The sequence below is a fragment of the Vidua macroura genome, chromosome 6 (genome assembly GCF_024509145.1).
Source record: "Vidua macroura isolate BioBank_ID:100142 chromosome 6, ASM2450914v1, whole genome shotgun sequence".
Taxonomy (NCBI): domain Eukaryota; kingdom Metazoa; phylum Chordata; class Aves; order Passeriformes; family Viduidae; genus Vidua; species Vidua macroura.
The window spans coordinates 8,721,398-8,792,748 of NC_071576.1; the positions used below are offsets into that span (position 1 = coordinate 8,721,398).

A 71,351-nucleotide genomic window follows, 5' to 3' on the forward strand; every position below is an offset into this window, starting at 1 on the left:
TTGAGGGGGAAGTTGTTTAAAAACTGTACCCCACACACATTTAAGGTAACCACCAAAAGTGTAAGCACAGAGTGTACACCTGCAGTGTAAGATAGTTTTGAGGATATGAAGATGTACTTCTTACCAAATGGCTGGGGCTGAGCAGGAGGAGGTACAACCCACCTGGGGACAGGGCTAGTCACTTGTTTATACAGACACCTGCTCCCTAACTAGAACAAAGCTGTTGTTCATTAGCTCCCAATGGGCTCCACTTGCTCTGTTTTGGATTCAGGCACTGACTTGCATTAAGATGCTCCTGGTGTAATATTCGTCACTGTGGACTTTGCAACTTGTAAAAATCATAATCATCATGAATAAATTACACAAGGATAAAAATAAGAAGTAGGAGAAAATAGAAATCTCAATCCTTTCTTGCACAAGCAATCTTCTCGCTATAAGATTCACTCTTTTCAGATAAATTCCTAGGGGTTTTCAAGGTTTTTCTACAACCTAGGGTCAGAGAGGCCTTTGGGGAATAGTAATTCCTTGCAAGTTCCCTCTTCCTTTTGTTTTGATTCTAGTATGGCTGCAAACAGTAAAGATAAAAAGGGAATTTTGTTTTTCTTATTGCTAACAATATTTCTGTTGTGGTATTTTTCATCAATGTTTGTCAAAGTGTTTCAAGTGAAGCCATTACACTCATTTTAGAGATGGGGAAGCTGAGGCACAGGTTCTGTGCTTGCCCATGGCCTCTTAGGAAGCCAGTGGCAGAAAATGAGTAATCTCAGTAGCCCAAGTTGCTGGCATTTCATTTCAGAAATGCTCTGTCTGTCAAAACCCTCTTTGGTCTTTGCAGTTCACCTCTCATTAAGATCTACTGCTGTGCCTCGATTTCCTCTTATCAAAAAGCTGGAAGCTGTTGGAAACCGGAAGCAGTTGGAAACAGCTGGAAACAAAGTGAAAGAACTCACTTTTCACTCTGCAACTGCCCCTGCTGCTGGCAGGAATGTGGCTGTGAAGTATGTGTGCTTAAAGCCTGTGGACTCTGCCCTGGGGATGGAGTTAATGAAAAAGTCCTCTAAGGAAACTGGCTCTGCTGCAGATCTGTTGCAGAAGGGATCTGCTGCAGAAGGAGCCTGGGCCAGCAGCAGCAGCTGTGGGTGGTAGATGTTAGGAAGCACCTGCTGCTAAGACCACTTTGCTGGTCTCTAGGCCCTGCAGCAGTGATGAGGCAGTTCAAGGAGCCATGGAAAGGTGTCTGTAGAGTATGGGGACAGACTCTGAGAAGCAGGAGGCTGGGAGAAGATGTGCTGTAGGATCAGCAGCGGAATTTGTAGAGAATAGGGATGAACTCTTCAAAATTGAAAGAAATGTCAACAGTTACTTCAGTTGGGCCTTGTATAGCTAAAGGGATTAAAGACAGGACATAATAGCTTTAATCTTTGGATATTTGCTAGGTTTGAGATAGGTCATGGTTTGAAGAGATTGCTGTGTTTGCTCTCATCTGATCCACACACATCTGTGCTATGGTTTGCACCCAGACTTTTGCAGGCAGCTGAGTGTGTCACAGAACATGCCTTGTGGAGATCAGGGTCTCTGTCCTCTAGACCTCTAGCAAGGCAGAGCAATTGAAAATATTTGGAGGGAGAAAACCTCCTTCTTGTGCTGTTCTCCCTGGGGTCTCTCCAATTCAGGGGGTGTTTTAGAAAAACAAACCATTTGTCTGTGATTCAGGATGGGTTTGTAGACTGTTGATATGGTGAATGCAGTCACTACCCCTGGGGCATATTCTTCTGTGTATAACACTGGTTCACCAAAGAGGATTAACACACAGACCTGAAAGGGTTTCTGGACTCTTATTACTCCTACCTTTTCTACTTCTCTTGTATCTGCTTCTTGCTGAATAGAGAATCATAAAAACATTGGTTGGAAAGGATCCTGGAAATGGTTTGTCCAAGCTCCCTTTCAGAGGATCATCATCACTGCTCTAGTTTTGTCTAACTGAGCTGTGAAAATCTGTACAAAACATGGCAAAGTGTGTAGAAAAACCTGTTGGTCTCAAAGGATGACTCCTGGGAATTGTGTGCTACTGAGGGTTTCATTTAGATTACAAAATCAAATTGTGAGTTTCAAAGGACTACAGGACCAGATTTCATAGACTTGTTTCCCTTTTCGCCTGTGCTGATTCTGCTTTTCCTTTCTCCATCTATTCTGAGTGATGGATTTGGTCATTAATTGTCACTAATTCATGACTAAACTTACAGCAGATTATGCTGTATGAAGCCACATAAGTAGCAGACAAACACATCAGGTTCTGCATGCCCTGAGCAGAGCAAACCAACCGTAACCATAATAATGTAGGTGTCACCAGCAAAGACTGCTGATCTTAGAAAAAACCTACTTTGACAGGCTTGGGAGTGTATCTAAACTGACTTGATAGGAGCTGACTGCCACAGGGTGATTCTTGTCTTCTGACTTTGAATAATGCAAGCTGAGCCTGCCTAAAGTCTCCATTAGGGAAGCAGAGGACTCCTGCAAATTCCTACCAACACCTGGCTCTGTGTGAATTGTCACACACAACTCTTGCAGGAGTTGTTTATGCTGCAGCAAAGAGAGCATTAGAGAGTTCCTAATGTGAATTAAGTGCCAGCACAGCACAGATGAAGGGGTGAGTTACTTACAGAGCTGCTGAATATGTTGATTAACTTTCAGTGATCAAATTCTCTCCCAGGTCTAGTACCTGCTCTGAACTAAGGAATTGGAAACATTTTTATTATGGACCTCATTTCCATTGCAAATCCTACAAATCATGTGGTTATTTTGCAAGAAGACACCATTGCAAACATCTAGAGAGGTCCTGTCACTATCACTGCCCCATTTTTAACCCTCTGTAGTCACACTTCCAGTAATGGGAAAGCTGTTTATCATATCCTGCCCAGTTTTGATTGTGAGGTGACCAAACAGAATGTGGTTTCTGATGGAGTTGGCTCATGACTGTATTTGCTTTCAGACACGTTATGGGGACATAACCTCATGACTAACATGTTCACCCATATTTCATGGCTATGACCATTACCACAGAGACAGAACGAGCCAGGGTTCCTACCAGTGCTGATGTTTAGCATTGGTAGGCTTGCATGTTGTACTTGGTTGATTACTGTGTACCAGAAATATGAAGCCCTAGATTCAGGCTTTACATTTAGATGGAATGGAAACTGGTTAATTTTCCTAAAACAGGCTTATGTATTTTTCTTTTATTTCAATTTATCCTGCCTCTAACTGGAACAGAAGGTATTTCTCAGCCCCCATGGCTGTATGGAATGTAGGAGACGACCAAATGGTACACTCAGCCCAAGAGATATTAGCATAGCTTGGGAGATTTCAGCCATGCTCCAAGTACAGGGCAAAGCTGTGGTGGTGCTCATGAACTAGATATAGCTCCATTTATATCTCTCCTTCTTTTCATAGAATCATTAACATTGGAGAAGGACCTCCAAGACCATCAGGTCCAACCTCTGACCAAACACCGCTGTGCCAACTAAACTACAGCACTAAGTGTCACATCAAGATGTTTCTTGAACATTTATAGGGATAGTGAGATGTCATGCAGAGAGAAAATTAGGAAGGCAAAAGTTCAGCTAGAATTCAATCTGGCCACTGCTGTTAAAGATGATAAAAAGTGTTTTTATAAATATACTGCCAACAAAAGAGGGACAAGGAAAATCTCCATCCTTTATGGGATGTGGAGGGAAACATTATCACCACAGATGAGGAAAAGGCTGACTTCTTTTCCTCAGTCTTTAACAGTAAGACTGGTTATGCTCAGGGCAACCAGCCCCCTGAACTGGCAGACAGGGACAGAAAACAGAATAGGTCCCCCACAATCCAGGAGGAAATGGTCAGTGACCTGCTGTGCCACTTGGGCACTCATAAATCCATGGGGCTGGATGAGATCCACCCAAGGGTACTGAGGGAACTGGCAGAAGAGCAAAACAATTCATAATTACTACTAAGCATATAGTAATATATATGACAATATATGACAATTACTTGCATATATGACAATTATGCTTAGGTGCTTTATATCCTATGTGGAAAACATAGGACTTTGATTGATGAATTCTCATGAATTATAGGTCTTCTCCATCTCTACCAGAGAAAGGAAACTCACCAAGTATTTATTTTTATTCTAAACTTTGAAATATTTTCAGTATTGGGAAAAAAAAAAAAAAGAAAAACCCAACCAAAACTCCCCAAAAACGAACCCTGAAAATCCATCTCATTAAACATATGATTTTTGATGTGAAATATTTGGAAAAGACTTCTGCTGATTTCTCTCATACTTTCATTTTATCACATAGCCAATGCTTAATTACAGAATATGCATTTATTTGGCGGCAAGAAGCTTGTGGTGGTCACAGCCTGGTTTACATACCAGACTTCATGTGCAGTTGCTGTAATATACCACAAGAATTCTATTTTGAGGTGTGTACTTAAAAGACCACAGCTCTGTTGAATTTGCCATGATATTCTTTTTACCAACAATTAATTTGGTCTTGCAACCACTGAAAAATCTTCAGGGTCATGAGCTTTATTTCAAGCTCATAAATGTAACAAAACTGCACATCCCAGCTGAATTTCAGTCTTTGACCTGCTCTGTTTCTTTTCTTCTGTTCTTCTGAAATCACTGTAATGGAAGCAGAGCTGCTCTGGAGCAATAAATTATAAATGTTGTGCTTGAGTCTGCTGATTGGGATGCGATTGAATAGATAATTTACAGATGACTATTGAACAAAGAGCCTCTGGTGGCTCAAAATAACCCATTTCTTTGTAAACTCTTGAAACCAGGGGAAAGATAATGCCAAAAACCCTCTCTTTTAAGGCCAAGGTAAGCACACAGAGCAATAAAAACTCTGGCTGTGGAAATGAGCTGCTCTCTCTGGGTGGAAATGAGGGAAGCTGAAAGACCCAGATGGAGAAATGGACACATGCTGTAGCATCTGAAGTGAGCAGCCAGTGGAGCATCAGCAGGAAAGGTTCCCCAGGTAACACCAGAGAACCTGTTTGTTCCCCACTCCTGCGTCTCCAAATGATGATGATGATGTTGATAAAACAGTGGGGTGGTGAGGAGGAGGCTGGCTGTGCACTGCTAGCCTGGGCTGCAGGCTCTTCTGGAAACACAGAGCTGGGAGAATGTGTTTAATACTCAGGTTTTTGCAGCTTGGAGTCTAATCTGAGAGCAGCAGAGCTACACTGAAGAGCAAAACTATGGTGCTTGGGTGATGTGCTTAAACTGGAAAAGAGGGGAAAAAAGGGGAGATACCTGTAGATGTGATAGAGCCAGTCCTGCAAATCAAACCTGGGTGACAGGGTTCTGCAGGGAATGCTGGGGGTATCCCTGCTTCAGCCAGCAGGAATGAGTTTTCTCTTGCAACAGGGCTGTGCTACTCTGCTGTGTCTCCTGCACTGAACCTGCCCACGTGTCTGTTCTCAACTCATCTCTGCTTCTGTTGACCAGTTCTCAATATGCTATAGTGATGCCTTGGTTAAAGCAAACCAGTGATTTAATTCTTGGTTTCACTTCTAAGTTTTCGGTATTACAAGGACGTTACAAGTCCTATTAAGCAGAGCAAAAGAAGCTTTAACCTGCACATTAGTTTAGCCACAGTGAGTTACCATATAAACAAAGTTCTGAAATGTACCCAGCTCTTCCACTGGATTTATGTTTCAGCACATATCACACCATAGATTCAACAAACATAGATCATTTTAAATGGACAGCTATGTACAAAATTATTATACAGTGTTATTACAAAACTTGAGAAATAAAGCTCTGAATTTTGAAAACACAGTACTGCACAGTCCCAGTTTTAAAGCCAAAGTAACATGATTCCACACGTTCTGCAGCTTGGACACAGAGTCTTGAGTACAAGCAGCTGACAATGGAAGTCAAACCCAGAGATTTACTACAGGATAAGCTGAAAACATGTCCAATGGAACACTCTGGAAATCCTCTTCCTTTTGCTTCAGTAAGAGAAGCCAGGGCCCTGGTTCTCCAAAAGTTGATGGATGCATCAGCGGGTGTGACAAGACTACTTAAGACTACTGATGCGCTTCAACTTAATTGCACATAAGCATCATGTAGGAACCAGACACTGTTTACATGGCCATATGCTTATTAAAATAAATACTTTTCCTTTTACTTGTTTTCCCCCCCTGTAACCAATTTCCCTTGCTTTAAGTATTTGAGAGTAAAAATATATTTGTCTAATCTGGATCTTGGACCTGGTCCAATGTAAGTCATCAGTGGGCAATGAGAAGAGGGACTTAACACACCTCCACCTGTGATGGTACAGCCACTGCTTAATTTATACCCTTAATTTAGTTGAGGCACTGCTGTTTTTAACACTTCTTCAAGGGCTAAACAGTGCAGTCTGTTCTTGGGCCACACTCAGCTGTCATTTCAAGAGGAGTTTGGCCTAAGAGCAGGTTGAAAGCCTTGGCTTCCAGGACAGCGGATGACAGGTCTGAGCCTTTCACTGCCACTATGCACTGATCCATCCCCTGCCTCCACAGGTGCCCAGTGCAAGGCACAGGCTGAGGGGTCCAAAGTCTCCAGGGAGGCTTGTCAGGTCCTGGGGAGGGGAGTGAAAGGCTGCATGAGGAGAGGCTGTGGGTCTTCATGGGGCAGAAGTTGTTCATGGTGGCATTTCATTGATGCAGAACCTGGAGTCTCAGAAGCTGGCAGCACTCCAGGGACACATGAGAGGTTCTCTCATACCTTCTGCCTTGCCATGACACCTGCAGGAAGAGAGGGAAATGCAAATTATTTGCAACTATGAACAAAAGTGGTGTGGTTTTGCATGCATGTATATCTAATGGTCGAGGTGCTACTAGGGAAATCAGTTTCCTCTGTTCCTCAGATAACCTAAAAACAGGTAGTTTGATGTATTTAATAAAAACCTCATGTTTCCAGAACCAATCTTGATGCTCCTGAGTTTGGGCAACTTTGCTTTTAAGTTTAGTCAAATAACATATATCCTTCTAGGTATTAAATTGCTGAATTAACTAAATCTAGAGGATTTAGCAGGACTGTCAGAAGGATGGGGCAGCACACTGCAGCCTGTCTCACTCCATAACTGATCAAATGCCATTTCTGAAGGCAGACATGAAGGCAAAGGGCTAGCAGGAAGATGAGCATTAGATTGATGACATTCTCACAGTCTATTTAAAAACTGCCCACAGACAATAGTGGGTCTGCAGAAGGGGAGGTGAAGCATCTGTTTCTTAAGAATTAAAGGAAACCTGGACTCTCAATCCCTTCTGTGTCTTTGCAGGGGAAGGTTGATGTGCCACTGTGCCATGTGCATGTCATAGCTGCCCTTCTGCCCTTGCCCTCCCTCCTCACCAGGCTGTGGTCTCTGAGCTGGTCTGTACTCCTGGTTTGGTTTTTCTTTTGTTTTCTAGGGAATAAACCAAGTAGATTTGTGAGCAGGGAAATTGCTAAAGCCCAGTTGCTGAAGCTCAGTTCCTTACGGGCTTGTGCATTCAAGGCTTTTCTTTCCCCTAACCATTCCAAGTGACATACAGAGGGAGCTGCACAAACAGACGTGAACATTTGTCTGTAGGAATTCTCTAGGGTTTAAGGCAGACACACTCAAAGAGCAGCTCACTTGAGTTCAGGTGTTTTTACAGTCTCTCCTCTCTTTTACTGTCATCTTTATAAAATAATTCTTTAAACTCTTTCTGGACTTGGTTGGAAATAAATTGAGATGTTACCAGGGTGAACACAAATAGTGTGACCACCAGTGCCTTGATTCCAGAGAAAAAACAGCTACACCATTTCTTTCAAGAACATGAAGATAATGTGGAATACAGCAGCCAGAATACCACCCTTTAGATGTAAAAGCTGACATTTAAAGACATTAATTTTATTACAGAAATTGCTGCATAACAAGATATGGTCAAGGTGAGGCAAGAACTCAGTAGCTGATTACAGTCTTTTACTGCTCTGAAATATTATCACAGAGTCTCTGGCTGTTCCTGCCCTCTGCTGCTATCAGGGAAGCTCTAAAAGCTCATAGAAGGTTTGAGTCTTGATCCCTGCAGCTGGATCTGCACAAGAAGGAAGAAGACTTCTGTGGCTTCACTGAGACCCATGAACTTCCACATCAGCAAATCCACCAGACAAAGAAATATCCTGTACCAAAACAGAACTAGTGGAGACCTGAACAGACTATGTATGCTTGGGAGAAAACATAAAATTAAAAAAAAATCACATGGAAGATCTTAGGAAAAAATACTAATTGGTAACACTCTAGGCTTGCTGAATCTGTCTTATCAAGAAGTTCTGTCTTATCTGTCTCATCAAGACACGAGCTGGATTTGGGAGAGGAAGCTGTCTGGCAGGAGACTAAGACAAGCAAATGGATTTTTGCTTCTGCTTTCCTTGCTGTCTGACATACAGAAGAAGAGGAAAAAGAGAACTGCAGGTTTCAAGGTGCAGCTCATTGCTGCCCTCCTGGCATCAAAGCCCAGGCAGGCTCTGCTGGTGCAATGCCAGGCACTGCATTCCAAGGATGCAGTGAAACTCCTGCCTGACTTCACAAAGGTACTGTATGCCCATGCATTTGACTGTGCTGAATTTCTACATCTTCCTAGGACAAAGCAAAACTGTGTTTTATATATTTTTTTTTCAAATATGATTTTTTAAAGCCTGTATGCTTAAAAAAAAAAAAATTGAGTTAAGCTTAACTCATGGTTCCAGCTGCCCTTCCAATGCAGCGTGTCCTCTGGTCGTGGCATACTTCTCACCTATGCTTCATTGTTACTATTTTCTGTTCCAGCAGGAAATCTTCCTTAGGATTTTTAAACCAACAGAGCTACGTCATGTAATCCTATGGTACTGCAAGAAAAGGGCCAAAAGGAGGGCAGGAGTAGTGAAGACTGTAACTACCCAATGTATATCTCATTTTCTCTTGCTAGCAGTGATGCTCCAGGTGCAGGAACAAAAGCAGTCCTGTGGGGAAATCCTGCACAGATTTCTCCTGTCTCTGTGCAGGAGCAGTGCTCCCAGCTGGGCTCCCAGCCCCAGGGAACTGGGGATGCTGGACAAAAAATACATTCCTTTCAGGAAACAAGACAAAGAGATTTGGTAATATTGATTTAGTTCATAGGAGATGCTCATCAGCATGGAAAGGACAATGCGTAACTATGCAATTTCAGTAGAGTGGGTGTTTCAGTTGTTTATTTTTCTTGCTTTTCTTTCCACTTGCTGTAAAAACAGGGGAAGTTTTGCAAATGGAAGTCTCATCCTAGAACTCCTTTTGAGGGGCAATTGTATGTTGCCAGCATCAGTGAAGGATGCAGGGAACTTGTGTGCAACTCTGGAGTTGAATTTAGCTTTGAGTGGGAGCTGGTATCTTGCCCCAACTTGTATTTGTTCCTGGGTCCAGTGTTTTATTCCCTTTTCCAGATACCCATATTTAAACAGTGCTATAGAAAATGGCTACCCACAAGCAAACCAAATGTTCTTTGCTGGAAATAGGTACTGAAATTGCATTTTTACAGTTTTTGAGAAAAGAATGTGATCAAAGCAAGTACTTTGTTCATCACATGAAGTCTGATTGTTTGGTTAGAATAATGGCTTTTAATTATCTGCAGGGAGAGCAGTTTGGCTGCTGCTGACACAGAGGACAAACATGTGGGCTGTGACCCTGTGTCGAATGGAGATCAGCACTGACTCCACTCAACGCAAGATCAACACCCTGGAGAGTAAAAATCAGAGTAACAAATTTATTTCAGATGTGTTTGTGATTAGACATAAAGACAAAAAGCTTAGGTGATATGCTGAATACTGATTAGGTCGGTGAAGTCCCAGTGCTGTGGTTAGTTCACAAAAAAAAAAACTTTGTGAGTTTACATACCTCATTGTGCCACACAATCTTTTTTTGTTTTATTATGTCCAGTATCAGTCTCAACCTCTGCTTTTGGACAAAAGAGAGACACTAAATATATCTGATCATGGCAAGGCCAAGGTAACAACAGGGAACTTTTTATGATGAAAATACTGTCTAGTAGCAGAGAGGTCCCTAAGAACACAGAATCTTTGAATGGTTTGGGTTGGAAGGGACCTTAAAGATCATCTATTTCCAACCCTCTTGATGCCACCCCTGGATGCCCAAGGAACCCTGTGGCTTTTGCAGGCTGGGATCAGTTCTTAAGCCAGAAGTCCTAATTTCAGATATTAGGAAAGCATTGCCAGGGCTGGGAGCATGGGATGCTCCTCAGATGAAGCAAGTTCAGGAACCAACATTACAGGAAACATATTCTCATTTGTGGCTTGTTTTTAACCAGGGGAAAGTGGCATACTTAGAAATGTAAATTACTACAACCCTGGGGCATGCTGCATTAAGTCCCTCTGTGGTAGCTGCTCAACCTATGCTGTCTTTCTCAGCATTGGGTATTCAAACCCTCCTTTCCTTTCTCCTCCACCCTCCTTGAAAGGAAAAACATCAAGCATTGGTAAAAAGAGACTTTCCCATTTGCCTGCCCATTTGTTTGACCTCAGGATCTTGCAGGAAACAGGCTTTGGAAAGTATATTGTAAGTTCTAAAGGCTGACTGACCCATCTGTCTTCCCTACAAGGCATCTCCAATTTGGGATTAAGGTACTCACCCAAGGGTGGTAGGATCTGAAGGACTTGGACACTCTTCCCAGGTTTGGGACTGGCTGAGGACTTTTGGTAAGAAGAGGGGGGCCTGTGTGGCTCCAGGAGCTGAGCTCCCTCCCAGCCCCAGCAGGGCAGCTCAGCTGGAGGATGGATCCTTGGTGGAAGCATCAGCAAGATGCTCTTTTTCAGTGACTGACCTTTTCCCCTCCCTCTGCAGCAATGGTTTGAGGGCCTGATGTTTAGAAGCCACCTAAAGTACCCCTGGGGCAGGTTGTCAGGCAAAGTGCTGTGGCAATGAGGGGAAAAACCAAACAACCCCAAGCAGCATTGATGTTGCTGCTTTTATGTGTTTATAAGTAGTTCAGAGGGGTGATTGCTGATTAAGTACCAAGTATTAACTGCTCTTAATCACTGCTCTGGAGCCTAATGGAGCTCTTGTTTGCACATAACCGTCCCTTGTAGCTGTCTTTAGCACACTTGACAGATGTGCTTATTGCCATCTTTACTGCATATCTGTAATGGGCTTTTGAATTATTGATTCATCATTACTCCTTTATAAACTACTTATACATGTCACCAGAATGAACTACGTTTGTGATTTTCCTTTTAAAGCTCTTTCAGGTTTGAAAAATATAATAGCTGCACAAAACAGTTTGACTCTAGGGGTAGGGGGCATTGGGCCTTGAAGTGGAAAGAAACTGGTGTATACGAATATATTAGGAAGGTTCCCACATTTAAGTCAGTCCCCGAGGGCTATTTATAAAATAGGCTACCTGAGTAACTTTTGCTGTGCCTCTTCTTCTTCTTCCGTTTCCCTGATGGCCTCTGCTTTTCCCTGTCGCTGTGAGTTTGCTCTGGGGGAAGTGTTGCTGAGCAAGAGGAGTCGGTGGCCGGCTCCTCTGAGAAAGACTTGTCTTGAGACGTGTCCAACAGCGAGTCTGTACCAGGGTCTTCGTTTTCCTTGGTCATTTCTTTTGACTCTGCCTGCTGAGCCTCGTTGCAGGGAGCACTCTCTGAGCCATCAGCTGGGCATTCCTTGTCCTGGCCTCCTGACATGGACCCGTTAGTCCAGCTGAGCTGGTCTCTCAGAGCAGAGGCTGAACTGCTGCTCACAAAGCTTATCCTTGTGCCTATGTCAGCCACAGAGAAGGCAATGGAGCCGCTCTTTGTGCTGGGCTGGAGGTTTTCCACGTTGTTTGCCTGCTCCATCCTGGGGCCCAGCATGACCTGACTGGCTCCATCAGCTTCCACCATGCTCACTGAGGGGCTTTTGCTCTGGGACTCCAGTGGCAGGCTTCCTCCAGCACTGTTTGTAGGTAATACCTGGCCTGAAGCTGAAGTATTTGTAACACCTCCACCTGTCTCCATCGTGGTTGAGGGAGGAGTGCTTTCTGAGGGATGATCATCCTTGCTTTGCTTGGTCTTGTCATCAATCTGCTTCCCTGCTGCTTGTGGATCCTTCATGCTCTGTCCTTTAAACAGAAAACACACAATCAACCACAGCTGCAGTTTCACCAGGAATCAACCAAGATGCACCTACCCTGCAGAGGTTACAGCTCTCTGCGGAGGGAGCACTGACCCTAAAGCAGCTATGCAGAGGCATCTATGCAGAGGCAGCACCAGTTTATCCTCCCTGTACCTCCCCTCCTTATACCCATGGGGTCAGCCCAGCTGGACTCCAGGCTCCAGCTCAGCAAAACCCCTGATTTGTTTCAGGCAGGTGTTAACATGTCTTTGCTACAAAATGGCTGATTTCCTTGGAGGCTCCAGGACTTGCAAGGAAGCCTGCAAGTCTACAGCAGAAGAGAGAACCTGCCTGTGAAGTCCTGGACCAGGTTGGACTTGGCTGTGTGAGGACTTCAGGGCTGTCCATTAGCCAACCTTGCAGAGCAGGTCTAGGAGAGCCACGGACAGACCAATGTCCTTGGACTTGCCTAAATGCACTGACACTGAGGTCAAGAGACCAAAGAAAAGCTAAACCCATGGGCTGTCTCCTCACAAGCACCTAAATACTTGGGTACTTCTGCAAATAGGGTTTCTTATGTTTTTTAAAGGGTTTCTTCAGTCTCCCAAGTGTAGACTAAAATGGGATGCAGCAGTCTCCAAGGCAGAAACACACTGTGCTACTGAGACTTGAGAGCATGGAGGGGACTTGTGTGGGGATAACAACAGTGCCCCATCAGCATGGTGCCATGGCTGACACATGGGTCAAGCACCTCAGAGGGTTTATCAACACAGATGCAGGGCCATGCTGCTCCAAAGTCCTGCTAATTTTGGGACAGACCTGACTAGCAACAGCTCAAGGCTCTCTGCTCCTCTTCTTGGCACTGGCTGCAAAGCCTTCTTAAATAAAATGTCCCAAATGCAAAGACAAAGGCTTCTCACTGGTGCATGCTAGGCTCAGGCTCAGAGGCAGATGGGAATGAATAGCTGCAGGTACAGTCAGGTCTGTGTCCTTACCAGACTGGCTTTCCTCGGGGCTCTCTGCAGACAAGGGTTTAGGAACTGCCTCTGACTCGTGTCTGTTCTTCGTCTTCCTCAGCGTGAACCCTTTCCTTATGTCGGCGAGCAGGGCGTCGATGACACACACCTCCTCCTGCTTCATCAACCCCTTCTTGACTGGGAGAGAGAGGGGTGTTACACCTGCCCCTGAGACAGGCAGGAGGAGACTGCAGCGATGCCACTGCTGGAGGTGGCTACTGCTGTCCCAGCACAAGCAGCCACCGGGCAGGAGCAAGGCACCTACACCAGATGTGGGAGCAGCCAGTGCTCTGTGATCCCACTGCAGCCCATCCTGGCTGAAGACAAGGGATTTGCTCCCAAGTCCTGGTGCTACAGCCGGGCATCAGTGGCACCAGCTCTCCTGGACATATCCCCAGTTACCCCATGACTGTGAAATATTCCCAGTTTGTTATCAATGTTGGTGGGAACCTTTTTTTTTTTGGAGGAAAAATAATTTTGATTTTTCTTTCCTCTCAGCTTCTTCCAATTGCATTTTTCAGTCTTTCATTTTCATCCAGAAGAAGGCATATTTAAACAACATGCAAGATTTTTGTGACAACTGTGGTAAAGAGAGACTATTCAAGTGTATACGAGGACCTTGGATGGTGGGTAAGTCAAATGTTTCTTTTTAGGTTTGGGATTTAAAAGTTATGTTTAGAAACTGGAAAAGTTAACTGAAATATTTAATTTGTGGTGATTTTCTTTCCTCTTTGCTGTTCAGTCAGCAAACCTAAAATTAACTTCTCTGCCCAGCTACAACTGTGGAAAGTCAATTCTTAGCTACGGCTGTAAGACACCTAAAAGCCTTCAGTCAGCCAGCACCTAGAAACCTATAAAACAAATTACTGATACTGGTCCATTAAAGCAGGACCACCAAAGAACTCCTATGGCTCTATCTCTATTTTTTGAAGCCATTTCAGATACTCACTGACTTTTCCATTTTCTCCCTTCTGTCTCTTCCCCTCTTCCTCTTCTAGCTGTTTTTTCCTCTTCTCTGCTTTGGCAGCTTGCTCTTTTCTGTCCTTGTTTTCCTGCAGGGAGTTAACAGTAGCATGAGAAAGTTGGGTAAATGTCTGGTAAAGAAGCTGATGAAGAGAAAGGAGATCTACAGATGAAGGAAGAGAAATTCAGACTTCATCCTGTGCAACAAATAAAATGGGCATTGGGAATAAGGGCTGTCTTACCAAAATGGTGAGAGGGGACTGCTGACTTGGCCAGGACTCTGCCACGTCCCAGTCGGAGGTGGCAGTGGTGATATGCCTCACACAGCTACCTGCAGTGTGCTCACCTGCCTGACCTCTAGCTGAGGTGAAAGGGGGAGATACTGAAGCCACAGTTTTTTCCAAACAAGTGGTTTTTTTACTACACATCCCCCTTCCGAGCCTGTTTGCTCAGGCTGGAGCAAAGGGTTAAATTTTGTAAGCCCCTTTCTCTAAAACTTGCACACTTGGCCCAAAAGCATCTTTGTGACTGACTCTGCAGCTGAAGTTGCAACAAAATCATAAATCCCTGGTGTTTGGGCCAGGCCCAGCAGCACCAGAACTGCATGAGGATGCAGTGGAGGAGAGATCAGACACCACTTCACTGGGAGACCTCATGCCAGGTGCCAAAAGGAGGAGGCTGTAACCAGATTCCCCCCTGGATTCGGGGTGCCCATCCCACCCTGTCCATTGGAGTGGAGGCAGCTTCCAGCACTAGGGATGCTCAGCATCCTCTGTGCAGATGCCAACCTTCAGGGCTCGGATGAAGAGATCTCTGAAGGTCTTCATGATGCTAAATATGTCCTCTAAGGACAACTTGCTTGGGTCTTCACAGAGATAATTTGCAAGTTCTTCTCTCTTCTTTTCAATGGTTTCAAATTCTTCTTCCAGCTTTCTGGAGGCATCAATGCTGTCCTGAAATGCATTAAATGCACACAGTAAAACACCATCGAGAGGACAATGAGTGAAGTGCACTCACAGGACTCACAGAGAAAGGATTAAAGCTTAAAGCAGGACTCTGGGTCCTGGCTTTTAACTGCAGCTTTTGGAAAGCAGGTGGGAAGAAATTAAGATTTGCAGATGGTCTTTACTCTTGGCAACTGCACTGTGCCAGCTTACAGGGGTGTCTTGAGCAAGACATGGAAAGCTCCATGCAAAGCTTAATCCCCAAGCAAAGGGCTTCACTGTGGTGATCCACACAGAAGGTGACCATCTTCTCTTGAAGTGAGGAGTCACACAGAAGCATGGACAGAGCAGTTGGGGCACACACCCTAAGAAATGGCCTCACCAAAGGTATCTAGGTTTGGGGTGCAGCTGGCAAATGCATATTTGGGTTGTGCAGCATTGCATCCTATTTCCAAATTTGAGAGCATGTCTTGTGGCAATATTTTCTCCCCTCTCATGAGGCTCCTCAGCTGCAGATGTACCATGCACCACCTCTCTGTGTCTCATGGGGAGATCTAAGGCAGCTCCATTACTGACCTGGATGGGTTTCTCATACTGTTGTTTCACATCCTCATTTGATGATAAGACTTTCCGCTGAAGCTCCAGCAACTTCTTTAAATTGGTACCGGATTCCGTGCGGATAATATCAAGATTAATTCTGAAATCACACAGAACCCTGCCATTAGTTAACACTCCAGCATCTTGAGCTGACCAAGATCAAGATCAAGATCAAGATCAAGGTCACCCCTCTGCTTCCCACCATTGACTGAACTGAACCCTGTGCCCTGAACTCTCTATACAGTCCAAGCTCAGGGAAAACATCTTCCCTCCACAGTACTCATGGAAAGGCTGCCAGGCCTACCTACAGTTCTGTGTATTGGGTAGATGAATGCCAAAAAAAGTCCACCCGTTCAAAAGGCTGTTCTCCACCGTGCTCAGCATTAGCTCACTTTCCCTGCCTGGAGCTACTTCAGAAATGCTTCTGGGTAGCTGACCTTCACCAGCTCCTGCCACCACAAAGGCAGTGCACATTTCAGAAGGGTCTGGGAGGCAGTTTTAAATGACTGCTCTGCAAATTTCAGTCCTAAGTGTTGCCAGCTGTAGTAGAATTATTATATATTAAGGGGCTTTCAACATTCATCAACCAAATCTTTCAGTTAAAACTATGTAAGATGCCAACTTGTTAATCTCTATACCAGCTGTGTGTGTCCTAATTTCTGGTACATTGTTGATGTGCATGGGATTTATTTTTGTTTTTAATTCAAAGGAAGTGACACACAATTTTACCCTGCTGCTTTTGAAACATATTCAAGATCCTTTGGCAGTTCCAGTAGGTCCTTGTGGCTGTTTTCTACTTCCTGAAGAGGAAGAGAGAAAGAAGTGTTATTTGGTGTGTGGCAGGAGCCGAGGGGAAGCTGAGGAGAAGACACATAGACAGACATGTCCAGGAAGGATGACTGTGCTGTGTTCTGCTACTGCCCCCCTGTCTGTAGTTTGCACATGCAGAGAGGAAAGGCGTTTCCCCTGGCTATAAAACCGCAGAAGAGTACTAAACCTTCAGAAATACTTGTAGTTCAAAGAAAAGCAGAGCTCTTCTTGAGCATGGAGGGAGGTAGACTGTGGTTTGATGCAATCTGACACTTCCCACAGTACCAGAAAGGTACTAAAAGGCCTTGAGTCTTGCGTTTTTTACTTTCACAGCTGTCCTTGCTGAAGCTACTGCCAGCTAAAGCGGGGCTTGAACATCCGTAACTGAAACTGAGGGACATTGATGAATGAAGGTGGCAGAGCAGAGCATGGAGAAAAAAGATAAAACCAGCATTGCCGGGAGTAGGAAAGCCATGGGGACTTAGAGAGAGGCATGAAAAGCCTGAGCACAGTCTGGAGGAAAAGGGAAAGTTCATGGAAAGGCAAAAAGACTGAATGGGTACAGATGAGCCAGGACAGCTTTGTGCTCTGTGGTTTGCAGCTGCTGATGTGCAGATTGCACAAATATGAAAGGAAGTTGCAGACACTGTGGAAAAGATGCTGGAGGGAAGCAGAGCAAGTCTTAAAATAAGGAGCAGTGCCCACAAGCAGCCTCCACCAGAGTCACCAAAGTGATTCAAATTCTCCTGACTTGTGACACTCCGGGGCTTGCCAGGGAGGACGTGAGTATGAGCATGCAGCATTAGCCAGCAGTAGAGTAGGAGAAATGCTTCATCTGTGGTAAAACCCTCCCTCTTCCCTACTGTGCAGGACTTGGCAGTGGTACCTCTAGAATATGGTGGAGCAGTGTAATGCGGGTTTGGTTGGCTTTGGTTTCTGTTAGTTTGAGTAAAGTGCTGATTTTAAACCCATCGGCATCGCCTGTGTGACTTCCCTAAAAGAGAGAAAAAAAGCAGATGTAACTCCTGTGCTCATCCAAATTACAACCCTAAAGGAGATCATTCACAGACTGTAATGGGGGGAGGAGAAGACAAAAAAAGTCCTTACGTAGTTCAGGAAGTTTCCAACTTTGAGAATCAGTTGACAAAAGACTGGCAGGCGATGACTAGTCAGAAGATCTGAAAAACATAAGGGACTTTTAAGTAAAAGCCTCTGTTACACCAGAACATTTTCTAAACTGCACTGAAATTGGGATTCTGAATTCCACTAAATCAAATTTGGTACTTTGGCTTTGCGGTCCAATGCCCAACCAGCAGAGAAACTGATTCCATGCAGATTCAGTTCCATGGGTTGTCAAAGTCCTTGTTGACTTATGTTTCTTTCTTTACATCTGGTCTCTCATTTTCTAATGGCAAATAACCTGCAGTTGGACCCTCCTCACTAACAGCAATCAAGGTCCTGCCTTCCTCGCAAGTTTCCCATTGTGGGCAAGGGTAACTGGGCTGCAAATTGAACTTCTTGCCAACTTCATTTAGCTGTGCTGTGAAGCAAGTTTTGACTGCACTATGATCACCTGCCAGCTGCTAAAACCAGACATACTCCTCCTGTTCCTGGTCTCTCATGGTAGAGGTGATTATTGACCAGGCATGAGGAGTACGGTCCCTGTCCTTGCTCTTATGACAGGGTGCTGCAGTGCTGTGCTTTCTGAAGCACCCACCTTTAAGGCAGCTACAGCTCCAAAAGAACAACTGGGCTGCTGGGAAGTCACTTTGGGGAAAGCTTCAATTCATCCCAGCGGACAGCTGTAATGCCAGCTGGAGAAACCCCAGCAGGAGTTAGGGGAACTGGCTGTGTAGGACAGGTGACACTTGACAGTGCTAAGAAGAGGATACTGCTCTCAGAGGAGTGGGACCAAAGGTTTCTGCCACAGGAAGCTAAAATCTATTGCATAAACTTTCTGTGTACTCACCATGTTGGAGCATCAGCAATTTATAACCCAAAATAACAACCTCTTTCTTCTGGTTCCATTTCTAGGCAGGGAAATACTAAAGCATCGCTACTTTTGGGAGAAGTTTTCTGGCAGAGAAAATTGCTGTATGAAGTTCTTAATTTGGGAAATAATGCTGGATGGATGAATTAGCTGCAGCAGGGCCAGCTCTGCTGTCTAAATTCAGCTCCTTTGAAAGGGCTGATGAACTTCCAGCACTTCAAAGTGTTTCAGAGGAATACATCTGCTGCAGATAAAAAGGGATGAGGATGAAAGAAAAGAATCTTTGGTCCTGTTACGGGCTTTGACCATCATTGGAAATACCTAAAGCTGCATCCCATTTGCAGCAAACCAGTGAATGGACCACACAGGAGTTCTTTGGGGTTTGGGTAGTAATACTGCAGAGCTCCAGGGGAGTTTTGTGGGCGTTAAAATTTCCTGCCTTAAATCAGACCCAGAAATAAGCTCAGGTTATACCTTCACAGGCTCTCCGGATGGCTTCAGCTTTGGGCTGGATCATGTCGAGCACGACGGTGGTCTCTTCACAGATCAGCATACACTCAATGCGCAGCTGGTAGCTAAGGGTGGAGATGGATTCTCACCATAAAGGTACTGGGATCTCAGCCAGCACAGCTCCTTTCCCACATCACCAGCAAGCCCATGCCACCCCACAACACTGCTGTCAACCACATCCACACAAACCACTGGTGTGGCCTGTGGAGGGAGGCGAGGGGTTGCTGCTGGCCCTGAGGACCAGCAGTGATGTAGATGCTGCTGGTGCATTGTGATCAGCAAAGAGAAGAGTTTCCCCTTCTTGGCACTACATTCAGCACTGCCTTTCACCGAGTTATGGAGCCTCCTTGGGCACATCTGACCCTGAGTCTGGGCCAGCTTCAGCTGGTTCAGAGGGAGAGGATGTGCTGGATCATCATCATCATTACCCTTCATCTAAGGGTAACAGGGAATGGGATAGCTCCAAAGTGGAAGGGGAAATCCACCAGTTATATCCATCAGTGTTGGTCTGTGAGGCTCCTATAAAGAAACTTAAACTTCCCAGAGGTAAGCCAAGAAACAGATTGGACTGAACTTTATGACTAACAACCTTACCTGGGAATCAGAAGAAGGAGAAGATAGAACTGATCTGCATTTGCTAGCTTTGATTTCTCCTCTTTGAAGGCCTTCAGGTTTTCTATCTAATGAGAAATAAAGAATCAAGACTGCAGGACTGCTCTATGTGTTCAGCTCTGTGAACCAAGGGTAGTGTTTTCCTCCTGACCTCATGCTTTTCAGGCAGCAGCTTCAGCAACTGCTTCAGAACCTCAACATCAAACTTGGTCCGGTCCCCATTCTGGATCATGGCAGTCACCTCTTCATTGGAGCTGCAGGGAGGAGGAGCAGAGCCAGCCATCAACCAAAGACCACTTTTCAAGTATCACACACTACCAAGAGATTTATCTGTGCCAAGCACTCTGTGCTTTCCCTAGTAAAGAGTCATAATAATCCAAAAGGAAAGGTATTGCCCCACAATTAACTTAGAATCAGGGCCCGGATCCCTGCTATGACCCAAATCTTACTTCTGGCCCTGATCAAATGATTCAAGGCCAGAGATGAATCCTACAACTGAGATCCTGTCTCTGAGCATTTTTTATCTTAAAAGGAAATGGAACTCTTCATTTGTCCACTGGCCCTGATTTGAGGAGAGATTTGACCTCCAGGTGTGTGTCACAGTCTGTGTCACCCTAAGAGTCTGTGCCACAACTTTATCCGTAAAATGGAGATGTAACTCCTTTGCCAACATACGGGGAAGTTGTATGTAAAAACATAATTAAACCCCTAAACTCAGTATTTTAAAGACAGTGGATGAAAAAATGGGCAATGTTTAGTAGCATGGACCACCAAAGCACATTGGCTAGAACAGATTTCGTGAGGACCTTCCAGATACTGCAAAACCTGCTCAAAGTTTTGTCAACTGTCACGAAAACTGGCCATATCTTACCATTTAAACTGCTTCAAAAATATGTTCAAATTGAGACTTTTCTTGGAGTCCAAAAATGTGATCTTCATTAAAGAAAAAGAAGATATCTCATATTAGATGAGCTGTCTGCAGGGATCTTTACTCGAAAAAACGAGGGGGTCTCCTCACCTCCTTCGGCTCTGCCTTCACTGGTGCTGCTGTCTTCTCCTTGGGGGTTGGCTGTGGGAAGCAGAACAGCTGCTCGATGCTGCTGTAGTTGGGCTCTATCGTTTCCTCGCTGCTGCTGCTCACAGAAGCCCACATTGAGTGGCTCTCTGAAAGAAGGAAAAAGTGTTCAGACTGGCTGCAGGCACAGCTGAAAGCTCCTGGTGCCTGGGACACTCTTCAGGACATGAATGAAATAAGAAGAGACATCTTAGTCCTGGATAAATGGTCATTATTGAGGAGGGGCAAGTGTCACAGGTGAGATCCAAAGGGGCTGAAGGGCAATTAAACCTGGTAGGGGGAGGCAGCACTGGGCACACAGAGGCTGTACAGCCCCGTCCCTCCCTGTAAAACTGTGTTTTTCTCCATGATAGGCAAACTGGATCAGCATGACAAGGACCTCAGACATTTTGTTTCTAGTTCCCTGGTTGATATAATTTTTGCTCCCTTGCATCCTAACAGAGGGACTGGGCACAACGTGGACATTTTCTGACTGTGTCCTTCTCCATTTTTCATTTTATACTCAATTCTCCTTGTATAATGCCAGCTACAGGACTGCTTGAATTAATTTCTACTACAATTTCTTGTATCTTAAAAAAAATCATCACCCTAACATGCTGTAGAAGCCTCTACTGCAATAATCCCAACATTTTACTGCTCTTGTGATTGAAGACATGCCTTATTTAGATTTCACCTCTGCCTATTTTCATGCAGTGGATGCCTTTCTTGTCTAGGACAAAGCTGACACAGCTTGTTGAAGTTTCTTCTCACATTTCATGTTTCACTTTGAATCCACTAGTAGAGGGAAATGTAACCCAAAAATCAAGAGATACGTGATGTGATCCTTTCATGCACTCTTACTCATGACTTTAATACAAGATACAAGCATAGATGAGCTGGGTAGTAAAAGTTTGGGGAACGCAGATCAGAGCCTGATCTAAGGCATGTCATAGTGATTAGGAAAATATTCCCATCCCTTTCTCTTCTTTTAAGTTCAAATTATTTTAGTAATAAACAAGCTATTCCAAAGTACTAATTCAGTTGGAATAGTTACTTTTACATTAGTAGATCCATGTTACTTTTATATCAGCTCTGTAGGTCAAAAGTAAAGGAAATCAGGGAAGTTCTGTATTGAAACAGAGTCAACCACATCTGACAAACTTTAAGATAGTATTTCTTCCCCTGGGAAGCAAAAGCAGCAGTGTAAAGCACCCCTAAAGCAGCTGCAGTGACTTTATGCCAGAAGCACCCACCTCTCACCACGTTGGAGGGCAGCTTCTGCCAGTTCAGCTTCTTCATTCTCAGCGTTGGTGTCTTCACTGTCTTGTGGGGAGGCCTGCCCATGCCCAGGGGGCAGCTGTACTGGGAAGCCACCACAGCTTCTATGTGATCTCCTGTCATGCCAGGAAGGAGGGGTGGAGGGGGAGGGATGCCACCCATGCCAGGTAACGGAGGTGGAGGGGGTGGGATACCAATCATGCCAGGCAATGGAGGTGGAGGAGGAGGGATGCCACCCATGCCAGGCAGTGGGGGTGGAGGAGGAGGGATACCACCCATGCCAGGCAGTGGGGGTGGAGGAGGAGGGATACCACCCATGCCAGGCAATGGAGGTGGAGGAGGAGGGATACCACCCATGCCAGGCAGTGGGGGTGGAGGTGGAGGAATGCCCCCCATGCCAGGCAATGGTGGAGGAGGAGGAGGAGGGGGAGGGGGAATACCCCCCATGCCAGGCAATGGGGGTGGAGGGGGAGGGATGCCAGGGAGTGGAGGTGCATTTGTCATGGGGGATGTGGGGGTCATGGCTGCTGTGCCAGAGGGTGGAGGTGGTGGGGATGGAGGTGCTGGGTTGGGAGCGGTGTTGGAGGGAGGGTTAGATTTCTCTGGCAGGGCACAACAGGCCATGAACTGGCAGGATGAGATCTTTTCGTTGTCCAGTGGCCCTGAGGATGTTGCTGGTGGCCTGGTGGGGTTTGATGATCCCGCTGGACACCGAGCTGCACGTGCACATGGCTCTGGTTCAGCCTGGACACCTCCAGCTGCGCTCCCAGACAGGCGGTTTTCAGCTCGCTTTTGCTTGTTTGGATGTTTTTTGATAGACAGCAGCCTCTCAATGACTTCTTCAACTGTGTTCCCTTGAACTAGAGAAACGAGTCAGGGTCAGGGAAGGGAACAAGGCCCACAGGCTGCTTCATGCTGTTCAACCCTCACCAAGCAGTAGATCTGGAGCCCTGGAGAGTCCATTTCCTGGTGTCACTTTACACAATTACACTTTTCACTTCTAGGCAATTTCCTTCCCACGTGCCCAGCCCACAGACACTTCATAGTGTGCCTGCCAGCAAGACAGGCCAGCACCAGTGGCAAGATGCCAGTGAGGACAGATTCCCACTGACTCCCATGAGCCAAAATTCAGGGATTAACCATTAAAACAAGACCGGGAATCCCAAGCCCACTGCTAAATGTGGCCACCCACAGCCACATCAACCTTCACTTGACCTCATACAGAAGGTTAGAGCTTTGTCTCACTTCTGTTCAGCTCTCTCTAAGTCCCACAGATTATTTCCTGCACATTGGGGAAAGATTTTTATGGGACAAGAGGAGTGTGCAAGGCTGGATGGGTATGTCATTCTTACTGTCATTGGCAAGTAAAAGGGCTCTGTTCACTACGGCATCCAAGGACTCCCAGAGCAGGAGGTTGGAATGATGAGAGGGTTCCAAGTGCAGCAGGCTCTGCAGGATGGACAGCAGCTGGACAGAGACTGGAGAGCGGCTCACCTGGAAGACAGAGCAGCTTCTGTCACAACAAGGCTGGTTCCCAGCAAAGTGGATTCACTTGGCCACTGTGGTGCCTCACACCCCATGCGAGGGGCAACTTACTTTGTTGAAGAGAGATGAAAAGACCTCATGATGATCATTCATGTTTATGCCATCACACATCCTTAATAATTCCTCATCATCCTCTATTTTGAACTCCTCAAATGTGTCACACTGGATAAGCAGATCCTCCTCCTCGATGTCTCTGCAATATTACAGCATTTGTTTTCATTGGAGAGCCCTTCACTAATTTTCAGATTACTGTTTTTGTTAAATGGCTTTTATCTCTTTGCCTCTTGGACTCAGCCAGTTGGTGTTGAAAATACCCAACTCTGCCTGATTTATAAAGGATGAGATGCCACCAGTGCATCCTTCCTTGAACAGAATGTACCTCTTCCTACAATCAACACATACAAAGGAATGAGACTTTTCATGGCATAACCTGGCCCAGCACAGGCTTGCTGTGGAATTCTCCTTGGAGCTGTAACATCAGAGTGGCATTCTGACCCTTTTGCAACCAGGCTGCCACCTTCATTTTTTTAAAGTCAAGACTAATTGAAAATATTCCAGTGAAATTTCTTTTTGAAAAACCTTCTTCTCTGTTATTCAAAACTGGATTTAAAAAACCATAGACATTCTAAAGTTTTTCAGGACTCTCAAGACCATTCAGCGTTAGAATTTTACAGCTGCTGCTCTAATAAAAGATTTTCTCTTCCCTAATTTTTATGGTGTTGGATTGAGCAATTCCAGTTACATGGATAACTGCAACTCACATTAACTGCATTCTAGAATTTATCACAGATGTTTCTGATAGAACATAATTTTTAAATTACATTCAGATATACATTAGTAAATTGTTTTAGCTGGATGATTCTGGGACCAACAGCAGCAGTGGTGTTGAACACAGTGAGTTGCTCAGTGAGGCCACAGTGAGGCCACTGCTTCAGATTCAGTTTGAAACAGCCTCAATGAGGACATTGCTGCTCCATCTGTGCCCAGAACTCTGTGCATGCCATCTGTGCCAACAGCTGCCCCTGTGACACTGTGGTTGGCAAGAGCATCTTAACACTGGCCAAGTGCCTCTAGCTCCCATGAAATGGGTGCATACAAGCATGGTCCACTCCACCCAAGAACACTGCACTTCACACAACAGAAAGTTGGGTAAGTATTAAAGTTTCCAAAGCTACTTCACTGTGAATGTCATTTTACAGAAATTGAAGTAGAGATCCTTACCTTAGCTTGTCTAAAACATCCAACAGCTGAAGCCCTGGTAGGTGAAAAAAATAGATATAGTTGCATTATGACCCACTTGGTACTTATTTGTTATGATTTTTATATATGTTATGCTCATAAAAACTTTTTGTAGAGAGAAAAAGTGAAAATATCTTCAGGTGTATCTATCAAAGTGGGTAGAGTCATCTGGTAAATGATGAGACACCACAGCACACATTTGCAGCACTTGTGTGAACCACTGCACAATCCCTCTGAGGTTATTGAGTGACACAGGCACTTTTGAGGCACGAGTGACCTCAATCCAAATTAGATATCTAAGATCAGTCTGATACAATCAAATGTTCCTTGATCTCCATGGAGAGAAATGGAGCCCAGGCTCATCAACTCAGATGCACCCAGCATGTGAGGTGAATCCCAGCAATGGTACCTAGAAGCCTGGGATTCTAGCAGTTGGAAAGTTCTGAACCATGGGAAAGCCTCTGTGGCTCAACTGAGTAGACACAGAGTGAAGAAACTTTATCAACTCTTACAAGTAGTTGCAATATATGGAGATGTGGTGGTTGGTTATAGAAATGCTCTGAAGAAGCTCAAGTGATACAGTGCTGCTGGGATTCCAGAAAAGATCAAAGCTATGGGAAAGCAGCAAAGTAAAAAAAAATCTGTTGACAGAAAGGCTGTTGAGAATAAAGGTCAAAAGACAGAAGAAAATTAATATTTGCAGTTTGGCTCCCCAGCCTCTTCAGGCACCTTATGGATACATCTGAAAAAAACCCATTTGGTAACTGACTTTCTCCAGGGAAAGGTGTAACAAACATCCTTACCTATGAACTCGTTCCTGATTTGTGTCCTTGTTCTCAGCTCTTCTTTCCCCAGGATGATGGCATTGATAGCACTCAGCAGTGTCACCATGTATGGCACGTTGTCTGTGTTGGACAGCTCGTTCATTATGATGCTGAATCGATACTGCTGGTTCTTCACACTCTGTGGGTAACACAACTGATACTATGACAAGGATGGTCTATACAGACATAAATGACCATGACTGTGGGGCAGGCTCTCAGATGGAATTAGCATCTGAAATCCTCAGTTTATCCCACTGTCCACAGAACAGGAAGACATGGGTAAAAGCAGGACTCCTCCATTATAGAGCAGGGGCTAGCTGGCACAGAAAGTCATTGGAAACACCTCCTGGATCCCTTTGTGCTTTCTGGTAACTGATGCATGTACCTGAGCTCATGGGCAGTGAAACCTGTGGATGTGGCACCATTTATTCTGCTGATCTGGTGGTGCTTTTGCTGCCAGAAAGCACCTTGTGGTTTGCAGTCCACAGACCTACACTGACCACAAAAAACTTCCTACAGCTTTCACCTTATAAAACCCTACTTCTCTTACCAAAACAATGCAAAATATAAACTTTATTCCCACCCTTTTCTGTGGTACATGGATCTGTCTGCATGGATCAAAGCCGAGCCATTCCTCCTGCTCCAACCAAACACTTGCCTTGTAATGGTCCAAAGCATCCAGAGCCAAAGAGTGGCCATCTGATGAGTAAATGCACAGTGCAGCCAGGAGCTCAAATATTTGCTTTTTGACCATGACATTAGTTGTGTCAAGTGCTGTAGGAAAAACAGAACAAAACAAAGCAGAATTTATAATGACATTAATATTCTGAATCTCAGTGTCTTCTGCTACATGAATTATGAGCAGTAGTATAAAAGAGACTGAAGGAAGGGACCCATTACAGTGGAAGATAGGAAGAGAAATATATTAATGTAAATATATTAATGTAAATATATTAATATCTCATCCCAATAGCATTATGTGATGGTAAATTCCAGTGGGAACAGTAAATGCTACAGGTATCCCATTGGCATTTTAGTGCAGCTTGTAGTTATTCATCTTTTCCATGTCCCAGCGACATGCTGCAACAGCAGCCAAGATTTTTCAGCACTCACAAAATTTATTTCCCATTTTCACATACGGGTATTTTCTAGAACAGCAGATGAACAATTTTCTTTGATTAATGACTCTTATTTTTTGTGCAGAAAAGCTCAATATGCATATGAGTTAGAGCAATTGTTCCAAGGGGTCCCATGTATTCCCTTTTTGTACTACTCTTTCTCTGTGAGCCCTGGGAGCTGTCGTATTTTTTCTATATTAGAGCACTAAGAAGCTTCAAGACTGAAAATCCAGGATACCCCCCTGTTTTCACAGTACAAAAATGCCATGTCCATATTTTATATAAGCTAAGAAAATACAGGGTGAAGAGGAAGGAAGGGGACTTCAAAACTGAAGAGGGAAGCACGTCAGCTTTCAGACTAAATGCATTTAAAAAAGCTGTTAATAAGGGTTTCTGGGTACAGAAGTTATCCTTCCAGCACCAGCACCATTAATTGCTGTATAATAAGTCCTACAAGACGCCCTGATGAATTTCAAAGCTAACAATGAGCCGAATGAATGGCAGGAGAATGTAAGTGGTGTTACCCACAATCTTCCAGGAGGAGCAGAGTGAGCAGCACAGAGAGCAGGCTCTCTTGAGTCCAAACATGCTACTTTCCCTCCTCTTTAGAGGCTACAAGACTCCAAGCCCTTTCAGTTCCTTTCCTCTGCCCTTGGGGCTCTCGAAGATTGAATAGCAAATGTCTGCTGACAACCAAAGGGTTGAAGATTTCTCATGCCTGTATACAGATAAGGCTGGGTTTATTCCCAGCTTCTCAGTAAACTATGACAATATTTGTGTGGAAATAGCACTGGGTGGCTAAGGCAATGTGATTTCATAGCAGTTTTATTTTAAAGAAGAAAATAATCTCATTAATCACTTGTGACCAACCATTTTCAACTAGCTTGGTGCAAGGCAGGAGGATAAGCAACAGGAAAGTGCCTCCCACCCCAGTGCTGCATGCGATGGACAAAGCAGGAAGGTGTCTCCTCACCTTGGAAGAGTTTTCTGACGTAGCCCTCGTTGCTCACAATGTATTCTATGCCTTTGTGGGAGTTCATGACCGCTCGCACACAGCTAATGCAGGTGAGCTGGAGCAAGGCATCGGATATCCTGGCCACTCCTCGCCCTGACAGCCTGTCCAGGGCCTCCAGGAGGAGATCCAGCCCGGACAGCTCCAGGAACTGGACCATCCAGGCATGGTCGCTGTTCTCCAGCCTCTTCTTCAGCCCGGAGTAGTTCACCACTGAGGGCATTTGCAGGAGACGGATGCACAGCTCTGGCTCTGCGTTTTCCAGGTTGGCCTCTGACTGGTCGGTCTCCTGGGGTCCCAGTTTCTCCTTCAGGGCAGCCCACTTCTTGTGGGCACCTTCCTTTTTGACTGACATTGTGAACGGCTTGTTCTGAAAGAAAAAGAAGAGACAAAGTGAGAAGTTTGTCTGGGCTACCAAAAATGATCCAGTAGCCCTGCTTTTTATCCAGTAATTGGGATGTAAAGCCCAGCTACAGCAGGTCACAGCTCTCCAGCATGTAGGGCATACCCTGGAACTAGTCCTCTGTTGAAGAAACTCAATATATCCCCACCTTAACCACACACATTACATTCAGGCTCTCAAGACTCTGTGGAGAGACTTTTAGCACATCCAAGCCAGCAAATACAGCTTTAAAAATAGCCAATTTGCACCAGTCAATTGCCCCTACCTATTTTCATGCAGTGAAAGGAAAAGGTTGGAAGCAGCATTATCAGCTCTGATCTCCTAATGCCCATTAAACCACTCCAAAATCTCACTGTGCTGGAGAGGCTGTGCAGTTTCTAAGCATTTGTAATGGGATGGAGAAATCATTTTGAGCATATCCTGCTCATAAGAGTATCTGATTACCCTGTTCCTTTTTCGCTTTTGTTTCTTTTGACTGATGTTGAGGTTGATTTTATAGCACTCACTTAATCCCTTCCTGTCTGCTGTAATTGCAAATATGTTTGTACACATGGTGTTTATGCCTGATAATGTGAGAACCTGACAGGCTGTGAGTGCAGGTACAGCAGCAGGAGGCTGGCTACAAAATCAGCAGAGCACTTTTTTGGAGATGGGGAGCAATGGTCCGTCTCCCTGGAGGACACAGCCTGTCCAGCCAGGCCATCAGCAGCAAGGAAGGCCAGGAACTGATTCAGCACAGAGAAACTGCAAAGCCAAATGTAACTCTTGGTGCCAGATTTTATGGTTTTAGGCAGGATGATTATTTTTCAGACTGACAGGGATCAAGTCATACAATGCAGGTCCTTTTCAAAGCTGCATGCAATGGTTTTGGCCACTGAGATCAGCTCAGTTGGTCACAGCACCATGCTAATAATGCCAAGGCTGTGGATTTGATCCCCATATGGGCCGTTCACTTAAGAGTTGGATTTGATGATCCTTGTGGGTCCCTTCCAACTCAGAATATTCTATGAATCTGTGATTCTGTCTTAAAGCTGAATTACTCCTATAGATGACAGTCTGCCCCACAAAAATTGATGCTACCTCCCCGTCCTGCCACACCACCAGTACCTCTGTTCACCATGGCTGCTGAGCCTGCAAAGAGCTCAAAATAACCTGGGGCCAGCTGGCCCCAAAACTCAGCACTTAGGGGACTGAAGGGATTATGGGAGACTCTGATTTTCCCTTCCCAGCTCGAGCACAAGGCTTTCTAGCCCAACAGTGACTAGAAAAATGCTTGAAAAATCTAAACTAAGTAATCTCTGGAAGGTTGTTTTTTTTTTTTTTTTTTTTTTCCCAGAAAGCCAAGATAAAGGATGGACCCTTTACACTGGTTGGAAAAAAAATCTCATTATAAAGCCTGCCTTGTGATTTTTCCTGGGGACTGTGCCATTGAGAAAGGTCCTGGCTCCTTCCCTGCAGCAGAGCTGCATGGCTTCTGTTTTACCCAAAGAGTCATTCTGGCAATCTCCCCTTGGCAATTATACAGCCAAAAGATTTGTTCACTGGTTAGTGACAGGCATGATACTATAGGTCTAAATATGCCTCTTGGAAAGATGCAAAGTGTGATGGGCTAGGACACCTGAAAAATTTATCTGAGAAAATGTGATGGTGGGACTTTCTGGCAGCTCACAGCGTCAAAGTCTGCATTGAGAGGTCAAAGGGGTGGAAGAATTAGCAGGATTTGGTGACAGAAAATCCATTTAGAGAGCTCTGGAGAAACCCTCTTGCAGAGTTTTCTTTTGCTTCAGGGGGAAAGAAGCTGGCCAAGCACCCAGTTGCTCCCTGTTCTGTTAGCTGAAAAAATGATGGTCACGATCCAAAAACATGAAGTGGCAAATATACCATCTGAGAACACACTGTACAGCTGAAAAGTGATAAAAAGGACCATAAAAAAACCAACTCAACCAATCCCCAAACAAACCTCCCTGCCAAAGCGCAGACTTGAGTTTCCAAGATTTGTCATCACTCCCTGCAGTCCAGAGCCCTTACTCACCCTTGGTAAAATTCTTTTTGGGATTAGTCAACCCCAGTCCCACCCCTGTATTCAAGCCCAGGAATCTGGGTTAGGCCTGATGCAAAGAAGAGAAATCCTTCCTCACTGGAGGGAGAGAAGCAAAAGTTTCCTGCCCCAGGTTCACAGCCCTAGGGATGGGGCAGCATCCTACACCTCTCATCAGTCATGGGGACTGCAAATGTACTCTCATGGGGCTGGAGAGGTCCACCTGCAGTCAAATTCTCCTCCACGCTGTGCATGGAGCCCAGCCATCTCTTTCCAGTGCTGGGGTCAAGCTGGACCTTCAGTGTAGGGCAGTACTGAGGGCCATCTGACCTGGGTGCTGCAGAAGTGGCTGCCAACTGCAAGCTCCTCTTCTCTTGTGTGACTTCTTTTTATACTCAGCAAATCGCTTTTTTCATTTGAACACGAATAAACATTTCTTATCCAGCCAGATAACAACGCAGGCTGACTTTTTGCTCTCAGATGTACGAATTAGATTGTATTTGTATTATATTGTATCAGCTACAGCAAGTCAGAGAAATTACAACAGCATTATTGACCTCAGGCTTAGCAGATTCCTGAAAATTAAGCTCCACCAGTGCAACAGGAGACAGGAAATACTGAGAGAGCATCCTGTTTACCACAGATTTGTTCTGAATTATCCTTCCCTCCCACCTGCTCCACACAGATGTGAAGAGATGAGAAACAGAACCGGGCAGCACCTCTCCAAACAGTCCTGGCTTGTGTTTTTATGCACTAAAATGAACAAATTGGATTGATTAAATATTCTTCCCTACAGAGAGCGCATCCTTTTTGTAGAAAAGCATAAAGGTAGCTAATGTATCTAATTGTAAAAAGGGAATAAAATAAACAGGAGCTGTACTATATAAATGGAAAGGAAATGAACATGGAGGAGATGGCAATACGACTTTGCAGATGGTGTGATAAATCTGTTTACAAACACAGATGAGAGTGATATATTGTGAACGCAACATCTTTCCATATTTTCCATGAAGCAAAGTGTTGCAAAGATGTTCAGATACATCCTTAAAGGGCTGCTGGTTTTGCCTTTTATCTCTGACCACAGGAGCTTGTTAGCAGGTAAATGATCTCAGCAGAGTGAGACAGACAAGGATTGAAATGGAACACATCTATCTGGCTGGCTCACAGAGGCTATTTAGACTGTGTTGGCCACAGGAAGGAAAGTGCCCTGACAAAACCAGACATGACAGCTGAATACACCTCACCTTTTGCCAGAAGAAGGGGAGCTTTGCTTTTTGTTTCCCAGGACAGAGAGGGGGCTGTGATGGTGGAAGCAATGTCCCAGACCCTGTGTCTGACCACGCCTGCAGCACCCACGCTCTGCCTGCCCAGCACTGGGGCTGGGTGCTGCTCCCTCAGGCACAACCTGACAGTGTGTCTGTGCTTCCTGCTGTGGGGACACTCACAGCCACAACACAGAATCACAGAATACTTTAGGTTAGATCAAAGACCTTTAAGATCATTGACTCCAACCATTAACCCAGCACTGCCAAGCCCACCACTAAACCATGTCCCCAGGTGCCACATCTGCATGCCTTAAATACAATCCTCTCCTCATCTTCTTACCCTCAGAAGTCGGTTGGCCCTGATGGGGAATCACAGAATGTTAAGGGGTTAGAATGGACCCTAAAGATCATCTAGTCCCATTCCCCCTACCATAGGCAGGGACATCTCCCACCAGACCAGGTTGCTCAAAGCCCCATCCAGCCTGGCCTGGATGCCAGGATGCCATTGTGGCATCCACAACCTCTCTGGGCAACCTGAGACAGTGTCTAGCTACCCTCACAGTAAAAAAGTTTCCCCTCTTTGAATCTGTACTCATTACTCCTTGTCCTGTCACTACAGCTCCTGATAGAGAGTCTCTCTCTGGCTTCCCTGTAGGCCCCCTTCACATACTGGAAGGCTGCTATAAGGTCTAAAGCAGCATCAATGTAAAAATACTCTTAATTTTAGGAGATTGCTTTGGGAAACATAAAGATATCCTGAGAGTTTGTGTTCTTGAACGTGGCAACAGCAACATCACAATTCATGGTGCCAACTCCCTGGATCAATGGGTTTGCAAAGTTATAATGTTCCCTGCATCCATCCAACCTGGTCTGCAAAATTTTCTCCTCCTTTCTTTCTAAATCAGGTGCTTCCCAGATTCAGTTTTCTGTGCCTCTCTGTCCTTCAAGTCCACTCCTAGGGAGATGACATCTGTGGGAGATAAATCAGGGCACATCAATACTTCCTCCATCCTGTGAGGCTGCGGAGAACAGAGCTGCACAGCACAGCTTTCAGTCTAAATTATTACATGCCTCCAGGATGACACGGATCACAGCAAGGACTGGGGAGGACATGTAAAAAGAGATTTCTCAGGCCAGCTAAGCACAATTGACTGAAAACAAAAGGGAGAAAAACTGCAGGTCAAAACTATTCTGATTTTTTGGGGAGCAGACCCACTGCCTATGCAGAAGAATGGGATTTGGGGGCTGGCGTGTGTGAGGGGGAACAGCAGCTCCTTGCTGCCCTTTGAAGAATTCTGGGAACATCCCAATCCCACATGCTGCCCTCACAGCCCTCTGCTCCCCTCCACAAGACTGCCAGGGTGAGAAAAGCTCCTTTATGCTGCTCAGTCCTCCCTCCCTTCCATGCCTGTTCCTGGCACTCAGGAGCCTGTTCTGCCTGGCTGACTGCTAATGACAGGTTTCGCTTCTGGGGAGTTCCAGTTTTCCCTCTGCTGCTGGGAATACGCCAAGCCTTTGTATTTTGCAACATGTCAGACTACTCAGTCACTATAAAGAAACAACATCCTGGCTTTGTGCTTTCCAAAATCACTTCTGGAAGTGTGATGCGTTTCTTTCACCTCTCATTTTGCTTTCATTTGTGCTGTTGTTTTCCTATGCAGTGTCGTTAGAGCTCACCCACATAAAGGCCAACAAACCATACCCCTATGCACCAAGATGAGTTGGGGAAACCACAGATCTCTATTTTAGACACCAGCCTGACCCCCTGGTGTGGGCCCATCAGTGTCTGTAGGAACCAGCAGCATTTTCAGTGTCCCAGGGCAGCTGGGATAAGGGCATGGTAGGAAATTCAGGCAAGCAAACCAAAGGCATGGTTTGCACAATGGACCTTGCCCCAGCATGCAAACCAAGTGCTGCTCCATCCTTCTGCTGCCATGGCCAGCAGCCTCAGAAGTCTTTAGATCTACATATTCTGTAGATCACCTATATCAGAGGCCAGAATGTGTGATTTATGATCAAAAATTGAAAGGTTTTGGAATGAGCGCCCACTCTTGCTCTTCAGTACTGATCAAGGTCTCTGGCACACTGTGCTTTGCTCTGGCACAGCCTACAGGAGCTCTCACAACACAGCCCAGGTCGGCTGTGGCCTCAGCAGTGCTGCAAACCATTATGGGGAATATTTTGTCTTTAGGAAATGAGGGAGCATGGACACACACCCTGCTGCAGCTGGTGGGCAGGAACTGTGCCATCCACACTCCGACTGGGCCTGGCACTGGGCTGGCAGTGGCTCCTGCTGGCAGTAAATTCCCAGAAAAGGACTTCAGAGCATAGACAAAGAATGGCTATACTGGTATAAATTCGTATGTATTTTGCTAGTATAGCTTATTCTTTCACAAATAAAGGAAAAACATTGTTCTGATTCAGTCCCATTCACCACTATTAGGATGCCATGTGCCACACAGCTTTTCTCTCCTGGGCAACTACAGACTACACTATTGTGAGATGTCTCACAAAATGGGTAAATGTGTCCATTCAATATGTATTGGTAGCACTGGAGTTGCATCAGGTTTAACCCCACCATTAGAAAAAAAAAAAATCATCGGTGCCTTCTTCCTCGTAAATAAACAAATTTCTCATGGGCTGCTAAAGGACCACAAACAAATCAAGCTCAAGTGAAATGCTCAAGGACATTTATGTCAGGATTTTCAGTGGCCTCTAAACCCTTATTTTATGAGAGGTTCCACAAGCTCAGCTTCATATGGGTCTGAAACCACTCTCTGTTACTGTAAGTGTGAAGACACAATAATCACTTCTCTTAACGTGGTGAGCCAGGTTTAAACCAGACTGGTGCAGCTGTCAGATTTTGTTTCTGTAATGGCCACTGCCACTGGGTGGGGGTGGAAACTGGCTTATCTGTGTGAGTGCCAAGTCAGACAAACCAGTATCAGAAGCTCTCCATGGTGGGTACGAACCCTGGGCACCCTCAGGTGCTACCACAGGCCTTGGCAGGCACAGCAGGTTCCGTGCTGGAGGGATGTGAGGTGGTGGCCAGCACTGGCTCCATGCAGAGGGTGCCAGCCCCCAGCTGTGCTGCACCAAATGGGGCCAGCAGTGCTTCACCCCAGTCCTTCCCCACTGCTGGGAGCCAGAGAGGCATCCTGACTCCAGCCAGAAAGGAATGGACTCGGGTCCAGATCCCATGAAAACTCTGGTGGGACTAAGGTGGGTCTGGAGTCCCATCAATCTCATGCTCCAGTGCCACACTCTCAGGCAGGGGCAGCAGCTCCATCTGCCAGCGATTTCAGCACCATTCAGCATTTTGGGATGCGATTTATTATTATCATTTGGGTCATGTGAGGAGCAGAAACTGTTACCCAGCAACATGGACAGTGCAGTGGTAACTTTCTAAGACTCCTGGCTTCTGCTCTGTGGGAAGCTGACACACAAGCAGATATGAGAGCCAAAACCCTTTTATTGCCTTTTTTTTTTGTTGATGTTTTTAAAAACCTCCCCAGGATGCCAAGAGGACAGAGAAAACTGTCAGAGGGAAGAATTCCTACCTCAGAGCTGAAGCCAAATTATTCCATTGTCTCTCCCACATGGAAGGATACTTCTCAACAAGTTGTGTGATCCTTCCTTTCCCCAGCCAGCTCCTTTTCTCCTTCTCTCATCAAGCAACCTTTAGTCAACATACTGTAAATCCCCAAACGAGTGTCTTGATAATTCACACACTCTAAGAAAGTTCAACAGGACGTCAGTGTCTGATAGCATGCAAATACCCCCCTCCCAAAAGGTGCAAGAAGTGACTTTTCTGTAGCCTCCAGGGAAGGCATTTGCATGTCATTTGTCATCCTCATTCACCCAGTGCTGGTGGCTGGCAGGGCATCACTTCCCCATGGGTTGGGAAGGTGGGAGCCTTGCCCTCACTCCATGTCTGTGTCCCAATATGAAAAAGCACTCCTGCCATGGGGTGACCCAAAGCAGGGAAATTACCAAAGCAGGGTGATGATCTGGCAAAGGAAAGGAAAAACAATAAGAAGGAGAAAAGAGGATGCAGGGTGGTCAGGGTGGTGGGATGGAGAGCACGGGTGTGGGTGGGGACAGCCCCTTGCATCTTGCGTAAGTTGTGCTGGGTTTTCCGGCTTTGTGGCACCAGAGCTTTAAACAGGGCAAGACCTCAGGGGTCTTTGCAATGCTGAAAGAACCAGGACAGCTTAAAATATAGAGGATGTCTAGCCAAAGGCTGCCTACCCTAGGAGAGGGGCCACATAGCAAAGGCTGGGAGCTCAGGCAGTGTCCTCTGGACAGGGCTCACTCAATCACAAGAATTCTGCTCTCATTGTGCACCACTAAGGTCCTGCTCAGCTTCAGCCCAGCTTTTTTGGGCTGAGCAGGCTCTGAAGACATTAAAAGCTCTTTTTTACAGAAGATATCTCTGTGCCTTTCTGGTTGATATTTAATGTGAAAGCTAGTTTGCGAGCCACATCTGCAAAATGCATCCACTCAGCCTCTCGGGAGGTGTTAACTGAAACCCAGGCATTATTAAATTGTGAATATTTCAACATGGCCCATTTCAGCATAAGACTCCTGCCTGGCTCAGGGGCAGCAGTTAGGCTTCAAATGTTTATTTCTTACTCTGTGAGGTTCTACCCTGAACTGAACCTCCCAGATCAAAAGTTGGAACCCACATCAAGAGTCTTCCTGCCTTAGGTGGGAAACTCAAGCCTTTTGTGCATGAGCACGGCTCCAGCAGTATCAGAAAGACACTGATCTGTCTGCCTTTTGGTCCAAATTCAGTTGTCCTTTAAGAGACCAAATTGCCCCCATGCCTTCTAATTAAAACAGTTTCACCATAACAATGTAATGTCCAGGGAAATGACTCTGCATAATTCCCCATCCTGCCATAAGAAACACTCTGGGGGTGTGCCCATACAATCCAAGGCTATTGTTAATTCAGGATGGGTTTTACAAGAGCAAATGAATGTCCCTTTACATTTCATGCACTCCTGAAGTGTAATCCCCAAGCCCTCAAAAGATTAGTCACTAATCTGGGTCTTACGAGCAGGACCAGTCTCACAGCAGGTTTTAGGGGGAAAAAAATTAAGAGAAAAAAAAAAAATCCTGCAAAGAAAGTATTGTGATGGTGCAAATTCCTGTCCCTGAAAACCATGGAAGCCATCTTAAAGGTCATCAATTGGGTCCCATTACATTTCATCTGAAGCCTGGATCTGAGAAATTACAGAAATGTTTCTCCTTTTAGAAAGGTTCCATCATTTCCGACATGAAAAAAACCCACCCAACAAAATCCCACAAAACAAAACAAAAAACAAACAAAACCAACCAAACAAACAAAAAACCTAAAACCAAAACAAAACCAAAAAAACCCAGAAAACCCAAAAGCAAAAAAGCAGAAGTGGAGAAATTGGGCTGAAAAGCAGGAAAACCAGCTCTCAGGCTGCACTGCTCCTCTGCAGGCCACATGGACATGAACTTTCAAGTTGCTCAGAGAGAGGGCTAAATGGTTTTCCCCCAGTAAATCAGCCCAATTTTACTCCAATATTATAGCAGATGATTTGGTGGTCCTCTGAATAGTAACTACACCAAAATCAAATAGATTACATCAAAAATTAAGAATTTAGTTCCATGCTAGCTCAAGTATAGCAGAGATCCTCTACTTTTTGAGTATCACTCTGCTGCCTCTGAATCCCAGTGCAATGGCTTGACTGCCCACATGGCCGGTCCACAAAATTCAGAAATCCAATTAAACAGACATAAATACAACCCATTTGCCTTAAGGAATTAGATTATTCCTAATTACAGCAATCAGTGACTTCTTGCTGCTCTACATTTCTGTGACAAATCTATTCCCATGCCAGTGTCTTTTCAAGGAAGTCATGTCAAGGGTTTTGGAAAGGGAACACCCAGCTCATTTTGGGCTGGCAGGGAGACCTGTGCCAGCCATAGGTCTGCTGCAATGGCTCTTTCTAAGTGATCCTTCCTAAAATGCCTCATCTCACTCCCTTCTAAATCACTAAATGTCAGCACAGATGTTATTCAAGAATGTGAGGTGCAATATTCACTTCTGCATCTCTGTGATGGGTTTTGTTGGGTACTCTGGAACCTATGGGGCCAGTGATAACAACTACATGTCTACAGGGGAAAAATTAGGGAAATAAACTTGGATAATTCAATTTCTCTGTTCATTTGAGAACTGAACTCTGAGTCAAGTAAGCAGAAGGACCAGTGTCAAACAAAGCGCTAAAACAGCACTGAAGGGGAATTAGGCAAGGATGAACACATAGAAATTTAGGGAGAGAACAAAGTAAAATTTAAGGGAAGAGTTAAATCCTACCCCTGCCCACAGGGCTTCTGACCTTTGCAACATGACCTTATGCACCTATGGGGACAGCAGGAAATGCCAGAAGAGCTACTGGGATGTAAATGGGGTGAACTAATGATGACCTTCCCAGGTATTGGGATAGCACAGTGATAGCAGCCAGTTTGCTCCCTTGTGGGGAGCAGAGACATCTGAGCATCCTCAGGAAACCACGGGATCAAGACAGGAACTGCAGAGCTGACTGCTGCTGGCTCTTACTGAATTTCTCTACTCTCCTTGAAGACTGACATCCCTCCAGCTCTCTTGTCACAGACCAGCTCTCTGATTGCTTTGTGGCTGAATGCATTCACTTTAGAGGATGTTAAAAGGAGGGAAAAAAAAAAAAAGCCTTCTGAAATAGTCTTTATCTGATGAATACTTCCGATAACAAAAATAAAGGACTCTGCTACTGCCAGTAGCATATTTCCGGGAACTTTGTATCAAATGGGGTTGATCTGCTGAAAACATCCATAACATTTGCTCTGCAGTTCTTTTGGTAGGAAGCTTCTGCAAGAAAGAAACATGGGGAGGGTGTTTTGGGGAGCGTCCTTCCACTTGAGGAGATTAAACCATGAACTGTGAGGAACCTGGATCTTAATTTGGAAAGGTGTTGACAAAAATCTCTGCCAAAACCCCAAACTGCACCAGCAGCTCTGCCCAGAGCACAGAGCCATGTACAGGTTTCTAAAGGATGTATGTGCTCCTAAGCATAGGTAAGAAACCTAATATTTGTTTATTTATCCTGCATACATATAATGCACCTGTGCTAAGGCTGCAGGGGAACTGCTTAGGCACTGCCAGGATGAAGGGTGACACGGCAGCTGAACTCTGCTCCCTGGTACACATGCTGGTGCTGCAGCAGCAAAAAGATGTAATTACATAAAAAAGACCTTCTGAGCCCTGCCCCAGAGGGAGAGGCAGGCAGGTCCTGTCCAGGGTTTAGCTGTAGCCTTCCAGCACAAGCACAAACCCTCCCCACCTGCACAAGGGTGAAGATCTTCACGCAGGCAGTAGCTCTTCCCTAGAAACCAGTTTGATGCTGAAGGTCCAGAGAGGAAAGGGTTGAGGGCATCACTAAGCCAAAGAGCTACCCAGACCCATATTTACTGACATCCCTTCTGAACAAAGCTACCAAGACACCAGAATGGTACAGAAGGGGGAAGTGTTTTTCCAGCTATTCTCCGACCAGGTTGCAAATGTGATTCCCTTCTCTCGAGATCAGCTTTTCCATTCAGCTGCTGCTGAATCACAGGGGTTGGTATCTCATCTGGTGAACAGCCCAAATGCAAACATCCGGAGTGTTTTTGTTCAGATAAGGCTGACCACAGCCAGGATTCCTAATGGCATGGGTGAAGCAAGTATTGCACACATTAAGAACAGCCCCAGATACTGCCAAGTACTTTCCTGCTTGCTTGTGTGAATGTGAACATTACCAAGGGTAATGAGAGAACCTGCTCAGCTGCTAGTTCAAGAAGTTAAGCATTTGAGCTGTTTAAAATAAATGCTTGAAGAAGGCTGGCTTAGCATGATTTCAACATTAATCCACTCCCAAAGATGCCTTCAGAGTATTTTCTCTGCTGCTGGGCAAAAAAGTTTGAAGAGCCTATTTTATAACACAGTAATCCTAAAACATTAACGGGTTTAACCTTTCATTTCGCTACAGTACTCATTCCAGCTGTTTTGAGAGGACCTAAAATTGTCCCCCTAGATACTAACTTTCCAGCTCCAACTCAGTTTTTGTATTAATGTGAAAAGATTTTAGTATGGCCCAACCAACTGGGGATCATGGGAAAGGTCTCATGCTTGGTCAAAATGACCTTACTATAAAGCAGGATATCTAATGATTATCATTTTGACCCTTTTCAGTTTCTCCTTATCAGTTTAGATACTGTTTTGTTCTTTGCAAAGAAATCAGTTGTTCAATCATATCCTCAGGTTTGCATAGTCTAAAGAGTTGCAGTGCTTTATGCCAGCTGAACATGTGGCTGTCATTAATCTTCAAGAGGAAAAGCACTATATTTGTCTGATAAGTTAATATACAATGAATATTAGGATATAATTTTATAAGTGATTCATCTCTTCACATATGGCTTGCTTTCTTACAAGTGTTATCAGAACAGGGGTTTGGGAATTACAGGCTTGTAAATCAATTTAGCTTTGTACTAGTCCTTTCCCTTCCTTTTTAGATAAATAAAGGCCTTATTTAAGGCTTGCTAATGTTTGCGGAGGTTCAGTCCATTTCCAGTAATGGAAACAACAAAACCCAAAATTTATCCCCAGGCTTATAAAAGAAGCTTCAGAACTGGGTAAATATAAAATAACTCATGAATATTGGACAGCTTGTTCTGAAATGGGAAACTACAGCCCATCAGTGCATAAACAAGTGAGCACAGCCAGGCAGGCTTGGAAAGCAGCCTTCCAAGGGGGAACTGGAGCAGCTCAGCCAGTTTTCAGATGAGAGCTACTCGGAGCCTGCTGCCACATCGGCATGACACAAACCAGAAAGGAAGCAAGTTATAAAATGTATCAGGGAATAAAAACATTTGTTCCCCTCTTCACCTTCATGGCAGGCTCACATTTGCACCATTTGTCATATAAGTCAAGAAGAACACACATTCACAAATACTTTCTAAATTGCAGAGTCCACTGCTGACATGACAGGTAAATATTGCATTTGTACAGTTTTTTACTCCGTGTGAACTTTTTTGCTCTGTCTCAGAGCAGATTTGCTTCACTGCATTGTGCACCCAGTTGAAAGTTAAGCCGACCAATTCTAAAGGATTTATCTTTTTTTTTTTTTTTCTTTTCTAAATAGCAGAAGTAATTAATCTGCTTCAGAGAATGAATCAGCCTTTTCTGAGCTAGAAACACACAGAGGAGATTGTGGCTGTTTCTGGGGCAGGAGGGAGGCTTACTCACACAGCTGATGCAGCCGCCCAGGGTGTACAGCTGTGGGCTGTGAGGGGGACAAAACCCCAGAGCTGCACCCCAGAACCCCCCAGTGCCACTCTGTGCCCCCAAGGGACCTGCTGGGACAGAGGGAATGGGCTCAGCACTGCAGTGCTGATGGAAGAGATGAGCCAGTGCACAAGGAATGGTCCAGGGAGGGATGTGTGGCTTTGCCTCTCCTCCTGCAGCCCCTGGGTGGCACACCCAGCCCGTGAGAGCTGCACCCACTCCTGGGACTAAATCCTTTGGCAGCAGGGGCTGTCCTTTTATTTAGGTGAAGTACCTTGATCTGGGCCAGACAGTGGGATGAGTTGATTTGCCACAGTTTGACTTCTTGATAGGCTGTGGGAAGAAAAGCACTGCTCACAAAAAGCTGCTGCCGTGTACTATGGGAACTTCTGTTTCCAGCCGGGACCTCTGTCAGAAAATAAAGCTAATGCTCAGCTCACTGCTTCCAGCCAATGCTCAACAATGACTTAACAGAAAAGCAGGACAAGCAAAGAGCAGACAGCTCCCAGAAAGGGGAAGCCAGCAGAGCAGAAGCAGCACGGAGATAGCTGCCTCATTAAAAATAATGCAACTTAACCCATGGAGCCGAGCGTAACAGTTATGCCTTTGCTGCACTGACAAAAGCAGAGCTGCTCACCAAAACTATAAATAAATAAATCAGGATGATGCAAACCTTATTCATTGATCTGGAGAGAGAAAAGGGGCTCTGCTGCTGCTGCCTTGGGGGCTACTGCTGCTTCCCTCCCTTCGTCCCCTCTGCCAGCCAGGGCGTGCTGGGGAGAGGCTATGCCTCCAGCAAGGGAAGGGCTGGTCTTGCAGTCCCCAGGAGAGCAGTGGGGCTGGAGAGTCCCTCTCTCTGGGGAACACAGGGAAGGGGTGGGACAGGTGGCCATGGCTCCCTGTGCAGAGCAAATGGGAGTGGAGCTCGTTTGACCTCTGCAATGGCAGAATCACCAACATTTTCCATTTTAAAGTACAACTAAATATAGAGGTTTTATGGTTGCAGGATGCCTCCTTTCCCACACTTTCCTGGAGTGATCTCCAAATTCCTCTGATGTCCTTGCTTGTTAAAATGTGTCTCAGCTTTCCCATCTGGAAAAGTGGAGACCCACACAGTTCCAAGGTGGCCAGCTGCCACTAGTGATGTCCTATGTTAGCATTAGCCATCAGCCTGGGAGCAGCAGAGGCAATGAAGGCTTTGCAAGTTGGGTTTGGGGTGAAATCGGTGTCAGAGAGCCTGTAGGTACTCTGTGAGCAGCAATGCAAACCATCAGCTGAAACTTCCCTTGTGTACCTTGTGGGGAAGTCCTCTCAGCACCGAGGAGTGACTGAGGACACCTGCTCACAGACTCCAATGGAACAGCAGTGCAAAGAGCAAATCCCTCCTCTGGCCTCTAACATTCCACAAAACGAATACTGTTCTCGCCTCAGCTGAATAATGGTCCTGGTAAAAATAAGAGGGAAGTCAATGCCAAGTAGCACCACCTGGTGATAATTACTACAACCATGCCAAGTTCAACATCAGGCCTTACCAATTACAGCATTTGGCAGCTCTTTATTTGTCTGTTCCTGTGATACTGGACACAGTGCTGGAGCAATGTCCCTTCTGAAGTGAGCTGTTTCTTTTGTGGTCATTAAACATTTTGGAATCAACTGCGTAACTCCAATGCTGGAATGAGGACTTCATCCACTGTCTCTCAGTCCTTTCTGGCTTTGTCTGGCATCCTTTATCAGCTCAGCTGGTTTTTCAGAGACCTTGAAATACACCATCAAATGCTACAGAGCTTTTTGCAAACACTACTGCTTGCTTAAGATTCTCATTGATCTGTGGCTTCAGCATTCCCAGCACTTTGAAATGTCAGCTCAGGTATTAAAATAGTAGAAGCAGCTGAATCCATGAACAATATGTGTTCATTACTTCAAACAGAAAACCCACCATGCTGTTAGATGCTCTCCTGATGCTTTCTGCAGATGTGAAAGGCTGGCTGACAAAGCAGCAACAAATGTCTATTTGCCACATCACACAATCACTTTTAATTTTGGGCACTCCTGTAGATGCCAGGCAATGACTCAGGGCCCCATGCTTGAACCCCACACCCTATTTTCTTTCGTATTCAGTTTCGTAAAATCACCTCATCTACCACTGACATTATCTGGTAGCAAACATAAAACTTGTCTGTTGTTCATTATTCTTTTTTCCCCTGGAAACAGAAGCCAGAGGATACTTGCCCTTGACAAGGAATCTGGGAGGCACTGAAAAGTCACCCAAATGCTTTTTTTAAGCACTCCCAATTTGTACTTCACTCCAGTCCTTAAAGCATCAGAACTGCAGAACTGGAACCACTGGAATGGTGTGACAACCCCACACCAGACCTGTGAGCATGAAGCTGCCCTTCTTTAGAAGGAGACAGTCAAAACTCAGAATTTGATGTAACTTGTTTCCTTCCCCAAATTTGTTCTTAGCATTTTGGTTGGCAGCATAGAACTGGAGAAATCTCAGTAAAATTAAACCACAGATTGTTTGCCCAATCTGTTGCAGCACTTGGTGCTCTCAGTGCTTTTTCTGGCCATTGGGAGATGAAGGCAGCCTCTGCAAGACAAGCTCATGAACACTGTACGATAAACTGCTCACAGGCAATGCTGAGAAACACTGGAATAAACTTGAGCTTGGTGGATAATGCCAAAGGGATTATAATATATTAGGTTAGAAGCAGGTAGTCATGCACTGAACGTGAGGGGTATCATGCTGCAGTCTACCTTCTGCAAAATATTTAGGTATTTTTCACCTAGTTATATAAAAAGCAACGTACAATGTTAATGAATGGAGCAGGGATAACTCCTTAGGTTTATCTGCACCTACCAACTGCAGTATTTTGGACTGAGCAGCGCTGGATTTGTTCAGTGTCACTGTGTGACCCCATGACCTGACTTTGTTGGTTCAGTGGTATTTTCTCTGAATCATTATTGATAGACCTTACTGCAAATATTAAGAGCAAGGATATTCAAGTGGGAGCTTAACCTGAGTTCAGATATGAGCACTGAGTTTGTCTGAAGTTCCTTCAGCTGTTTCAGCTCGATGAATGTTGTTCACTGCCCAACCTGCAGCACTGTGTTGCTACCCACTGCTGAATTGCACCCATCTTCTACTCACGGCTGGTTACAGTACAATGGTGGGATTAAACATCCTCATCAACAGAATAATCACTGCAGAAAAACCCCACATCTAATAACTGATGCCATGGAAGTAAATTGGGTGGAAAGAAGGACGAAATGCAACTTAGCATGCTTTAGTGAGAAAAATTTTGTGCTCAGTTACTCTGGGAAAACTATCCAGCATACCTGGCACACAAGACAGGGATAAAGTTCAACTTACAACACATTTAAAGCCATTTTCTATGCAGTCCAGTGAAATCAGAAGCTTGCAAACAAAAGATAAAAATTTGTAATAAACAGGGTACAGACCTAGAAGGATCAGACAGACAATGAAATGGAAGGAGTCAGTCTGAGTCTAGCAGGGGTCACTACTGCAAGTGAGGGAGATTCCATCCTACTTAACTTCTCCCTTCATGACAGAGCAAGTGGGAGAAAGCTGAGGGACTATTGAACCAGTACAGAACATGGGGATATGCAATAAAAATGGGATCAATAGAATGACTGGAACACAATGAGAGCTGACAGCAGAAAACAAAAGTCAGATGGACACCTGGAGAGGAAAATCCCAGCTTCCCACCCCCCATCACAGGGCAGAAGGAACCTGAGGAAGAGGTTAATTGCAGCACCTACCTGGTGAGGGATTTATTTCTAGGTGAGGTGTCAAAACATGAGAAGCACAGGACAGACCTCTGAGCCCTGCAGCTCTGCTCATCCACAGGGAACTCAGAGATTAAGAAGCCCAGCTCAAAACTGCCAGGGATCAGCAGAAACTTGAGCCTGCTTCATGAAAGCAGACAGCGAGTTGTAGCTTGTTTGGCATGGCACAGTAAAGAGAAAAGCATGCAACTCTTTTTCTATACTGATAAGAGAAAAACACCAGATATAGTGCAAATACAAAGTAAGAGAAAGCCATATATCGGAGAAAGGATTATAATATAAGTTCAATTAAGGTGTGAAATTACCCCTTCCCAGAAGGCTGGCAACAAATGAATTACAGTCGTGTGCAATAAGGCATAATATCATTCTGTGTTTAGATTTGCTGACCTGCCAGGTCTCTTCCTGTCCTACATTTAGATTATCTTTTATACAATGGGTCTTGTACACTGCTTGCATTTTTTCAGCAATATTTTTGGATGACAGCCTAGAATGGGATTATTAACTTATAACAGGACAAAAAAAAAATCTCACATCCTCACAGATTCCTGCGTTCCCCTCCCCCCTGCCCTCTGGTTTTGGCAGCCTCTGTTTAGTGGAAAAATAAGCTTAAGTGGATGGAAGAGAAATTAGATTAGTGGCCAGACAGCCCAAATTCTGAGCAAGTTCAGTAGGACAACGGCAACCTTACTGTAACTCTGCTGACTCCAACTTTCCTTTTCAACTAACTCAAGCCAGAAGTTTGAGTTGCAGTCTACCAGGGAGCCTGAGGTGTTTTGCACCGTGTTCACCCAGAGAAATTCTTCAGTCTTAAGAATCCAAAGAAAGAACGTACAGTTCACAGTGCTGATCTGGTACAGGGAGAGATAACCACGAGCACAGTTTTGGGGTATTTCTTCTAAAATCAGTATGTCTGAGCACTCCTTCCCCACCCACGAGCTCTGGAATTCAGCTCTGTATACTGATGTTGCAAGCTATTTAATCACTGCAGAGTTATTGAGCAAAAGGGAAGATGAGGCTGGAGAGAACTATGTGGGAAAACCGGGCAGGACTTGGGAGACCTCGTCTGAAAACCACTGCATAACAGAAAAGAATTCGTCAAAATAAAAGCCTGGAAGTGGCCCAGCGCAGACGCAGGCACACCGTCCATCCACTCCGTGCTGGGAGATGCTCTGCCAGCGCCTGGCACAGCAGGACCACATCCCGCCTGCACATCACACCTGCAACCCGCACCACGTTGCACCTACACGTGCGATCCGGAGCACGTCACCCCCGCACACCGTGTGGCTGCACCTGCGATCCAAGCGACATCCAGCAGCGGCAACCCAAAGCACCCGCAGCCCTCGCACGCTGTGTTAGCGGCTGCAGCCGGGACCGGCTCCCACCTGTGTGCTCCACTCTCGCACCTGCAATCCGGACTCCAGCCCACCTATATTTACACCGCGCTGTTGCATCCGCAGCCCGGACCGGCTCCCACCTCTCCCGTGTACCGTCAGAGCGGCGGCGGGGCCCCGTCCCAGCCATGCTGCCCAAACTGCAGCCCAAACTGGGTCCCACCTACACTTCCCTGCTGCTGTCGCGCCTCCATCCCCCTGCGCTCAGCCATCCCTCCTGCAGCTCCGAGCCCAGCTCCGGCCCGCCGAGCTCCTTCGCCCGTCCCACCGGCCGGCAGCGGGGCACAGCCGGGCGCGGGGATGCCCAGCCGGGCTGCAGCCCCGGGAGCGGGTTCAGCCCAACTTCTGCCGACCGAGAGGACCCCGCTCCCGCGATCGCCCCCGGCGGAGCTCGGCCTTACCGCGGCGGCTTTCCTGCGGCGGGGACGGCAGCGACCCTGCCGCGGGCACCGACCCTCACCGCCAGCGCCCGCGGCCGCCGGGCTCTGCCCGCCCGCGGGAGCCGCGCCCGGTTCCGGGGCGGGGCGCGGGCGGGGCGGGGGTCCGGACCGGCCCCGCCGGGGAAGTTTGTCTCCTCACGGGCGGGGGTTCCGCCGCGCCGCCCCAAACCTGTGTTCTGCTGCGTGTATTCCCTTGCCAGCCCCGCTGCCGTGTCCTGGTCTCGCCCTGGCAGATCATCCCCGGGGGAAGAGCTCTCCGCGGAGCCAGTGCTGCGTCCCCCTCGCTGCAGAGGGGTGCTGCCCACCATGGAGGGCTCCCCAGTGTGCCCCTTCCTCCTTTGTCCCGTGGGCATCCTGGAGGCGAGCGCTGCCCCCGCCCCGGCCGCAGCCGTCTGACAGCCTGAGCTGCCCCGGTGTGAGCGGGTGCAGCCCCCGCCCGGCGCGGGGACCCTCTCAGTCCTGCCCTGGGGTTCCGATCCGCGGCCCGGGGCTGGGAGCGATGGGGGGAATCACGAAAGCTGGGGACAGGCTGCCCAGGCGGTCAGAGACCCAAGGGACCCCGCACCCTCCTCTAGGGACCCGGCACCCTGCTCTCTGCAATGTAAGCGCCTCACTTCTAACATGGAATCATCGCATCGATCGGGTTGGAAAATACCTTTAAGAGCATCGAGTCCAAACGTTAACCCATCATTGCCAAGCCCACCACTTAAACCACATCCCCAAGTGCCACATCGACGTGTCTTCCTCCAGGGATGGTGACTCAACTGCTTCCCGGGATAGCCTGTCCCAATGCTTGAATGTTGTACTTTGCACTGGGCTAGTAAAGCTAATATTTGAGCATTTTGCACAGATTTTGAGCGTATCACCATGTAAACATCTAGTCAGATACTCGCCTAAAACTAAAGTCAGTACAAGTTTAACATGTCATGGTACTTCCGATGAGCACAGTGGGCCACCCAACCCAGCAGAAGAGAAGGATGCCTTTTCCATTAGTAAAACACATCAGCTCTAGAGATAAGCAATGAAACAGTGCAGTTAAGCTAAATATTGACAGCCAAGTGGAGACAATTTGTTGTAAAAGTGTTTCCCTTCGTGGGTCAGAAGTACTATCTCCTATAGGCATTAGGGGCGTGAGTCTGTTCTGATTTCAGGCAGAGCCACTCAGCTTTGCCATTCAGAGAAAACCTGGCAGGGAAAATCATGGTGTGGGGGGGAGGGAAATAACCAATAAAGTGTTTTGCAAAGGGCTGCTGCAAGCCACTGAGAGCCGAGCTGAGACCACTGAGTATGATTACAGGTGACTGGAGGATAGTTACAGGGTAAGAACACAGGGCTGAGTACTTCTGAGACTTCAAATTGGAAAATGAGACCTGAGCTTTCACTGTTTGCTCATAAAACACTCCTCTGTTTTTAGTGGAAGAGAAGACAAATGAAAAAAGACTGCCGCTCTTGGAGATGGCAGTTAACCAGAGTGGCTCATTGTTTCTTCTTTTGCCCAAAACAAATGTTTCTAATTGGTATTTTATGCAATACTCAGGTGGTACATACTTAGCTTTACAAATCTACACAGTGGGAAAAATGGATGTGTCCCCTGCAATCTTTCTCTTTGGGGTATAAAATTGTTTTTGAAAGAACTATTTGTTTTTTAGGAAATAGTAATTGTCTTTGGCTGCTGCTGCTGTTCTTGCTTTAGCCTTTTTTCCATTCTCTGAAAGTTTTTGCTGTTTTGGTATATAAAGAAGAACAGGGTACCCAAATCTTTCCTGCTTGAGAGCATTTTTCTTCTTTTTTGTGTTTGTCTGCTGCCTTTGTATTCTGGAGTAGCCCTGCCAGGATTTGCCATATGGAAGTCAGACAGGTAGGACACCTTGATGTGGCCCATGGGGTTTCCCCTCCTGCTGCCTCATTCATATGCTCATTTCAGGCATTTTCAGCATCAGGCTTGTGGCCTCTGTCCCTCATAGTGACTGTAACTGTTGGGGCAGTTGGGCCATAGATCCCTTAATCCACTTCCCTTTATGTCCATAGGAGCATGGGGTAGCAGGGAGTGTGGCCATGGGGCAGCTGGGTTACACACAGGTGACCTGCAGCTCACAGTGACCTTGTACTCAAGGCAGATGAGAAACAGAGAGAAGAGCAAGGGAGCTCTTCCTCCTCCATGTTTCACTGCTTTATTCACTCTAATGCTCAGTACTTGTCTGTCCTGCTTGGAAGTAGAAGAACATGGCTGTAAAAATTGCTCATGGAGAGCAAATTATAACTGCTGGGCCATAAGGGCTTTCATCGTGTAGGAATGAGGGGCAAAGCTCCGAAAAGACAAGGCAAAGAGAAAAAATGAAACTCTGTGTAAATGCCCCTCATTTTCACCCAAATCCCTTTTGACCGAAGCAGATATGACTGTGGGGGTGAGCAGTGAACAAACAAGTGCTCCTTTGTTGGGATAGGGCCACGCTGTGCATCCATGTCCAGAGCTGGGTGCACATGTGCTGTAGCCAAGGGGACGCAGTAGCTGGTTTGCTTTCCCAGACCTATATCTGCAGTGTTCTTTGCACTTTGCAACCTTGCACCCACAAAAATCAGGCTGAACTCTCCCTGGGCTCTCCGTCTGCCTGCCTGGAGGGGCTGTGATCACTGAGTTTGTTGTTGCCATTTCTATTTGGTGCCAATGACTGCCAATTATGTCAAGAAATGTATACACAGAACTCCACCACATGGACCATTCTTCTTTGGTTGCACCATGAGCCACTATTTGCTCTTCTAACCTCCAGCTGGCCATTTTTATTCCCCTTTGGTTTGGGCAAAAGAGCTGATAGCAAATTCATTTTTATTCAACAGCATCCCCATGCTTGGCTGCTTGGTCCCACAGTGAAAGGGCTGGAAAGAGATATCATAGCATCTGGAAGATGGGGCTTTGAAACTCAGGGGAATTGTTGCGCTGGCTGGATTGAGGTCCTAAAAAGCAACTTTTTTGGTGGAGCAAGCTACTTCCAAATCATCCTTAGCTTGTATTGCTTTGTGTTCTCACCACCTACACTAATATTAAATAGAATACGATAGAAGAGAATAGAAAAAAATCAGTTGGAAGTGATCTAAAATGACCATCTAGTCTAAATGCCAAAAATAGAAATCAAAGCTTTTTTTTCTTCTGATCTCTTTTTTTTTTTTTTTTTTTGCTGTCCACAGACCTCTGTCAGGTTCCTGATATTTTACCTGCAGTTGTGCCCTGCCCTTCAGGAGGGCTGAAACATTTATTTGGTGTTTTTGACACGAAGGCAGGGCTACAGTAGGGCTCAGGAATGTGGAGCTTGTGCAGACATTCCTTTTCCTTCTAAGCAGCAGAGTTTTAGACAGAGATCTGCCATGCCAAGAATGTAATTTCTGCACAGCTCCAGGAATTGTTGCCCCAAGGTCTGATGACGAGAGTTGGTTTTGTGTTTGTCCCTGTTCAGATTAAAGTGGGACTCATTTCCAGCAGTGGTGAAGGTTAAGAGCATGTACTGCACAGAAGGATTCCTGATCTTTTGTTTCTTCACTTAAGCCCTTTGCAATGCTTACAGTGAAGGTCAGAGCACAGAAGAAAAGTGCTTTTTCGTTTTGAGTCGTAAAGCAGTTGTCAAAGAGTTGAATTTTCCTGAGGGAGAGGCCCCAAGAGAATTGAGAACCTTAAAGAAAAAGATATTATCTATAATACCAAGTGCAAAATAATCTTTGTGTTTTAGTGTTCCCTGAACCACAGGAGATTGAGTAAGAACTGAGAAGCAATGTGGTATTTGTAAGTCAGTAATGGTGCATACATACACAAGGATTTAGACACACATTTGCAGTTGTAATGGGAGGAAGATAAACCTCCCCTCTCATTTAAGAAGCCTAGAGACACTGAATGGGTGAAATGCCTCAGATTGTGTAATTTAGATAAAGACTCACAGATGTCCTACTAAATAATGCACCTAAGCACAGTCAATTTTTCTAAGATGTTTTCAGTCACTCTGCCTCATGTTTTGTTTTGTTAGAGACTCCACTTGGAGAGCAAGAGTCCTTTGTTTCATCAGGGCTCACCTGCTACTCTTGCCTCCTCCCCACTTGACAGTGTTTTTTTCTTTGTGTGCCATCATGTTTATTTCCCCAGCAACTGCAACTGCATCTCAAACATGACTTTGTAGAGATTAAATGCTTTCAGAATGAGCGTCCACAGCAGAGACTGAAGTCTTCTTCCCTTCATTGCAATTTAGGATTAATGGCTGTATTTCCCATGTAATGGATTTTTAAAGCACTGTGATTTTGGCACTGATTATTCGGGCACACTCAAAGCATAGACTAACGGGATGTAATTTTTTACTGAATCAGTACTCTGGTTTCCTTATAAATCTCTTCCTCTTTGTTCTTCCTGGTATTCTTCCAGGTACGCAGCAAAGCCACGCTTGCTGTCACTTGCTGTGGATGAGGGAATTGATTACAAACTCGGGAGACAGTATTTATCCAGGTATCCCATTCACTGCTGGGATACACATCTGTCAGCCAGATGTGTGGTTCCTTGCTCCTATCTCTTAACCAGGTGATGTAAAGATTTCTAAGTCTTCCAGAGCTTGGAAATATTTCCACTTCTGTCAGGAAAGCTTTCTGCTTTTATGCCCAAATTGCTGCAGTTCAGGTTCCCATTGCTAATAACTCACCTAGGAGCATCCTTTGAAACCCTGTGTGTAATTCTTGATAATTCCCAGAATGGTGAATTTTAAGTGGGACAGATGCTGAGAAGGGAGATGCTAGTGGGGTTTTACACCGTGAGATTAAAAGACTTGGCTGATAAAGCATAACAAAATGAGGGTTGAGAGGGCATGTGATCACCTCTGAATATCTCAAGAAAGGTGTCAGTGCCACACAGGAGCAAAATACCCCCTGGTTATTCAAGTGTGTGAACTGTGCTAGTACAAGAAAAAATGGGTATTAATGAGAAATAAACCCATTTACACTGAGGAAGAGAAAAAGGGTTTTAATGGTCAGAAAGGTGTTATCTCTGTCAGGAGATGAAAGGCCAAAATTCTAGGCTGAGTTAAAAGGGAGCTTCACTTCTTTATAAAAAGTGATTGAAGAGGGATTTGTCTGCAACAGCAGATGCCAATTTCTGTGACCACAAAGGTGTTTGATCCTAAATTCTCCTTTCCTTTTACTTAAGCATCTGTTTATAGCTTGAAGGAATGAAGAAGGGCTGTGGTACATGGTTTGCTCTCCCATTTTGGGTAGTTATCAAGGACAGCTGCTCTCACAACATAGGGGTGCTTTCAGATAGGTCACCCCTCCTTTGTCTCCCTCCTTGTTTCTCAAATATTCATGTCAGGCTCAGCCTACCTCTCTTGCCTTGGTTGTGGTTCACTGTTGGCCTCCCTTCTCCTTTTGCATCCTGGATGCTTGCAGTGTTTTATGCTCTTTGAGGCAGGAACTTCTCTGTAGGTTTGCCTGTCTCTTGTAATGGAAACTCCCTCCATCAGCTTTTGGATGACCAATCCACTGCCACAGAAAGAAGGACCAACCAGCTTAAGATGCATGTAACTGGTTATAACAAAATTACTTCATTAAGGGCACAGCTCCTGCCTCTTTACCCTTCCCAGCATATTAGACATGCAGATATGGAAAAAAAAATAATGCCACATTTCCAGGAAAGGATTTTTGCAAGCACTTGGGCCCTGTGATTTGATCCAGCAGAACAGAATCCAGCTATTTTGTGCCTTGTCTAGTAAAGATTTAGAACTTCAGAAAAAAACCTCATCCAACTATGAGAAGACAAGTTTGAGGCAAATAACAAGAGATGATTCCTCACACTAGGTGACATAAGTTGAGAAACTCCCTGCTGCAGGATGTTATCAACAGTAAAAATCAGTGAAGACCAATTTGTGGAAGAAAAATAGACTGAGGGCTATGGAGATAATATTTTTGTCTCTGGAAGTTCCTAAGTTGCAAAATGTTGGAGATGGAGGAGGTGTTATAGGTGGATATGACTATATGCTATAATTAATTATAGCATAATTATTTGTTATTAGGTTGGTATTATTAATTGTTAGACAGGACTAGCAACTATGAAGCATTTTGTTTGGCCACTTACAGACAATAAATGTGGATCTAGTTGGATGGAAGCTTTGGTGTGGCCCAGTAGAGCTTATCTTATATTTTGGGCTTTCTTCCAGCCTGCTCATTATAGGAAGAGGTAGCCCTCCACCACCTGCAGAGCACAGTTCACTGCCCACTCTTTGAATCAATGCCTGTGAAAATTTTAGCTAAGGGACTTAGAAATAGACTGATTAAAAATATGATAGCTGCAAAAGCTGTCAGGTCTTCCCCAGAAGGTCTTTGTTGAGGTTTTGTTTCCAGAGACATCTTAGTGCTAAGCTAGCAGTGACTCAGCCTGAGATGGTGGACAGATGGAATTACCATGGCAGGACAAGGCATGGCTCCTTCTCCTCTAAGATCACTATTTTCACTGCCCTTGCTTCCAGAGGAGCAGCATGTTCTGCATGTTAAGTATCAACATGGCACCAAGTTTCATGTGCAGTTTTGATAAATAAAATCTGTGTTCTAAGCAAAGGCACCCAGACAAAGCCCCTTTGTGAGAGCAAGACTTAGGCCTAGTGTATGTCTTTGGGAGAAATGCAGAATTCATTTTGGGGAGGGAAACTCATATGAACAGCAGGCCATTTTCTTCCACAAAGGCTCTCTTTCAAGGCTGGTGCATGCAGCAGAACAAAGGCTGACCCCGTAATCTCTACTCAGCAATAGCTTGGGATATTTGATTTGATTGTACATGCATACATCATGCCTGGCTGTAAATAAATAGGGCCATGGTTTGATCCACTGTGAGGATAAAGCCAGCCTGTTCCCCTTACCACTCTGGTTTCAAGGAAATGCTGATTTTGTATCTCTGCCTTCTCTTGGATGAGGGATGTCCATCTTGCCACCAAGGCCAAAGGGTCTCAGTTTAAAGCCCAGTGACAAAGACACAAAAGGTTTTGCTACCATTTTATTGGTGCCAAATTGGTTCATCACTTCTTTCTCTAATCCCTGTAACTTCTGTTTTTTTAAGGACATTTTCTTGGCTGAATTCATGGCCAACAAACAAATAGGCCAAAGAGAACTTGGGTCTTCCAGGTAACTTGAGGCCCATGCTGTGGTGAATTATATTCTATTTAGACTAATGCTCCACTTCTGATCCTCATATGTAAAAAGGAGGAAGATACAACTTCCAAAGCCTATCCTTGGATGCCTGAGGTACTCCTACAATAGAAGAATGTCTCCTGCTCAAGCACATAAAGCAGTGGCAGTATGCAGATTAGTGGTAGTTTTTTATAAATTGTCCACAAAGTTTGTTGGGAATGAAATATATTTGCTCAGCACATTTTGTGGTTATGCTCATAATGCAAGGAAAATTTGGGTGGTTGCTCTGGAAACATAGCAAACCACTGGCCTAAGACACTGTGTTTGCAATGTAAACATTTATGACCTTGTTTATATAATTGTCTGTAACTGGAAAACAAAACAATCATAGTGAGAGTCTTGCCTAATTGTCAGTTGTTTTACTGGATGAAACAATTTTTACTTGGACATTTTTATTCCATTTGTTTCATTGATTAGCACTAGGCAAAAGTTTGTCTAGCAACAGTTGTCAGAGCCTGGCATGAATGGTCTCCTTTGCCATAACATCACACAGCATAACAACAAAGTCTTTGCATATGTTTTAATATTTAGGCCAGGAACACAGAGATCTGTTTCAGCAGAAGAGCTGATGAAATGTATGACTCAGTACATGGAATTGCCTCTAAATACAAAAGCACTTGATTATCATCAGCAATTACCCTGACAATTTGTGACATTCCTATAAATTGACCTTTTTTTTTAGCATTTATTATTTCCATTCCTCAAATATTTTAAGACACATAGTAATGAAAGGGCAGATTTTCTGGAGATCTTAATATCCAAAGGGTACAGGAAAAATATGTGAGGAAACTTCAGATTGTCCTTGGAAAATTGGTAGAAAAGAAAACCAGAGGATTAAACTAGCAGTCAAAGGGGTAAATATGAAGCTACTTCCATGGATTAATGATTGGTTAAGGCATATGTAGCAAAAAAAAAATAAAATTCACAGCTGAGGAGGAATGGACTTACATCTGGTTCAGCCTGGAGAAGAGGAGACTGAAGGGAGACCTCAAGAAGAATTTGGACAATGCTCTCAGGCATATGGTGTGATTTTTGGGGTGTCTGTGCAGGGCCAAGTGTTGGACTTGAAGATCCTTGTGGGTCCCTTCCAGCTCAGGATATTCTAGGTTTCTAGCAGACTGCTATAGAGATTTATCTTGTGTTGCTTTTCTTACATATTCACAAGTGATCTACAAGAGCAGTGAATAAAGAAGTGACAGCATTTCTGGATGATACAGGGTTGGCTAAGAATAATAAAAATGAAAACTGACAGGAAAGATTAACAGAAGGATCTCAAAGGTTATTGGATGAATAGGAGAATAGCAGATGCAATTCATTTACTTAAGGAAAACAAGACAATCCTTACCATGCACAGTGGTAAGGTCTAACATTAGCTATTGCCACTCAGGAAGAACTTCAGCTCATCATGTATAACCCCATGAAAATGTCAATTCAATGCTCAGCAATTAGAAAATGGCAAACCAGATGTTAGGTATTGTTCAAACAGGAAAGTGCACAAAAAAAGAGAAACAGAACAAGCTGCTCTAGAAATGTTTTGCACTCACAGCTGGGAGGCTGCACAACCAGAGCGGTTCTTAACTTCCTTGCTGAAAAAAAAAAAAAAAAACCAACTAAAATAAATTAGAAAAAATGTGGAGAAAGCAACAGGAATAGTAATAGGAACAGGACCTCTTCTCATAAGAAGACTTTACTGAGTAGGAAAAGGGGTGATTGAAAGGGTCTGTGGTTGAAGCTGCAATGTCTTAAATGCAATAGAGAAGGTGCAATGGTGAACAAAATTATTCACCTTTTTCCTTGTCAAATGAGAGCTCGAGGTCCTAAGATTAACTCTGTTTTCTTCAGTAACAATTTTCAAACAAAACCCCTGTTCTTTACAAGGTCAGGCTTTAAGCTGTAGAGTTCACTGTACGTGCTCAAGAATAAAGTTCTTCAAAAAGTGGTTAGAGAGATTCAAGGGAAAAAAGTCCATTGAGACTGTTAATCCCAAGAGTCTAGTGTGGATCACAAGTCCAAAAGAGGCACATGGACTAGAAAATTTGGTGCCAAACTTCTCTTAAAACTGACCTTCAGATTCGTGCTAGACTTTGAAACTCTGATTTTTCCAAGGTTACAGAGGAAGATGGCAACAGAGTCTGCAAGAGCACTCAAATCTCCTGTGCTCCCATGGGATTGTGCACCATGGGACAAGGCAACCTGCCTATGAATGTGCAGTTCTACTTCTGGTTTTTTTTTGCAATTAACGCATCATTTAATCATTTGCTAACATTTTCAAAACATTTATCCCCTGCCACTGACAGGTTTTGAGCTAACTATGGTACAGAGAAACTGCTTTTTTGGAAACATCTGAAGGCACTCACAAAGCTGATGTGACAGAGTTTCCATAGCTTGCTCTTGCGGCACAAAGGTTTGCTTCCTTATGACTCAGCCACTAATGTGCCTTGGTTACTCATCAGAAAACTGCTTGAAGAAAAGGCTAATTTTGAGCTGAATTTGATTAATATCTGAACAGGGGAGCTGGAGCAGAGACTCAGAGCTGGGGTTAGCAATAGCATGGGGTAAGGAGGACTGACAGCCTTCCACACTTCACTGGTGGAAGCTTCGTCTTTTATAACAAACCCTTCCTCCTTCCAGCCACACAAGAGCTGCACTGAGTCCCAGGGGTTTAGCTTAACCTCAGGATGCAGTGTTTTTAGTCCTGTAGCCTGCTCAAGGGACCTGCCTGCATGTGTTCCTGGATGCATGTGGGCTGACGTGTCCCCTCCTGCAGCAGGTGAGCTGCGTGGGGAACACGCCACATCTCCACCCTGTGCCTCTGGGGCCAGGCAGCTGAGCCAGCATGAGAAAGGCTGTTATTTAACATTGCCATGGGCCAGCAGAAAATGCTTCTTTCAGTTGCAGGAGGAAAACAAAAAGGAAGTGATGATTCTTGGTGAATCTGACTCATAAGACCTGAGAGGGTTATATTAGAGTAGGTCAGGATACACCCCTTACTTGATGGAGACCTTCAAATCACTGCCTAGTTCTTGTTTCCTTGCTATTAGCAGCCTGTGCTGCCTCGTGCTTGTTTCATTTGCACTCTATTGCCTTGTCCTTGGCCTGACTGTTTTGATAAAGAGTGAAAATCTTGTTCCTGCCCTTGGTATTGTGCAGTGAATTGCTTCAGGCTGGACAAATCTGTTCTCTCCCACAAGGCCAGGCTTGGAATGAAGGATGGGTCATTGCAGGGGGCTTTGGTCAGCAGCTGCAAAGCCAAAGCAGAGCGGGTGTTTGTGTGCACTGAGAAATTAATCTGTGTCTGGTCTTCTCTACCTCTTCTTTGTAAAATTTTAACTGCTCCCTGTCCCCTACATGTCTGGCAGAGAGAGACCAGAGGGGAGCTGAAGCTGGCAAACACAGGAGGGAGAATCCTGGCTGCAGAGGTTGGTCCTTGCCTCACAGGCAGCAGAAGCTGGCATGAGAGGGAAAGCTGGAAGGGCATTTCCAGTGTTGTCTTTCTACGCAGGGTCTCACACAGGTTTCAGAGGAATCCCTGGGGGATTGCAGGTGGCTTCACAGCACTGGAGCCTGCTGAAGCAAGCAAATAAAGATGGCTCAATTCAGGCTGCCAGAGCTGAAGGATGAGTAGTCCATGTCATGTCTCCCAGCTGCACAGCACAGATCCTGTGAAGCACAGCACTGCTGGCTGTACTTGGCTGCAGATCTGTAACTCTTTTCCAGAGCAGAGAAAGACCTGAATTCCAAAGGCCATCCTGTAGGAAGTCAGACCAAATTCTGTAGGTGCTGCTGGAAGTTGTTGAGAACCCTTGAATATTCATGTAGCCAAGAATTGCCTGTTGCTGTGATGCTCTGAGGATGTAATCCATATGAGACATGCAGGGAGAGAGATCTTTTGTTATACAGACTCCAGTTTTCTTTTATTTATTAAGAAATCTGTTCAAGGCTTAGGAAAACTCATCTTTAAAGCTGTCATCAGCTTTTAAAAGACAAGCACAAAAGCTTCAGCTTACCATTATCTGACGAGCTTGTAAAATAAAAGCTGCGGAGGTGTGTGGGCGCTGAGCTCTGTTTTCCAACTCCATGAATGAAGCTGTAAATGAATGGGGAATGGATAACTCATGTCTCACACCTGCATCACCACCTCTGCCAGGAAGGGGCCTGTTTCTCCACTGAGCTCACCTTGCTAGAGATAATTAAGCTGGTGCAGGACAATGCCAAGTCAGAGCAGCAGATTTGCTCCAATTCACATGCTGGGCATAGGATTTACTCATTTGACTTCTTCTTTCCATTCCCTCCCCGTGGAGGCAGTGTGTTCATGGGCACTGCTGTAGTGTGGTAGTTTCTCTCTGTTGGGATCCCATGTGTCTGGTGCAGCTGCTTTGCTTGGTCTGTGAATTCCTCATCAAACACGTAGAGGTGATCCCAGATGGGAGCATGGAGGCAGGGTCCCTACAAGCACCTTGAACACATTTTCCGTCCAGAAACTCCAGATAAGTTAACATCAGCCATGAAGTGATTTCATACAAAAGCAGCATGTTGTCTTCCCTGAAAATGAAGAGCCTTTTCCCATTTACAGAAGCAGCATGATAAATATTTTGATTTCAGTATGTCTTTTGTTGGGAATCATTTCCATTTAGTTTCTTACCACAGTGACTTGGGGGCTAAGAATAACCAGAGTCTAGCAGTTCCTAGCTGGTGAGACATGTATTTTGAGAACTAGGTTCAAACTTGCATTACTCATGAGATGTAGAATCTGCTCCTGCACTATGCTCGGCAACATGCAGCTACTCCAGTCTCTTTGCACTGAAGGAACTTGATAACAAGCAGGACAGTGATAGCTGCCTCCAGCCCTCTGGCTGGGAATAGCTGATATTTCCCAGATAGCCACAGCTGGACATACCCTCACAGAGCTCATTAGTGCAGCACCTCTGCTCTGGAAGGTGCTCTGTAGACACAGCTGTGTGCAGCCAGCAGGTTTACACTTCACTGGGGACACATTCTGATCCTCTGCTCAGTGAGGCAGCTGGAGCCTTCCCCCAGCCAGGGGGCTGCCTTGGACCCACGGAGAGCTGCCCTGGATGCAGCATTGTGCAAATATCCTTGTCTGCACTGGCTGCCTCTCATCACAGAGCAGTGTGGTAAGGTCTAATGAGTTGTGAAGACACAGCAGGCTGCTCTCCACAGAGCACAAGCCAGGTGAAAGATGTGATCTGGTGGGTGAGCTGCTTCCTCAAACAGCTGGATTAAAGCTGTCACAGCTCTCTGGACTGGTGTCTCACCTCTGTTTTACAAGGATGAACTCCAGTTAGGTACCCTTGATTGGTCTTGGAGGTTTTTTTTTTTTTTGATCTTCTGATGGTCAGAGGAGGGAGAAGGGAGAAAAGGCAAATGCTTTTCAGTTAGAGATGCTCAGCAGGGCTGTGTGCTCTGGATGCTCTGAGTGCCCAGCACCAACCAGGCAGTGTTATTTGTGCCCTGAAGCTCCACAGCTTGGGCATTTGCAGTCCCTTGGGACTGAAGGGAGCAAATGAGGACAGCATGGAAAGGTCTGGGTCGCCTGTAATGTGGGAGGTGAGCAGAAATGCCAGAGGAGTCAGGCACTTGGAATGGGAGGGGGCAGAGAAAGCCTGAGGGACTGCCTGGGAGGGGCAGGAGGGAGTGTAGGAGGCTTCACTGCCATGTCAGGGACAGGGGAATTGTAGATTGTTCCAATTTTCAGCTTGGAGGTGGGATTGAGAACCTCAATCCTTCTTGCCTTCTTCAGTCCAAAATAAAAGTGCATTTTAATTTTTTTTTTCTGGTTGAAATGCAGGTTTTATGTGAATAGAACACAGAAAGGAGAAGTAATTTGGGCCAAATGAGAAAAGGAAGCAGAAGCAAAGATATGTGCTGAAGTGTCTGAAATGTAGTGTGAAATGAGTGGCCAGTTGTGGAGATACAACTGGCCAAAGGCAGTGTCATTGCACTGAGGTGAATGAAGTTTATTAGATTTCTCTGCTGTGGATGAGATTACACCCCCGAGAAGTCAATAAAGAAGCTGTGAATCTTGGCCACTTTTAGAATCACAAATCAGTATAGCAGAGAGGAAATTTGTGATCTGACTAAAACCAGAGAATCACAGAGTCTCTGTGGGCAAGGACTCATGCAAAGGAAGGTTCAGCTATACAATGCAGCTGGACCACGGCCAGTCAGCTCTGGTGCTCTCCAGGAGGGTGCAGGATGATGCTGATATTGATAAAAAGCAGAGAAGTTTTCAGTGTGGGCTGTCACACTCCCTTGCTGTAGTAGGTATTGGTGTGATACAGCCACTGGGGAAATGATGGGGGCAACCAGGAGGGCCAACATCTGACCATACTTCTGGAGAGTGGTGTGACTCCATTTTCAGAACCCATTAAGTGTCCAGAGGCCTTTGGAAATGTTTATCTTTGTCCCTATGTCCTTCTATTGAACAAATACACGCAATTTGCCTGTGTTAAGTGCTTTGAAACCTGCTGAGCTGATAAATTTTGCATTATGATCCTCGCCAGTGTCTCTGTGGGACGTGCAAGGGGTCTGTTCACAGACTGTGTGGTCACTCTGCTCCAGCCATCACTACCCCTGGCAGGATCTGGACATCCATACCTGCCAAACCTGGCACTGATGTAAAGGTCAGAGAGGGTGATGAACTTTGTTTGGACAAATGACTGACTGTTGTTTGAAGGAAGACATAAAAGGGCTGCTGGCAGTTACAAAATGAACAGCTATGAGCTGTGGTATCAGGAGGCCTGAGAGGATGCCTGCACAAGCTTTTTTGGCATTGCTCACATTTAGTAAATACTAAATGTGGAGGAGAGTTTAAGCCATGCCTTCAGCTTCTGCTCTGTGCAGGAGTTGGTGGAATCAGCAGATTCCACTAAATCCTTCTCTGAGGATCAACCTAAAAGTGGCAGTAACTCCAGCCATGGGAGTTACATTCCCACAGGCCAGGTGGGAATTTCGTGCCACAAATGGAAAGGTGAGGTTGGAAACACCTGGGCCATTGTTTCTAGCCAAGACTCAAGCACATGTGCTTATTGTGCCTGTAACTGGATGTGAGCTACCTTTTTGAATTTGTGCTGATTTAGAGAAAAAAGCCCTTTCTAGCTTTTTGTCCTTGACGAACACAATAAAAGCACTGATTTTGTTCTTTCATGGTATGTTCATATGTCTTTTTTGGGTCTGGATCTAAATGGGGCTTAGCTGGAGGTAAGGTCCCTCAGTTGTTTATGCAGGCTGGCATAGCACACTCAGGGCTCTTGTTCATCACAGTAAACCTGGTTCCAGGTTCAGAAACCTCCAGACAGAGATGTGCAGGTGCTCACTCCCCACTCTCATCCCCATCTGCTCTGCAGTGACCACAGACTGAGTGCTTTCTTTCTACTTCCCATTTTTGCAGCTCTGGTTTGATTTCTCAGCAGGGCTGACCTTGCTGGGGGCTGTGGCTGCTCTGACAAGCTCCAGCAGCTGTTCAGGAAGGGCACCTGGAGCCAGAGCTGCAGGAGGAGGCTGTGCTTATGCAGTTGGTGAGAAGGGGTTTGAATCCTGACTCTCTTTTTTGGGTGAAAGCTCTTCCTCCTGGAGGATGGGGATGAAGGACAGGGTATGTTAGGCCTGAACAGGCATGGCTGAACACCTGCCTGTGATGCTGGCAGCATGACAGCCCTTTCTGTGTGGCCTGGGTAGAAATGTATGTTGGCTTTCTCATTAAAATTGTGTCACATAGGGTAACATAAGTACAGAAGAGTTCCATGAAAATGATCAGAGGGGCTGGAGCCCTCTCCTAAGAGGACAGGGTGAGAGAGTTGGGGTGTTCAGTCTGGAGAGGAGAAGGTTCTGGTGAGAACTTACAGCACATTCCATTATATAAGGGAACTACAGGAAAGCTGGAGGCACTTTTGATGAGGGCATATAGTGATGGAACAAAGCTTAATAACTTTAAATTGAAAGAGGAGAGATTTAAAATCGATATTTAGAAGAAATTCTTGTCAGTGAGGGTGGTGGGACACGTTGCCCAGAGAACTTGTAGATACCCCATCCCTGGAAGTGTTCAAGGCCAGGTAGGAGGGGGCTCTGAGCAGCCTGGTTTGGTGGAGGGTGTCCCTGTCCATGGCAGGGGGGTTGGAACAAGATGAACTTTAAGGTTCCTTCCAACCCAAACCAGTCTGTGATTCTATTGTATTGTTCTTAGCAGCAGGAAAACAATTGTCAAAGTTTTGAGTGTCAAATTTCAATTTACATGGAGAGGGAGAGGCTCAGACATTCAACTGGGTAAGAAGAAAACCTGGGCCTTTGGGGTCTTCATTCCACTTTCATGCTCTGAGTCATCACTGTCACCCTGGGGCAAAACATGACAAACCAGTCACAGCCGTGTTTAATTTCTCAATTTTCTGAGAACAGACCAAATGAGGTCTCTGACCCTAGGACAACAGCTGAAAAAGCCCTTTTTTTCTCTGTCTCTGCCCTTCTAGGGAAGCTCTCTGCAGGCCAGGCTGGGTTTTGATTTGACTTTCTTCCCTAACACCTTTAATGTCGTGGCTGCACAGGTGTGAGGAGACCCCAACCCTACTCACCACTGAGCTGCCTGCACCAAAGAAAAGGAGGATGGCTCCTGCAACAGTGCTCAGGATGAACCCTGGACTAGAGAGGTCATGAAATCACTGTCTAAATCCCCCCCACTTGCTATTTGAGCACATAGAGGCTCTGTGAGGAACCTGGGGTACAAATTGTGACCTCCAATAAATGGCCCTTCCGGGGACTTTCCTAGGTAAAGCTGTCAAATGAGGATATTCCCAAATGAAGCATACCTCAACCTGTCCATCCCTTCTTGGGGTCAGCACATGAGAGCCTGCATGATCTTCCACACTGCCTTTGTCCCTGCTGATCTAGTGCAGCTGTGGGGCCCACACTGGAGTACATCTCCCTCTCTCATTTGCAAAGGAGTTATTTATTGCCAGATACTGCAAGATGGTGAAGTGGCTCGTGGCAGCCATGTAAAATGCCTTAACAGCTCATTGATTGCCACAGATGAGAAGACAGCAATTACACTATTTACACCACAGTTGTTTTGTTTTACAGCCTAATTTGCATCCACCCCCCTGTAACAACTCCGAAGGAAAAGCAGCCGTTCATTGGTGTTATTCATCTGTGTAATTAAACAGCAAGTGCCTGATCTGTCAAAGAAGAGAGGCTCATTCAGGTTCTGCCTGAAACGTGTTTGCTCAGCTGAAGGGTGGAGTTCCTCAGGATTGGCACAGCCCCGTTAGAAACAGCTCTGTTGGAGATGTGAATGGAGGTCTGGGTAGTTACCCAGGCTGCTCTTGTGATGGGCACAGTGGTCATTTCAGACCACAAGTACTTCCCTAGGTTTTGGGGCTGTATTAGCCACCCAAACTTCCTAGGTTGAATAGGCTGAGTATTCAAACTGCTTCAGATAAAAGCAGAACCAAGTATGTCCCTCGTCTCCAAGCCCTTTCCCAGCGTGCTGGAGAGGATGTGAGGATGACCTCTTCCTTTCTTAAAATCTGAACATGACAGTTTCCAAATGGGATTATCATTTAACAGCTCTTTACCATCTCTATCTTTTGCACTGGGGTTGCAAATGGGGAGTGATTGACACTGATCACACCAGATGGCACTGCTATTTGATTTTCTGCTTTATAATTGGCTTGCATTTCCTAGTTGCCATGTGCTCTTTGCATTTTACAGGGAAATGAGGCAGTGGAGCTATGTGGGCACAGCTCTGTCTCAGATCACCCTGTCTGTGAAACAACCCTGTGGGAAGCTGCATCATCTTGCTCTGACCACCTCTTTTTGGCTTTGTTTGAATTTAAAGGAGGTGCAGTTATGAAGTTCTAACCATTGCTAGCCTGGTTTGCAGGGGTCATTTACTAGTGTTGAACAAGCTTTACCTGCCTATGTTGCTTTCCTTTACGTGGTTTGCATCCCCCACTGAGAGTGAAATTTGTTTTGTGCAAGGCTTGGAACACTAATTCTGCCTCTTCTCAGATAGTTTGGTTACCAGTGAATTTACCACAACCATGAAAGACCTTCTAAACAGAGCAGTGCTCCATCATACTACTTTTTCTGACCATTGCTGTCTATGTCTACCTTTCCTGCACTCCATCCTGTTGCTGGATTTCACCAGACCAAGTTCCCTGAAGGGACATGAAAAAGGCTGAAGAATGTTTGCACTGGCAGAAGACCAAGCTTTCAGAGGAGGCTGTATGAGCAAGGTTTATTAGATGCAAAGGATGGGCTTTTTGGGGACAACCAGAGCAGGATCTGTGAGTACAGTGTTTGAACTCTTACATTTATGTAGAAATGCTGAATGAATGTACATTGAATATGTGGGCCTTTGGAAAATAAGGTTTCCCTCCTAGAATATGAGGAGAGGCATATTAGGTTTTTCCAAGGAGTCCTCACTTCTTGTGGCTCAAGCTTCAGACTATTTCATGATTAGGCATTGGCAATCCTTGACACGGCTGAAGGAGAAGGAGATGTGCTGGGTTCTGCTCTGGGACTTCTGTGAGTGAGTCTAGTGACCAGCCTTTGCTGGGGGTCAGCCTGGTGACAAGGTGACACTTCCATATTGCATAGTTCTGGTTTCATGGGTTGAGAGTTTTAAGGTTTTGTTGTTGTTGCAGTTTTGGGATTTCTTTTTTTTCTTTTTTTGAGAATAGTGTATCTTGTATCTCTTTTATGGGATACAGGATTTTAGAGAAGTGATACCTGCTGTTCCTGTGCAGACAGCACTGGGGGCAATGGCTAGTGACTCAAAATGGATAACAGTCAGATCACTCTGCAGTGCTGTGAACTCAGAAAGAAGAAGTAAAACCATTAGAGATGGATCAGACCTCCCAATGTTTCCCACACACATCCTCCAAACTTCTGGCACCTTGGCTTGCCTTGGGTGTTGCTGGTGAGTCAGGCACACAAAGGCAGTGCTCTCCCCCAAATACAGTACAAATAGTGTAACCACTATTTGTGCTTCAGGATTTTACCTTTCTAACCTTTCTACCTGGGCTTGTGTGACAGCAATAAAGCATTTTTTTCAGCTTTTAGTTTAGACTCCTAATGAAACATTGTCTTAGGTGCCCAGCTTGGGAAAGCTAAGCTTTGAGTTACTTGGGGAGCTACTTCTTTTATTCAGAAATGTGGATTATTTGGGCAAATAAACTGAAGGGAGACAAGAAAAACTCTGGTCACGCTGTTGTGGTTAATGACCCCCCCTTTGTAGTGAGACTTCCCTGTCTCTTTTCTTCTTGGGCACCCCAAATCTCCCAGAGCTGCTTTAGCTGACAGTGGCATCTCAGTGCCACTATGAATGCTTGAGCAATTAATTCCATTTCTCCTCTCTGCCCACAGTAATAACATTTCCCCATCTCTCTGCCATGTCTCACCTTTGAACAGAAATTGCTCTTAAATATATTGATATCTCAAAGGTTTCAGGAGTTTAAACCCTTTTTTTTTTTTTTTTTTTTTTTTTTTTTTTTTTTTTGCTTTCCAGAAACTTCAAACTTCAATTCAGGTTGAGGAAGCTCTAAGAGTAAGAAAAGAACAGTGCTGGGAAAAGGCCAATGATTTTGAGGTTTTTCCCAGGGAAGGAAGAATCCCAGTGAGAGGCAAGACAAGACTTCACAGGCATTACACTGCAGCATCAGCCTAGGGATTCTATTCTTGCTGATTTTCCCTTCATAACCCAGGCCACTCCATGGTCAGCTTGTGAATCCGAGAGCTTAATTTAGGCTGAAATTCTGTCTTCCCCTGCAGTCTGTATGTCCCTCTTCAAGCAGCAGCAAAGTCAGGAGGTAACTTGTGAACTGGCTACTCTGGATAAGTTTTCATGGGCCTGGGAAAACCCATATTCATCACCCAGAATTTACTTCACTGCTTGGTTCCATGTCTTGTCCCTAAATGACACAAGAAAAAGGAAATTCTAGGTTTTGCATGGGCAAAACGTGGTGTCCTCCCCTTTAGCCCTGAGGTTGGAAAGAGAAGAATTTCTGAATGTGTACACAGTGGATAAAACTTCAGCCAAAACAGCAGATATTTGAAATGATATAGGGTAGAAAACCAAGGTAAGTCAGTCCTCCCAAAGTGATCATTCCATAGCAAGATGTTGCCTGCTGTTCTCTCTGGTGCTCCTGTGGGTAGCCAGCACTCCGTTTATGTGATTAGATAGTCTATATCTGCAAATCCTGCTAAGCACACAGTGAACCAGAGGAGGAGGCTTATCTCAGTTCTCAGGCAATCTTGTTCTTTGTGGTCTTATCCCTTATGATTTAAGACATGACAACAGGAAAATAAGCCACTGGAGTTGTGAAATTCCATGTATTTTTATTCTGCTGAGATTCTTGAGTAGAGGAAGCATGAAAAGATGTGCATGTTTCTAAGAAAGCACCTCCTCAAAAACTAAAACTAAGGAAGTAGAATAGAATCTCCATAAATTACATCATCTCTCTGTTAGTCTCTGTATGTCTGTTGTTAACAAAGTTTTTTGAAGTTGACTCAGCCTCCCACTGAAATCTCCAAAAATATTTATGTTCCTCTGAAGGATGTTTGATCCTGGCCCCACACAGAAAATCAAGAAAAATAGTCCAAGAGTCAGTATATACCCAGAGTATTTTGTGTGTCCTACTCTCTGAGAGGTGTCTGAGTCTGCCCCTACTCTGTTTCATTGCTTCAGGGTCTTGTGCCACTTGTCCACACTTGCCCTCCTTTGCAGATTTTGTCATACACACTGGCGTATTTTCTTGTGGAAGCAGAGTGTGTTGGCAGAGGGAGGGAAGGGCTGGCACATGCCCACATCCAGCTCTGACAGCAAACTGGGAAGTGTGTGCCATCTGGGAGCTCCCAGATAACTCAGGCTGGCTTTATCATAAAAGTACATATCCAAGCCCATTTACTGCTTCTGCCCTGGAATTGAACCAAGCGAACCATGTTCACTGTGCACCTTACAAACACAGCCAGGAAGAGAACATGTCTGCAGCTCAGACAGCAGTGACAAATATTTCAGGGTGGTATTTCCTATAATTATCCAGGAGTTCATAAAAATAAATAAGTCATCCTCCTGGAGGACCTTATGGCAGGAGTGATTTTGCTCAGACTATCCCAAAGTGCATTTTGGAGGCACACCTGAGCAAAAGGGCTTTTTGGTGACCACATCCTGCCCCGTGACCTGCTCACTCCTCAGCCAAGCTCCTGGCCTGGCTGTGTCAGCTTCCAGTGTCCCCCATCCCACCCTCATCCATGGGACAGAGACTGTCAGAGGAACATGGCAGGGGGATGCCCTGCAAGAAGCAGCAGAGCAGTGCCCTGTTTTTTTGTCCCCACCAGCTGTGCCCTGATGAGAGGGCCACCCTCCTGCTTCTGCAGCAGAGAAGCATTTCAGGGCAGGGAGCTGGAGTGGACCAGCACAATTGGTGGGTTTTGCTGGCACTAGGATGTGAGGAGAAGGTTCCCTTTTCTCCTTGACTGTGGGTGCTGGGCTGCTGTAAATTCCTCCTGGGCAGCTCTCAGGCAGCTGTGCCACAGCCTGGGAAGGCAGGTGCTCTGCCTGGCTGGGCACACGAGCCCAGGGCTCTGCAGCTGAGCCTGATCTGGCAGGGCTGAGGGAGGTGCTGGGTTCAATTCTGGCAGGCTCAGGCACTGAGGCTGAGTGCTGGTGCCTTGAAGTGCCAAAGAGGAAAGTCTGGGGGTTTCTGTGGTCATGTAAAAGCTAAAAGAAGGCTTTTTTGAACTGTGCCCTTGTACCAATTTTGCACCAAAATTTGGCTTAAATTCTTTGTTGCATCAATTCCTCGTTCTTGGTCACAGTGCAGCTGCCTGCCCTTGCTTCACATTGGTGTTTTCATGCTTCTTAGAAGTGCATTTTTTTTTTTTTTTCATTATTTGTTTGATTGCCTGGGCATTTTTTTTGTTCCTTGTTTGGGACCTCCCACTTTGTCCTCTCCTATTCCAGTGTGATGACAGCATGAATTCTCTGGTGTGAATGTTTCTGTGAATATAAATTCTCACCAGCTTTTGCAATGCTTCATGTGTGCCAACATCCACGGAAAGTGTAGAGCTGGGGTAGCAAATGCTTCCACACAGTCTCCATTTGAACAAAATCATGAAGAATATTGTGGGAGATGTCTCTATCTGGTTCTAGTTTATCTGAACATCTGCTAGGAGAATGGGACTCTCCAAAAGCAGACATCATTATTAATGAGACTCAGGATTTGTATGTGTTAGCTGAATTTCACAACTCCTTCCAAGTAGTGAGAAAAAATATTTAGGCCTGATAATAAGTAATGAATCCAGATGTTTTTAAAAAAGGTGAATGTATAGCCACTGGTTGTAGATAAATCTTTTTTTTTAACCAAGCATTTTAAAAAAGGGTACAAATTATTTCAGTAGTTTTGAACTGCTGTTCCTAAGATGCTGTCTGAAATTCTAGTTCACATGTGCTCCAGCAAGGCTTTTGCTTAGAGGATGCAAGAAGCAGCATCCAATGTTTGTTTTTTCTCTGACCTACTGCTGAGTAATTGAATCATCCCAAGCACCAAGCTAATGTTTTTCCTCCCTAGGAGAACATAATGTTACTGGGAAAAGAAGAAAAGGGAAAAAAATCAAAAAGGCAGTTGCAGGTATTTGTTCCAAATGCCGCACAGTGTGTGCCTAAGACAAGGAAAGAACGTTTTTGTAGCTAAAGAAAATGTTCAAATATCCAAATGAGCATGGCTGGTGGTGCTGAGCCCCTGACACCTGTGGGGTCTAGGAGGGTGCAGCAGTCCTGGCTGGTGGCATGTGATTGCAGATAGGCAAAGCCAAAAATATAGAACTTCACTTTTGGTATATTTTTTACCACTCCCAGGGTAGATATCTGCATTATTGATGCTCAGAGCTGCCAGAACACCAGTTCAACAGACTGGCTATTGCAAACAATATGCTGAAAGAGGACAACCTGGCCTCATCCTGACTCTTAGTGAGTATCCATCCCTCAGTGATGTGGATGGGCTAACTGCTTTGGGCCAGGCCCTGTTGTTGGTAAGTTTTAATTCAATGTGCTGTGGGCAGGCAGAGAAATTAGGCAGAAACTCCTTCTCCACTATTGTGGGCATGAGCTGGCTGCTCACCAGTAGATATCAAGATATCAAAAGGATTTTCTTTGTCAGTCTGTCTTGGTCTGCCTGCCCTCAGAAAAATATCAGCTCTTACTGAAAGGAAATAATTTTTTTCTCCTAGTAGTGTTGTCTCACAAGAGGAGTATCTTTAGGAAGAAGGATGGAGAGGAGGCTACCAAACCATGGTAGGCTGCATTAGCAAAAGCAGAGGCAGCACAGTTCCCCTTCCACATGACATCAAGAGACTTGAGTTGTACAGAGGACCCCAGGGTGCAGAAAGGCAGCACTGCCAGGCAGGAAGCCTGGAGACTTCAGTTTCACAGATAGGGTATGCCTGTGGCTTTTGCAGCCTATCACATGCACATTGTCCCTTGGAGAATATAGAAGGAAAAGGAAAGAAATACAATTAGTTAAATAAAGCAAGAGTTTCCTGCATGTCTGGTGTTTGCTGCTTCCGTGGACAAGGTGCTGGGGCCCCAGCAAGCATTTTTGATTTTGCAAAGAGAAATTGTGTTTTGTGCAAAATAGGTGTCTTTTGAATGTCTGATTTCTGAAAAAAGATTCAATTTTGGTTTTTTTGGTCGATGAAACATGTCTGTGGGGTTTCATTGAAGCGCTGCCTTTAGTTTCCCCATTTTTTTTTTAGCTCCACGAAGGCTTCTTTTTGCAGAATAAAAAGAAATTGTGTCTGTATTCAGCTAGAGCACTGAGTCAGGCAGATCAGTGGCTGCATTTCACCTGTCTGTTACAATCTGTATCTCTGTTATCAGTGGTCACATCAGTGTCTCTGTTCAATGCTCCTTCCAAGCAAGAGCTATCCTGGTGGCAGCGATGGCATTCCGGGAGGTCCCATGTCACTGAGTTCCTCCACCACTCACAGTGTTCACAGTGTTCAGAGGTGATCCAGGTGGCTTTGCTGTACCAGCTCAGCTAAAAATATTAGAGGGTCATCTCAGAAGTTGCATTGCTGTGGGCACTGTGATTTCAGCTGAGCTGCAGCATCCCCAGCAGGCAGCCTTGTCTGGGTCGTGTCAGAGCACCAGCACAGAGTGCTCGTGGCAGCTGCACTGGAGGATGCAAATTACTGTCTGCATTGTGTGGGTGAGGAGCAGAAGCAGCCCTGATGAGGCTGGTGCAGTTACACGTGCACAGCTTGGATCCAAATCCAACCCCTGACATTAAACAGCCCTGAACACTGAGATTTATTTTAGGATAATGCAATCAGTGCTTTAAATAAGGAGTTTTAATGGGAAAACATTGCCAAGGTGCAATTTCCTGCTAGAAGTTTAGAAGTGCAAACACAGTTTAGGAGAATCTCTACTTCAGCAGGATAATTTGTTCACTGGGTTGAAAACATACCTGCCTTCCCAGCAGGGACACAGGGACTTACCAGTTCTTCAGACCTCTTGTGTACTGTGATTTGATGATACAGTAAACCCAGCTTTAGGGTTCCCAGAACCAGAACAAAAGTACCAAATCCTCTGGCCCAAAGTACTGATATTGCTGCACAAACTCCCTCTGCTTGTCCAAGTGTGCACTGAAGGCACTGCCGGGCAGCACTGCACTGATGAGCTCTATGGCACATTGGCTGTCACCTGCCTTCCTTGAGCTGGAAAAGCAACCAGCCCGGAGTCTGACCAGTGCTTTATGGCCAGGTGGAAATATTAGATGCCTCTGGCTGCTGCAGGTGCCATTCACACTGCTGAGAGCTGGGGTACAGCCCTGGGGAGCTACTCCCAGAGCTGCAAAGCTGCCTAAAACCAGGCAGTGCAGCTCCACGCTGTGGGGAAGGAGGGAAGCAGACGGGTTTCTCCACTCTCTGGCGCTCAGCAGCTTCCCCTCCTGGGATGCTGAGGGAGCTTTGCTGACTTCTCCTACCCCCAGGTCTCCCCTTCTCCCGTCTGTGGTGTGGGGCTGGGAGCTCCCCCCTTCCTCAGGCTGCTTTTGCAATCTCCCCTGAGCTGTGCTGTGACTCCTGCCACTTTACAATTTTTTCCTTGGAAAACAACAGCAGGTGAGTTTGGGAGGATACAGGACAGGGGACCAACAAAGCCCTGTGGAGGACTTTGCTTTCTTTCTTCAAAGGTGTTTTTCTGCCCACAGGGGATGTCTGTGGCAAAATTCCCTGTGCTTCCATGGGGACCAGCCCTAAGGAGGGGTTAATGTTCAGCTGCTTTGCTGCTGCTGCTGCCAAAACCACCTCCTCCAGGTGCCATCCTTTAGGAGGGGGTGCCCCACTGCTCTTGTGGCACCCAGAAATCTCCAGTACTGCACTGCCAGCGCTGGCTCTCCACTGATTAACACTCACTAAGGTGCTGTGGGGTGCTGAGCATTGATGGCTCTGGCAGAGTGTCAGCTGAGTGTAGGGTAAACCCTTTCCTTGGGGTCAGCTGCTGGTGGCCAGGCCCTGACAGGCCCATGGGCTCATGGTGCAGGTAAGGCTAATGGTGAAACCAGGCTGCCTGTGCCAGGGCTGCCAGCTGGGGAACAGGGCTGAGGACTGCCAAAAGACATGTCTGATACAATATTCCTGGGAAGGGTGGCAAAGGCACACTTGTTGTGGGATCAGTCAGGCTTGGCTGCAGCAGGGATAACTCACAAGACTGATCCAAACAAGTTGCGGCTCCTTGTGACCCCTTGAGTGGCAAATGCTGAGGGTGTTTGGGGGCATCCAGCAGTGGTTAGCAGCTGGTTTCATCTTGAATGTTTTGCCCTGGTTTGAA

The 71,351-nt window shown here is 45.5% G+C and overlaps 1 protein-coding gene across 6 annotated transcripts; it reads right to left on the reverse strand.

Moving 5' to 3' along the window:
• Positions 1–5,525: 5,525 nt before the first annotated feature.
• Positions 5,526–47,043, reverse strand: INF2 (inverted formin 2). Of its 6 annotated transcripts, none has more exons than XM_053980036.1 (23): positions 46,965–47,015; positions 27,590–27,998; positions 26,157–26,272; positions 25,478–25,637; positions 24,657–24,690; positions 23,487–23,628; positions 23,243–23,384; positions 21,866–22,750; positions 20,577–20,722; positions 20,430–20,491; positions 19,710–19,812; positions 19,541–19,626; positions 18,911–19,011; positions 17,554–17,624; positions 17,333–17,440; positions 16,366–16,436; positions 15,616–15,736; positions 14,884–15,048; positions 14,082–14,184; positions 13,112–13,270; positions 11,425–12,123; positions 9,906–9,965; positions 5,526–6,780 (listed from the first exon to the last, which is right to left on the reverse strand). In XM_053980036.1, exons 1-22 carry the CDS (start codon positions 46,974–46,976, stop codon positions 9,907–9,909), a joined length of 3,954 nt encoding a protein of 1,317 aa, XP_053836011.1. In that variant the 5' UTR covers positions 46,977–47,015; the 3' UTR covers positions 5,526–6,780; position 9,906. The 6 variants fall into 6 exon arrangements, with proteins under 6 accessions (XP_053836011.1, XP_053836012.1, XP_053836016.1 ...); XM_053980037.1 differs by having other exon boundaries at positions 9,906–9,962; positions 46,965–47,014; XM_053980041.1 differs by lacking the exon at positions 46,965–47,015 and adding an exon at positions 46,271–46,310.
• Between the last annotated feature and the right edge of the window lie 24,308 nt (positions 47,044–71,351).

Coding starts and splice junctions, on each gene's coding strand:
- INF2 (XM_053980036.1), bottom strand. Junction 19,012..19,540: donor CTCCTTCTTCTGATTCCCAG/GTAAGGTTGTTA, acceptor CTCCACCCTTAG/CTACCAGCTGCGCATTGAGT. Junction 9,966..11,424: donor GCACAGCAAAAGTTACTCAG/GTAGCCTATTTT, acceptor TTTGTCCAAAAG/CAGAGGTTGAGACTGATACT.